General features: G+C 37.9%; 4 protein-coding genes and 1 non-coding gene across 6 annotated transcripts; 2 read left to right on the plus strand and 3 right to left on the minus strand.

The window, feature by feature from the left end:
* The first annotated feature begins 3,396 nt into the window (after positions 1-3,396).
* LOC127241360 (uncharacterized) lies at positions 3,397-6,084 on the plus strand. Its single transcript, XM_051260370.1, has 3 exons — positions 3,397-3,466; positions 3,866-4,006; positions 5,387-6,084. The coding sequence occupies exons 1-3, from the start codon at positions 3,397-3,399 to the stop codon at positions 6,082-6,084; spliced, it is 909 nt and encodes a 302-aa protein (XP_051116327.1).
* Positions 6,085-13,266: 7,182 nt separating this feature from the next.
* Positions 13,267-40,743, minus strand: LOC127241419 (uncharacterized). Of its 2 annotated transcripts, none has more exons than XM_051260457.1 (2): positions 40,176-40,743; positions 13,267-14,360 (listed from the first exon to the last, which is right to left on the minus strand). In XM_051260457.1, the coding sequence occupies exon 2, from the start codon at positions 14,265-14,267 to the stop codon at positions 13,461-13,463; it is 807 nt and encodes a 268-aa protein (XP_051116414.1). In that variant the 5' UTR covers positions 14,268-14,360; positions 40,176-40,743; the 3' UTR covers positions 13,267-13,460. The 2 variants fall into 2 exon arrangements, with proteins under 2 accessions (XP_051116414.1, XP_051116413.1); XM_051260456.1 differs by lacking the exon at positions 40,176-40,743 and adding an exon at positions 14,450-14,495 and having other exon boundaries at positions 13,267-14,363.
* LOC127241361 (uncharacterized) lies at positions 29,959-31,058 on the plus strand. Its single transcript, XM_051260371.1, has 3 exons — positions 29,959-29,967; positions 30,140-30,264; positions 30,527-31,058. The coding sequence occupies exons 1-3, from the start codon at positions 29,959-29,961 to the stop codon at positions 31,056-31,058; spliced, it is 666 nt and encodes a 221-aa protein (XP_051116328.1).
* LOC127241560 (small nucleolar RNA R71) lies at positions 34,971-35,077 on the minus strand. The gene has a single exon (XR_007836557.1). It is a non-coding gene; the product is annotated as a small nucleolar RNA R71 (small nucleolar RNA).
* A 13,678-nt stretch (positions 40,744-54,421) lies between the features above and the next one.
* LOC127241552 (uncharacterized) lies at positions 54,422-56,472 on the minus strand. Its single transcript, XM_051260673.1, has 3 exons — positions 55,152-56,472; positions 54,946-55,027; positions 54,422-54,817 (listed from the first exon to the last, which is right to left on the minus strand). The coding sequence occupies exons 1-3, from the start codon at positions 56,009-56,011 to the stop codon at positions 54,560-54,562; spliced, it is 1,200 nt and encodes a 399-aa protein (XP_051116630.1). The 5' UTR covers positions 56,012-56,472; the 3' UTR covers positions 54,422-54,559.
* Between the last annotated feature and the right edge of the window lie 15,617 nt (positions 56,473-72,089).

Here is a 72,089-nt window from a genome sequence, read left to right on the forward strand (position 1 = left end):
AGGCTGCCCCAGGCCTACTTCATCGTCGAACATCCCACGCCATTGTCGGCTCCTGCAGCTTTGCCGCTTGTCTTGGCGCCGTTTCTTGCAGCTTTGCTGCTTGTCTCCGGTCGTATTTGATAAAAAAGCAGGGCTTATATCTCGCGGTTACTCTCTCTCTTATTGGATTCTTTTCTCTCTTATCTCTCGTTTCCTCTCTCTAAATCAAATTCAAATGAATTTAGAGAAAAAGATATTTCTTGTTTGTTATCCCAATTTTCTTTTTGCTTATGTCTTATCATATAATATCATTTAAATTTCAAAATCAATTTCATAGATATTAATTCATATATTATCCTTCCCTCATCCCGATCAATCGAACCATAAAGAAAAAAGAGAAAAAAAAATCATAAATAATTAAGAAGACAAATTAAACCCTAAATTATTGATATGAATTATAATTACAGAACAATTAATTAAGGAACCATCGGATATATATATATATATATATATATAAATAGAGTGCCGAGGGATGGGGAGAAAACGTCCGTGGAGGACACAAGCGGCAAACCTGCAGGATTCGACAGCGTGGGACGTTTGACGATGAAGCAGGCCTGGGGCAGCCTTGACACCCTCAGGGGCCGCCTCCACGACACCTACGAGGAGAACAGCGGCCAATCGGAGTACGTAGTTGTAATCCTCTGTTCGTCGGGAGAAACTTCCAACATTAGATTCCAATATAATACATGGCCATGTTCTTTATTAAACACGGTCGTGTGTGTGGTGTGATTATTTCAAATTACCGCCACGTCATATTCCGTTATGTATATGTCATCGTGTGAGACTAAAAGTGATTAAAATTATTTGTAATAGGATCAAAATCGATAATTTTTTTATATTGAGACCAAAATTGATTATTTTTTGTTTCAATTGAGACGACTTTTGATTTTTTCCCTAATAATAATAAATTTTAATAAATATTTTTATTAATTATAATTTCATTAATTATATCAATTATAACTCTATAATATTAATGATTAGTTATTAATTATATCAAACAATATAATTATTTTTATTAATAAATTCAAAAATTAAAAAAAAAGAAAAAGATTTTATCACGCAGAATTTGTCGAGTTCAAATATATAATATATACATAATAATAAATTTTAGATTTTAATAAATATATTTATTAAGTATAATTTCATTAATTATATCAATTATAACTCTATAATATTAATAGTAAATTATTAACTATATCAATTATTATAATTATTTTTATTAAAAAATTTAAAAAAGATAAGAGAAAAAATTTGATCACATGAAACCACCAAGGTCAAATATATAATTCATAGATTATAAAAGAAATAGATAATAGATATTAATATTAATTTAACAATACAAGAATAATTTAAGGATCGATTATATAATATATTTTATATTTTAGTAAAAATGTATAAAATATCTTATATTTTATTTATTGTATGAATTTCGCCTTTATTTTGGTTGTAAACGTTCACCTAATTATTCAAGTTTTATCTAAATAAAAAAAATAAAATATCATAAATAATGTTGTTTTTTTTTTTCAGTAAAATAAATAAGTTGATAATTTGTCCCTCATCCGTCGATAGTGTTTGGAAGACAAACTCTTAATTAATTTTTACAAATATATTAATATAAAATAATTGATCAATTATTTATTATTTTTTTATTAAAATAAAGTTATTTAAGATATTTATATTTTTAATTATATAAAATTTAAATAATTAGATGTGTATTTATAGCCAAACATCAACTTTCGACGAAAAGAATGTTTTGTTTATAGTTTAATTTATTATAAAAAATTTCACACAATAAATAAAATATAGAGTATTTTGTGTATTTTTACTACTAAAACATAAGAGGTATACGTATTATAAAATTTACCCATAATTTAATTTCTAAATATATATTAGATAATAACTTCTAATATTAATTTATTTTATTTAGTTTTCTTTAATTTAAATATTTTGTGAAATAAATTAATATATTGTATAATAATAATTTTTATTAAGTTATTATTTAATATTAATACAATTCGTAATAACATTCTATATATTATAAAATAAAGATTATATATGACATAAAAACTTTTTTTTTCTAATAATTTTAAATTAATATTATAATTTTATCAGTATATATTATAAACTAGTATTTTTTTTTAAAATAAAATTATAGTAGTTACGATGGTGTGTTTACTTGTGAGGTTTTAGTTTTAGGTTTTGATTTTAAATAGTAAAATTTTGAATTGAAATAGTTATTTGATGTGATATAAATATGTGTTGATGTGATGTTTTAAATGTAAAATTAAATTTTAGTGTAATAAAATAAATAAAAATTGGGTGTTTGATTTGATATTTTTGGAGAAAAAAAATTAAAATTGTAAAATCAGTGTAAAACTTGACAAGTAAATACACAGTTTTGACTAAGTTTTTCTTTTAGATTTTCTAAATATTCCTTTACATATTAAAACTTATCATAATTTTTTTTAAAATTTTTTAAATATTCTTTTAAATAAAAAAAATTCAAAATATGAATATAATCTATAAATTTGAACAATATATTAGAATATAATACTTAAAATCAAATTAATTATGAAACACATACTAACAATGAAACAAATTGATTATTAAAAATAAAAAATAAAAAATATAATAGATAATTATAATATATTAATTAGAAAACACATAAAAGTAAGAATAAAAATACAGAAAAAAATAAATTTTTTATATATTACTACGACTTATCATAATTATTGTACGAATTTCTCAAATGAATATTCAAATAAAAAGACCCAAAATTTGGGCATAATATTAAAATAAAAAAAATAAAAATTATAATATAATACTTGAAATTAAATAAGTACTAAAATAATAATAATTTCTTTATATATTAAAACTTACTATAAGAATTTTTCAAATATTTGTTTAAGTAAAAAGATAAAATTTAGACATAATCTACAAAATTAAAAAAATATATTTAAATATAATATTTGAAACCAAATCAATTAAAAAAAAATAATAATGAAAATAGTTAATCATTATAAATAAAAGAACTATAATAAATAATAAATTAAATATATACAAAATAAAAAAAATTATATATTAAAATTTACTATAATTTTTTTATGAATTCCTCAAATATTCGTTCAAATCAAAAGATTCAAAATCTGAATATAAACTACTAAATTAAAAATTATATTAGAATATAATTCAGAATCAAATCAATTAAAAAAAACAAACACATATACAATAAAAATGAAAAAAAAAATGACTAGTATAAATAAAAAGAACACAATATGTAATTGTTAGACATAAGTCCAAAAGCAACTGAACGTGAAGGAGATTCACAGATAAAAGTGGAGTCAGAGCTCATTGGCCATGGAGCCGCTCAACAGCAATGGAGCATCAAGCCTCGGAGCTAAAGACGGCTGCTTCCACAGAGCCGAAGGCAACAACTTCCATTAGATTGTGGTGTTTCCACTGGGCCGAAAGCAGCAGTCTCTATGGAGTTTAGGGCAGTAACTTCTTGGACTATGGAGCCTCCATCCCGGAACAATGTTTCCATAAGGTCAAAAATTATTGTCTCCATTGGGTTGAAAATAACTACCTCAATTGGACTGTGGTGCTTCTACAAAGAAGAGGAAGGTTGCTTCCATAAGATAGAAAAGCTTCCACAGATCATGTGATAACTACTACCTCCATTGGTCCTAGGTTAATAAATTTGTACTGAACATTAGTGGAAGGCCTATGCACTTTCATACTTTATTAAAAAAGCTCAATGGAACAAGCCAACAAGAGGAAAACCGAAGATTCCGTTTAACTCGAGGTTGTTGGGGACACATCCCAGTGGACCGGCTAGGAGTACGATGGAAACAAGTCGGAGTAAGCGGCAGATCTGGTCCAGAAGCAATTGAAGAAGTTCAGAGCAAGTGGAACCTGGTCCAGAGGCAATGGAAGCGGTTGAGAGCTGATGGAATGAGGTTACCAGGTGATTAGGAGTTGATAGAAGGAGGTTACTAGGGAACTGATGAAATGAGGTTACAAGGGAACTGATAGAACGAGGTTACTAGGGAGTTGGAGGTACTCGAAGGAGGTTACCAGGCAGTTGGAGATAGTAGTGGGAGGTTACCAGGAGGTTGAGAGTGGTGGTGGAATGATTGGAACTGCCCCTTTTAGTGGGAAGAGGCGGTTATTCTATATTATGATTAAAACTAAGAAAAAACACATCACACACAGACACAAAAAGATGAACTTGCATATTTCTCTATTTTCTCTTCGTAGTCTTTAGTTTCCATTTATGCATTTTAATTCAAGTTACTTGTCTTTATGTTTCTGACATATTTTTATCGGTTTTCCAATAGATTTATTCGAATTTTAGTAGATTTTAGTTTAAATCCATCGAAATCGGTCGTTTAGGCTCGAAGCCTCGTTTAAAATCGAAGCTGTGCAGGCTTCATCGCAGGAGCCGCCCCAAATCCGACGACGGACAGGCTCTTTGGAGTACTTCTGAAACCCACATCGACAAATCGACGAACAGTCTTGGAACCTCCGAATTTTAGGATCCAACAATTGGCACACCCGACGGGACCAAAGTCGGATTTTCGAAGAGTGATATCGAGGTTGACATAGGGTTCATTTGTACCGCCTGAAGAAAGTTACGGAATAGTTGCAGAACATCCAATGTTTCAGACCTTAGGGTCGGGGCAGACAAGATCAGGCTGGAACCAACAGCCTGCAGGAAGCTGGAAGCAACAACCTGCGGAGGGCTAGAACCACCAGTCTGCGGAAGGCTAGTTCCAGCAACCTGCGGATGGCTGGAGCCAACAGCCTGTGGAAGGCTGGCAACAACCTGCGGAAGGCTGAACCACTAGTTTGCGGAAGGCTGGAACCATTAGCCTGTGGATGGCTGAAGCCAACAGCCTGCGGAGCGCTGGAGTCAACAACTTGCGGAAGGCCGGATCCCCTTGGTCGATGGAGTTTTGAAGAGCAGTGCTGAGCCTCCACAAGGGGCAAACAAAATTCCAGCATTTGGCATGATCCCGCCAGGGTGATTAAGCGGACAACCTATGTGAAATGGGCTGATACCACCATAGGGATGTCACGGTCCGAACATGGCTAATCTTTAATGGAAGGGGATCATCGAAACACAGGGGTAAGGAGGGCGGGCCGCAAAGATGCAACCGCCAACCTTCCATCAGTAGGCAGCCGGAGTGCAGTCGCTGAGACCAAATCAACGGGAGGCCAAGGCTCTAATGGACATTGATGTCATCGCAGATTGCATAAGGAGGACATTTTTAAAAAGAATGTTTGAAAAGATGCCTAGTGCCATTTTGAGCATGGAAAATTCACCTCCATACGAAAAAAGAAGCTGCAGGGGCAGAGACTCCAGATGCTGTGGAGTATCAAATCGAAAAGGAGTCTGTGGAGGCAGAGGTTCCAGAAGCCATGGAAGCTCCAAAGCTTGTGAAGACAGAGACTCCAGAGGCTGTGGAGGCTCCAGTTGAAAAGAAGTCTGCGGAGGCAGAGGTTCCAGAAGCCATGGAAGCTCCAGAGCTTGTGGAGGCAGAGACTCCAAAGACTGCGGAGGCTTTAGTTGAAAAGAAGTCTGCGGAGGCAGAGGTTCCAGAAGCCATGGAAGCTCCAGAGCTTGTGGAGGCTCCAATCGAAAAGGATTTTGCGGAAGCAGAGGTTACAGAAGTCATGGAAGCTCCAAAAATTGCGGAGGCAGAGACTCCAGGGACCGTGGAGACTCCTAATGAAAAGGAGGATGTAAGAGCAGAGGCTCCATATGAAATGGACTCTACAGAGACACAGGCTCCAGAGACCATGAGAAGTCCATACGAAAAAGAGGTTGTAGGGGAAGAGACTCCAGAGGCTATGGAGGTTCCATACAAAAAGGAGCCTGCAGGGGTAGAAGCCCTAGCAACTTCAGACGAAAAGGACTTTACGGAGGCAGAAGCTTTGGCCACAAAATTAGCAAATGGAAAGACTTATTTGTGTCCAGCATTGAAGCCGACCAAAGGGTTTATTTCTTTTCTAATACTATGTCAGCTAAAGGGCTTATGAAAGACAGGCTTAGCACCCATCCGACAAAACTTTTGGTTAAAGAATGTCTAGGACCGAAGGCACCCGCTAAAAAATCCGTATTCACAAGAGTGATATTTGATAAAGTCCCAAGTTCGAACATGGAGAAGATAAGACAAAGAATGGTCAAGAGGGAGATTAATGTCGGTGTCATCATCCCAAGTCCAAAAACCTCATGATTGGAGAAGAGAAAAGTATACAAAGAATCTAAGCCGGAGGCCATGAAGCTGCCTTAAAAAAAAGAAGCAGGCTATGAAGCCGCTTCCAGATAGAAATCAGGCCATGGAGCCGCCAAAGAAGCAGGATATGGAGCCACTTCCAGAAAGAAAGCAGGATGTGGAGTTGCTAAGGAAACAAGTTGTGAAGTAGCTTCCAGAAAGAAAACAGGTCATGGAGGCGCCAACGAAGCAAGTAGTAGATGACCTGTCGTGCGGTCAATCAAATATTTCACCTATTCCATGATCATAATTTAATGTAATACAAGGGAAGGTATCGTCTCCACAGGGATTGTGTGATTCACTCTTTTGTATTCTAATGCAGTAAATAATTGGGGGGAATTTTCTTTTATTATCTAATGAAAATAAAACAAGAAAACAATTAAATTAAGGGAGAACTAGCTATTAAGGGGATGTCTGGCTCAAGGGATGATGCAGTTATGGCACTTGTATTTTTATCATTGATTCAATAAAGTTAGTTCTTATTAAAGTATCAATAAATTGGTTATAGTTATCAACAAGCTCTGACAACCAATTTTTCCTTACAGTGCAGGTAATTAAGGTACGACCGTTAACTACCCCTAATTAAGCAAATAAACCTAGGTGCGCCCATAAGAAATATTGCCTAATTGTATTCTAATCAAGAAAAACCCAATTCAAAACAATTACTACCTAAGAGGAGCAATTAGATTTGATTGTCAAACCCTCGGGAAGGAACTATTCAACCTGGTTGTCACCTATTCAAGTACGAATACAATTACGGATATCCTACCTGAATTGACTTTAGATTATCAGACTAATTCAAATATCGGTGCAAAAATATTCAATCAATCTAACAATCACAAACGTTATTCTCAGAATTAGACAAATATTGACAATTAAAAAGAATTTTTATAAAGAAAATTAAGAATCTCCAAAACAAAAGAACCAAAGCATTATCACCCCAGATGAGAGAAAGAAATATAATAGATTATATAAATATATATTTTTATATCTGTGCAGCCAATTGAAATGTGATTCACAATGGACGATAAACTATGCAAACGTATAAATACGACTTGATATATATATTTAGCAAAACTATATAAAATTCATATAAAATTTCACAAAATTACGCCAAATTTTCATATTTTCAATACTGCGTCCGACTCTTCAAGATTTTCTAAACTCTGCACCTAACTCTTTGACCATCATTATTTAAGAATGTTTGGTTTGCTGAACACTCAAATTAGGAATTGTTACGTACAAAAAATAATAATAATAATAATGATAATGGTAGCAGAGTCTTAAAGGAGGTCGGACAAGATAAGGTCGGGCGAAGAAGGATGAGACAATCAAGCGACCACCATCCGGTCCCTTCAAACGGACGAACAACCAATAGTTCAGACGATTCATTGGTCGCCCCATCAAGTGACCAACTGACCGCCCTTTGAAGCGACTGAACTACTGTTTTGACCAAGTGACCGGCCAATCGATCAGGCAATTAACAGGTCGCTTAATTAAGTGACCAACCAACAGACCTTTTCTTCGTCCGACCTTATCTTGTCCGACCTCCGCATCTGCCATTTCATCTTTGTTCGTCCGACCTTATCTTATCCGACCTCTGCTACCATTATCATTATTATTATTATTATTATTTTTTGTACGTAACAATATTTATATTATTTTTTTTTATTTTCTCTTATTCTCTTCCTCTTTCGTAAAACTAAATCAGTCAATTTTTTTTTTTTTTTTCATAAAATATATTTATATTATCTTTTCTTTCAAGAAATAAAAAATGTAAAATATGCACCGCTAATGAACTCAAACAACATATCTATATAAAAAAAATTACAAAAAATATTCTACCATAACAAAAACTTGTGCGGCTTAGCCGCATTCACACGAGTACTAGTGTATATATATATAATGTGCATTTGTATGGCAACACGCTAGTTATTATTATTGAATGTAGCTAAATAATAGACCAATAAATTTATCCACTACCAAGAAGTTTAATTAACAGCCTCCGAAAATTGATTCAGAAGTTGAACTAATTTCGAACTTATTTGTTTTTAGCTTCGGACATTCATGTATCCCGTGACAGGTTTTTTTGGCTGTTTTGAGAAGTATTGGAAATTCCGAGTCAATTTCAAGTAGCTTCGGAATTTTTGAGACTATTTAAAATAGCTTCGAAAATTTCAAAATCAAATCCGAAGCGAAAGTATACACAAGCATGTAATAAATTTTGATAATTATTTTTAAAATTTCGAAACTATTTTGGTGTGGCCTCAAAATTTTCGAAGCAATTATTAATTATTTTTTTAAAAAAGAAATTCAAAATCTTCTCCGGCGATCTGCCGCCACCACATCCGCCGCCACCGGAGAAGGAAGAGAAAGAAGAGACATTACCTTTGTTGTCGCTGCCATCACTGCTGGAGAAGGAGTAGGAGGAAAAATGCCATTACAGCTGCCGGCCCGTTGCTGCCGTCCCTATCGAAGAGGAGTTAAAGATGCTGCTGCCGCTTCCAGTCACCGCTGGAGAAGGAGGAGGAGGAGAAGAAGACGCAGTTATAACCGCCGGCTCGCCGCTTCTGCAGCCGCTGTTGCGGTTGCCGCTGCCGAGCCCGGAGAAGGAGGAAGAGAAGGAGAAGACGCTGTTCCGCCGTCGACCCCGCCATTGCCACAGCTGCCGGAGAAGGAGGAGGAGAAGAACACATGGTTGCCGCTGCTGCCGCTGCCGGAGAAGCTGCCACTTTTGCCGCCTCTGCTGCCCTCGTTGCCGGAGAAAAGATGACGGAAGAGAATGTTGAGATATTTTAGATATCAAGTTTTAGATTTAGTTTTACCTATAGATTAAATTATTTAGATTTGAGTTTATCAAGTCTGTTTTGTGTTGCCTATATCCCCTTATTTTGACGATCAATAACACAATTTTATTATTTTTCCCCAAAATTTCTAACATGGTATCAGAGCTTATTTTTCTCATGCCATATATATAGTCTACCATCCTACGTTTCTCCGGGTACATTCAACTTGAGATGTACCCAGAGGTATTCCAATTTTGAGATTTTGCCCATAGTTTCTAGTCTTTTTGTTTCTGATTTTAATTCTGTTTTGAGTCCTGATTTTGTCTACGATTGAAGTAATCTTTGCACATCTGTTTGCGATTCGTCTGCTATGTTTCTTCAGAACCATGTTTCTGATTGCAATGAGAGTCCCGTTATTTAAGGAATTGGCTTTAAATTAGGAGTAAAATTGAGTTTGGAGTAAAATAAATAATAAACTAGATATCTCTTGATTTAGATATCTTTATCTGTAGTTTGTTAAGATACATCATATGCAAGTGTGGATTTGATAAGATATAGTGTATCTATAGTTTGTTAAGATATAGTGTATCCAGGTTAGAGTGCATATATATATATATAGAGAGAGAGGATGAGTCCAAGTCTTTACGCCGCGAGCCCCCTCCCCTTATTCTTCCTTGGAATTCTTCTTCTCCAAAACTCTTCCTTTTGGTCTATTTTCTTAACGTAAGTGAGATTAATCTTAGATAGATAATATATTATAATCCCTAGACCCCTTCTATTGATATTATTTTTCAAAATTATTGTCAAATGAGTTTGCCCTAAAAGTGTTAGGTTTTGTCAATTTCTTCTAGAAAGTTGATTATAATTTCATCTAACACTTATGCGAAGATTATTATTGGATTTTAAATTGAAAATCGTAGAATTTATGATATGGGTTTGAAACCCTAGTTTTGCCCTAACCTAGTTATGGTTTTTGGAAAAAGATTTACGATTATATTTAAATATTATGATTTTTGGAGTTAGACCATGCCTATTGTGATTGACATATTTTTTGAATGTTTATTTGGCGAAATAAAGTGAGATTATAACGAACTTGTTGGGTCTAATATCCTACTTTAGCATGATTTAATGTTGACAATTGGAATATTTTAAGTTTAAAACACTCTTTTTGAAATTTGCCTAAGAGCATGTTGAATATTTGGTCAAATTGGTAATTGAAACTACCCGTCGAGTCCGATCAACTCGTCAATTGTTTGGATGATAAGGCATAGCCTTCCACCTCTGTGCCTTGCAAACACGTGAGGGTATACTGGTATTTTAGGATAACTAGCTAACCTTGAACTAGATCCCGAATGGGTTAGGTCGAGGGATCGAGATGGCGGGTTCCCTTTTTAGGTGATTCCGAGGTGTCTGTCATTCACAATGAAAAGGGCTTTAGGCCGTCATCCGTGATGGAGGGTTGGATTGTGTACAATCCCCTCTTGGTATGTTACATTGGAGACTAGAGGGTTGTGGGCCGTATGGCGCCTCTCACAAACTAATAATATTTTGATTTACGTGTACTTTGGTTTTCGAACCCTTATGTACACATTGTGGAGTTTTCTATGAGGGTTGTGACCCTATGTTTGTTATGTGAAACTATGTGACGTGTCATACGAAGTAATAAGGTTGGAAAATCGGGTCGAGCCGGCCCTGATTAAGGTCCAGTGGAGTTTTCTTCGTGATGTGTTCATCACTATTATTTGAGAATAAAAATGAGATATAAGGGAGGCGCTAAAAGACTCGTGTGTGTGAGTTATCCTTATGTGATATGTGTCATCTTATTCAAATTATCTTCTTCAAATAATTTTGTGGCATTATCCCGTATTAATTTATCTTCTATTAATTGCGCTTACTAAACCGTTGTGTTGACCCTCTTCTTACAACCTTTTTGTAGGTGATCATGTTTCTGTTATACCTAAATGATGCATCCACGCCATATGATCCATCGGGGAAATTATAACTACTTTATCTTCTAACAGTTTTTGAAATCCCTTATTAATGTTTAAAAACTAGTGTCTTTTGAACTATTTCCAACTTATACTTTTGACTCGAACCTTATTTATTTAAATGATAAATCGGTGCGTTTTAATTTTAATCACTGTTTAGTTGTTTGTATTTATTGTTTTAGCCTTAGCGCCACAACGTAGGGCTAGTTGGTTGATGAACGAGCCTTACAGTGTGATGTGGCGGTGACGCTCCGGTATGAGCCGGCCGGGGTGTTACAAAGCAACTGTTATTTTTATTTGCATCTTTTGCGCCTCTATTCAACTTTCTTATCAAACTCAAGTGGGTTTCTGTTATACCACTTGAGTTTGAGGGGATATTGAGATATTTTAGATATTCAGTTTTAGATTTAGTAGATTTATATTTAGATTTGGTCATATTGATTAGTTAGATTTGACTTTATCAAGTCTGTTTTGTTTTGTATTGCCTATATAGAGGCCCTTATTTTGATGATAACAACACAATTTCATTATTTCCCCCAAAATTTCTAACAGAGGAGAATACATCGTTGTCGCCCCGACTCTGCCTCCATTGTTATCGCGGCCTCTGTTTTCATCGCCAAAGAGGATACGGAGCAGGAGGGAAATTAGGAGAAGAAAAATATAGGAGCAGGACAAGAAAAGAAGGGAGAATGGTTTTAACGGAAGAAATTATATTTGGGATGGAGGAAAGGGCTAGGCCGATGATATGAAAGAAGAAATGAAAGAATTGGGAACAAGGGCGCAGGCAAAATTGTATTTTATAATAATAATACATTTATAATTAAAATTATTATATTATTAAATAATTAAAAAAATAATATTAATATTAATAAAAATAATTAAGAATAATAATAATATAATATTATTTGTATATTTATATTTTAATTTTTTTAATTTTTGTTATATCATTATATTTAGTTTAAACTATTTTATTATCTAATACATCAATATTTGTATAATTTATTTATTAAATTTATTATTTTATTTTTATTGTAACAATTTAATAATTATTATTTATATAATTTTACACAATAACTAAATTATAAATATATATCTAAGTAAAATCAAAATAAAAATTAATTAATTTTGAATAAAATTTAAATTAACGGAAAGCGTGGCGGGTAAATTTAAATTATTTGATAGATTTCGAAAATTATGAGATTAATTAAATAAGTTTGAAAGTTTCGAGACTAATAAGAATTCAAAATTTTCAAGACTAATAAATGTTCCAAATTGCCGAAACTAATTTTAATTAGTTCGAAAGTTAGACTAATTAAAATAGGTTTCGGAATTTTTTAGACCAATAAAGGTTTCAAAACTTTCGAGACTAAGAAGGGTTCAAAAATTTTGAGACTAATTAAAATAGGTTCGGAAGTTTCGAGACTAATTAAAATAAGTTCGGAAGTTTCGAGACTAATAAGAGTTCAGAATTTTCGAGGCTAATTATAATATATCCGGAATTTTCGAGAATAATAAAGGTCTCGGAATTTCCAAGACTATTTGAAATAGATTCGAAAAATTGCGAGACTAATTAAAATATATTCGGAAGTTTCGATACTAATAAAAGTTCAAAAACTTTGAAACTATTTATTTTTCATTCTTTATATTATACTAAAAATCAATTTTACATTCAAAATATCACATTTACACCTATTTATATCGCATCATACAACTATTCAAATTCAAAATTTTTACTATTCAAATCACAACTCAAAATCCAAACCCTCAAACAAACACACCCTTAATATATGTTCGGAAATTTCGAAACCATTATATAAGTATAAGTTGATTCAGACTCGAGGGTTCTTTAGAATACTCCCGGGACGCAACATCGACGCGATACTCATTAGGGATACCTCATTTGATTCAGATGCAGTATTCACAAAACGAATAATTAGAGGATCAACCAAACTGGCAACAACAATCATATTTGGTTTGTTACTAGAAAAGATAAAGTTTATTGATGACAGCTTCCCATAATTTTTTTTTTTGATCAGAGACAGCTTCCCATAATTTTTTTTTTCTTTTTTTTTTGATCAGAGACAGCTTCCTATAATTGAATATACAATTTATAACTTCTTACTGATCATAGAATAGAATTCCCTAAAATCAGCAATCAAAATCTACCCGTAATTTATAATATATATACACAAATCCAGAAGTTCTGAAGAAACAAGCCATCAACTAGAATCCAGATATATACTTGCAAAACTTATCGCAATTCCTCCTCTCTCTCTCTCTCTCTCTCTATATATATATATATATCTCGAGGCTTCTCTTTAATTAATCATGGCCCAACCGGTGGAGTTTCTTTCTTTCTTAATTAATTAATTTCCAGTTTCGCCTGGTTCTTCTTCTGTGGTTCCTTTCTTAAGAATGTCTTTGTAAGTGCTGCAGCAATTTGTAGCATCTGACCTGCTCACTATTGGGCTGAATGTTGCTTTTGTTTCTTCCTGTGTGCAATCGGAAAACGGAGACGAATTTGCAGACTCGTAGGAATAATAATGGTGCGGCTCCTCCTCCTCCTCCTCCTCATCTTCATTCTTTGATGAAATTAATCTGTCTACCGATTTCAGGATGACTGCTTTGTCACAGTCACTCACTTCAAGATTTGATGAATGGATGATCTGATTATGATCCCTTTCAGGATCCGGTGGTTGCTCGACCTGATGAGTAGTTTTCCTGTCCGGTGCTAATCTTCTATCGCTGCAGTAAACATCGATGGTTATCTCCTTTTCCCTGGTGGTGCAGTTCTTCGATCCCCAATAGTTGAGGACCGAAAGGAGAGAGTTGAGCCATGAAATGAGATGCACCAGAATCCAATCGAGGAATGGGAGCTTGTTGTGGATGATCATAGGGAAGTTTCTAATCAAACCATCGAAATGTTCCGGTAAAGATTCGGCAGTGCAGACAAGGCCATCGATCTTGTCAAACACTGCTTTTGATGGAGGGAATATGGCCTCAACCAGGGTTTCGATTGAGAGGATGATATTGTCATCGATGAAAGTTAGCAATGCTAACCAATTACATAGCAGGCCATATAAAAATGGGGCCATCAAATTTAAAATTGAGAAAGCACCACCCAACATCCATATCCATGATCCCAATGGCCCCTTCTCAAAATCTTCTTGCATCTTTTTGCATGTTTTGTGAGCAATGGCGATCAATGAGGCGCCGCAGGTGTGCAGTGGACGTCGTCGTCTCGGGCAAGAGGCAGCTACCGTTGGCTCCTGATGATCAACAACAAATCAAATGGAATATTAATAATAATATAATCATTCCATTGTAAAAAATATGATTGACGAGAAAATAATACCAAATTCGCATGAGAAAATCCATATTTCATGATCATCATAGGAAGCCTCCAAATTAACTTGACAACTCTCATATTTTTTTTCTTTTATTTTCTTCTCCTCTTTTCTTTTCTTTGTATGTAAAACTGAAGTTTGGAAGAAGGTCAATGAAGGTAGTAAAGCCATTTCCATCTTAATCGGCCAAACCACGAGAAGATATGGCTGTCATTAATCCCACGATTCCTTTTTAGACAAGATGGACTTCAAACTAGAATTCATAATATTTTTCTGTTGAAATGTGTATATTATTTCGATTCAAATATAAAGTCATATTTTCATGGGTGGTGGGGATCCCATGCTTAAAGAAAATAATACTTTACATTTAATTATGATAATTATATTAATAATTAAACATAACTATACAAATTAAACTATTTCATTTTTGAGTCATTCAGCATGGTGCTGAGTGTTTCTATTTCAACGGTTGATCCGTATGCCATTTTCATAGCTTTAATGTTGAAAATTATATGTATATATATATATAAACCATGTTTTAATTTATGAAGCGCCTTTCAAATATTTTGATAAATATACAGTCTGTTTTAATTTAATCATAATTATAGTTATTCACAAATTTTTATATGATTTTTTTGGCGAAATACCCTTTTATGTCGACTTTATTACCGAATATTATATTTTGATAAATATATAGATTATTTTTAATTTAATCATAATTATAATTATTCACAAATTTTTATATATATATATATATATATATTTTTTTTTGGCAAAACCCTCAATCTTTGATCTTTAGTTTGAAAGTTCAATTTTCATCATGTCTATTCCCTTCTCTCTTTCCCCCCTATGATTTGAAGACTTTATATGATATTTATTATTTACAAGTCAAATATCTATTTTTATTTTATCATTAGCAACATATTAATTATTAGCAACATATTAATTAAGAACGGAATGCGTGTATAAGGGGGTTTTCATGTAACATTTTTTAAAATATAAGGGAGTGCCAAACATTTTTAAAGTATAGGGAGATTTACGCTAAATGTCAAAACCACGTGGGAATTAAGAGCAATTTTGTCTTTCCATAACTGATGATTTTTATGATAATCTTCCATATTTAGCGATCCTATTGATCTTTTTAATTCTGATTCTTGTAGATGTCACTAAAGGAGTGTCATGTGAAGGCTAAGTGGTCTCCAAGCATCATTCTTAAGTTGATTCTCAAAGAAAAATCGTCAGGTCAATGCTGTGACAGATTCCTGAAACTGACGAGTTAGGCTTCGAGTGATGGGTCCCACGGGCATTTGAATTCTTGGAGATTGAACGTCCAAGTCATTTCCTCCTTCTTCAAAAGCTTTCTTGTTTTTCCGAACAAGATATTCATCAGCTGCATAAAAAAGACTTAGGACTGAAACATTAAAGGTAGCATGAACTTAATACTCACCTAGGAGTTCACGTTTGTACGCATTGTCATTAATGCATTTCAATACTCAAAATGACCCATTGCCATGGAGAGTAAATTTTGATTTTCGCAATTATAAAAATATTTTCTTCCTTAAGTGTAACGAAACGCAATATTCTGTCTCAAATATAACTTTCTTGTGCCACAATTAGCTTGTTTTGTGTAATTGTCAGCTGTCATTCATAGGTTATCCCGAACTTATGAATGGAGTTGTAGGACAAATTCAACTATTTTTCTGCCATCAAAACTAACATGCTCATTGCTTGACAATGACATAAGATCAAGAGGAATTTAGTTGAAACCATAAACAACCTCAAATTGAAAACAATTCGTGGAACTATGAATAGTAAGATTATATGCAAATTCAGCATGAGTTAAACATTCTTCCCAACTCCTCAAATTCCTCATCATCAGGCTTGTCAAAGTTGTGTGGGGGTAGAGGCCGAATCATGTGTCTTGGTCTCAAAAGCGGATGAAAATCTCCGCCTCTGAGCTTTAGGTGGCTGTCAGATGTTCTTTTGTAATTTTTGTTGATTCTTTTCCAATTGATCCATTCTATTGTTCGTCAGTTACAATCCAGAATGTGAAAATTTTTAAACTCTTATAGAATGGTATCGAGAAGGCCTTGCACATCGACTTGTTGGGAATTGGATCCTTCATCACCTGCCATTAAAATGAGAAGAAAGAAAGAATAACCTCACAAGGACTCTCGTTTATCACTCCACATCTTATGGTTGTGTTCTTTTGTGAGTTTTATCACATATTTTTATTATTCAAATTCTTTTTTCCCTAAAAAAAATTAAATCAAAACAGGTACTTCTCTTTTTTTATATTATAGTAAAAATTAATTTTACATTCAAAATATTACATCAACATCTATTTATATCACATCAAATAACTATTCACATTTAATATTTTACTATTAAAAAATTCAAACCCAAAAATCCAAGCCCACAAACAAAAACACCCTATGTAACTCTTCGTTTCTTAAAAAAGGACTCAATTCAAATCGATAGAATTCTCCCAAACATGATAGCAAAAAAAAAAAAAAAAATCCGAAACAATAGTAAAATCGAAGAAAGATTATTTGAGAATGAAAGTAGAAGATAAAAATTCTAAGTAGATTTTTTTTTTCCTTGTATAAAAGGACAGATGACTTGAGAATATAAGTAAATAACAAATACCTTAAGATTTGATAATAGTTTTTTTTTTCAATTTTTTGTTCTTGTTTTGGTTTTATCTCCTGATTAGAACAGACATTTTTTTTTTGAACAAAATTTGACTATGATCGACTCAAATTGATAGAAAACTTGAGGACAAGGCTCTAATACCACCAGATAACGCGATCCAACCGTGTATAATTACACCCATAATATTTTTCTTATCTATAAAGTTTAATAGAACCAATGGATTCAAAATATAGATGAAAAAATGGAGAATGAAGAAAAAAAAGATAGTGTAGAGAATGTGAATTAACTTGTATGATAACAAACTATGAGAATAAAATGTGAATTAACTTGTATGATAACAAACTATGAGAATAATTTTCAGACATAAAATCGAAACCATATGCTAAAAAAATAAAAAATAGGCTAAATCCCACTGTAAGAGAATGAAAGCCACAAACCGATAGAATTACTTTAAACACCCGATTTGAGACTCTAAATGCGAGAAAATTACTCCCTAACACTAAAAAATTAAAATAATGAATTTTGATGCAAGATGTAAGTTGTCTCATTACAATGTTAGACAAAGATCTTTTATAGAGATCCTTGAAGAATATAAAAAGAAACAAATAATAAGGAAAACTTTAGATATAAATTATATTATATGGAAACTTATAATAAAAAAAAAGTTATATTAAGGTAACTTCTATGTGAGTCTGTATGCGTGTATGTGTATGTGTCTGTGTATGAGTCTGTATGTGTATATATCTGACTCTGATTGAGTATCTTTGTGTGTGTATGTGTGTCCGTGGGTATCTTTGTGTGTGTATGAGTGGATGAGATTATTTCTGTGTGTGAGTTTGTAAGTGTATGTATGTGGGTCTGTGTAAGCATGTGTGTGTATGTGGGTTTCTGTGTGTGTATATATGTGGGTCTGTGTGAGTCGGTGTGTGTGTTTGTACGTGGGTCTTTGAGAGTCTGTATGTGTATGTGTGTGTTTATGTCTATGTGTATGTGTCTTTGTGAGTCTGTGTGTGTCTATGTTTAAGTATGTATGTGTGTGAGTTTGTGTGTGTGTATATGTGTGTGTCTGTGTGTCTATGTATGTTGTTATGTGTGAGTTTGCGTGTGTGTATGTGGGTGTCTGTGGGAGTGTCTGTGTGTTTATGTATGTGGGTTTGCGTGAGCCTATGTGTGTGTGTATGTGGATGTCTGTGCCTGTGTCTGTGTATGTATGTATGTCAGTCTGTGTGAGTCTATGTGCATGAGTTTGTATGTGTGTATGTATGTGTGTCTAGTTGTGAGTCTTTGTGTGTGTATATGTCTTTGTGTGTGAGTGTTTGTGCATTTGTGTAAGGGAGTGTTTGTATATGTGTGTGTGCTTCTGTGTGTGTATGCATGTAGGTCTGTGTGCGTTTGTGTATGTATATGTATGTGGGTCTGTGTGAGTCTGTGTGTGCATGTGGGTTTGCATGAGTCTATATGTGTGTTTGTATATGTGTGTGTGTATGTGTCTGTGTGAGTCTGTGTGTGTATGTATGTTAGTTTGTGTGAGTCTCTATGTGTGTCTTTGTGTGTGAGTATGTATTTATGTGAGTTTGTGTGAGTCTTTGTCTGTATGTATGTGAGTCTGTGTGTTAGTATGTATATATGTGAGTTTATGTGTGTGTTATGTGTGTATCTCTGTGTGAGTGTGTATGTGTATGTAAGTGTTTGTGTTTGTGTATGAGTTTGTATGTGTATGTATATGATCTATGTGTAAGCCTGTGTGTGTTTGTGTTTAAGCATGTAAGTGTATGTATGTGGGTCTGTGTAAGTATGTCTGTGTCTATGTGTGTGAATGTATGTGGGCCTGTGTAAGTATGTCTGTGTCTATGTGTGTGAATGTATGTGGGCCTGTGTACGTATATGTGCATGTATGTATGTGTGTGTGTTTGTTTGAGTCTGTGTGTATCTATGCTTGTCTGTAAATGTGTCTGTGTGTGTGTATATGTTTGTGTGTGTGTGTTTGTGAGTAAGTCCGTGTGTATGTTTGTGTTTGTCTTTCTCTTTGTCTTTGTCTGTGTGTGTGTGTCTCTGTGTGCGTGTGTCTTTGTCTGTGTGTTTGTATGTATCTTTGTGTCTACCGGTAGATCTTTCCATTGGCGGCTGTTGGTGAGTTCGGTCATGCTGACGGTTCTCTTGATGCTGTAGAACCGGTTTAAGAATTCATACTCTAGGTGCTTCCAATTCTCGATGGAACCAGTCTCCAAATCGATATACTAGTTAAAGGAATTACCTTATACTGACTACACGAAGTTTTTGACTAGGAGGTCTCTATATGTTCGAGCATCATTGCAACAAGGTTCGCTATATGTGTAGCTTTGGTTTCCTTTGCCGTCAAATTGATAAAATTTTTGTGGTTGATAGCCTATTGGCATTTTGAGGGCGTGACACTGGTTGACCGTGTATAATTATGCCCAGACTAATTTCCTTATCCATAAAGTTCAATAAAACAAATGAATTAAGAATATGGATGAAAGAAAAGAGAATGAAGAAGAAAGGATAGTGCAGAGAATGTGAATTACTATGGATGATAACCAACCACGAGAATAAGTCTCGAACCTGAAATCAAACCATAGGTTAAAACACAAACAATTGGCTAAATCCCACTGCAAAGGATTGTAAGCTATGAACCGATGTAATCACTCCAAAGATCCAATTTCAAATATCTAAATGGGAGAAAATCACATCCTAGCACTAGATAAATATTGAAAGGAAACAATAATGAAATTCTTTTCAAGATTCAATCTACTCTATTGCAATGATAGGCAAGGACCTTATATGGAGGTCCTTGAGAAAAATAAATGGCAACAAATAATAAAGGAAACAAACCAAAAAGTAAGTCTAACTATAAGGAAACAAATAATAAGGAAAATTCTAGATATGAAATTATACTATATGGAAACTTATAATAAAAATTAATATATAATAAGGTAAATTTGAGATTATTTCATAATTATTTGTTGTGTTAGTCTTAAAGTCCCGGTTCTTGTGATCTTAGCCTCAGGATGAATCGGCTGGATGACCTTTGAGTTAGATACAAAAGAATTGTAATGTCTAGCAAGTCCATTTTCAATAATCTATTTTTATGAGCTTGGACAGTTGCGTCATTCCCCTCTTCTTGAAAAATACTATTGTTCTCAAGAACACAATATTCATCGACTCTACGACTCACAAGAAGACTCAATTTTACCAAAGACAATAGCGAGAAAAATCTAAAACAAAGTAGAGCAAGAAAATATAGTAGAGAACGAGATGGTTGACAAATAACATAAATTGATCTTTTTTTTTTTTTTTGAACAAAATCGACTAAAGATGACTCAAGTTGATATAAAAATTAAGCACATGGCTCTGATACCATATGGCACGGCCTGACTATGTATAATTATGCCCAGAGTAATTTCCTTAGCTAAAGTTCAATAGAGCCAATAGATTAAGAATATGGATGAAAGAAAAGAAAATGAAGAAGAAAGGATAGTGCAGAGAATTTGAATTAATATGGACGATAACCAATCACGAGAATAAATCTCGGACCTGAAATCGAACCATAGGTTAAAACACAAACAATAGGCTAAATCCCACTACAAAGGATTAAAAGCCACAAAAAAATGGAATCACTTCAAGACCCGATTTGAAATATCTATGTGGGAGGAAATCACATCCTAGCGCTAGATATATATTGAGAGAAAAAAATAACAAAATTTTATTCAAAATTCACTCTATTCTATTACAATTATAGGCAAGGACCTTATATATAGGTCCTTGGGGAAAATAAAAGACAACAAATAATAAAGGAAACAAACCAAAATGTAAGTCTAACTATAAGGAAATAAATAATAAGAAAAGTTATAGATATGTTGCTTTGGGTTGCCTTTGCCGTCAAATTGTTTAAATTTTGGTGGTTGATAGCCCAGTGGAATTTCGATGGCGTCAATCCTTACAGTATATGGCTTGGCGTAAGTGTGCATCGGCTTTGAACTTTCTTGTATTTGTGTCTATGTGTGTGTGTTTGTGAGTGAGTCTGTGTGTATGTGTGTGTGTGTTTCTATCTCTGTGTGTATCTTTCTGTGTGTATGTGTGTGTGTCTGGGTCTGTGTGTGCATGTTTGTGTGTGTATCTCTGTGTGTCTATGTCTTTATTTGTCTCTGTCTGTGTGTGTCTGTGTGTGTATGTGTATATGTATTTGTTGATATGGGTCTGTCTCTTTGTTTTTGTATGTATATGTGTGTTTTTGTGTGTCTATGTGTGTGGATGTCAATGTGTGTGTATATGCGTGAGTCTGTGGTTGTTTGTCTGTGTGTATGTGTATATGTGTGTCTCTTTCTCTGTGTCTCTGTCTATGTGTGTGTCTCTGTGTAAATGTGTGTGTGTGTGTGTTTGTGTCTTCTTTGTATGCCTCTATGTGTCTACCGGTTCATCTTTCCTTTGGCGGTTGTTGGTGAGTTTGGTCATGCTGACGGTTCTCTTCATGCTGGAGAATCGGGTTAAGAATCTATACTCTACCTGCTCACAATTTTTTATTAAACCAGCCTCTAAATTGATGTACCAGTTGAAAGCATTACCTTTTAGTGACCGCATAAATTGTTTTACTAGAAGGTCTCCATATGTTCTAGGATCATTGCATGTTTCGAAAAGGTGCGCTATATGTATTGCTTTGGGTTGCCTCTTCCATCAAATTGTTGAAATTTTGGTGGTTGATAGCCCGTTGGCATTTTGAGGGCGTCAATTCTTGAAGTGTAAGGCTTGGCGTAAGTGTGCGTCAGTTTTGAACATCCTTATATATGTGTCTGTGTATGTATGTGTGCATATATGTGTGTGTTTGTGAGTGAGTCTGTGTGTATGTGTCTGTGTATCTTTGTGTGTTTGTGTGTGTGTTTGCATCTTTGTGTGTTTGTGTCTATTTGTGTGTGTCTCTCTGTGTGTGTCTGTGTGTATCTATGTGTGTATGTGTGTGTGTTTGTGAGTGAGTCACTGTGTATATGTGTGTGTATTTTTCTATCTCTCTATATCTGTGTCTTTGTCTCTGTGTGTGTGTTTGTGTGTGTCTGTATATCTTTGTGTGTGTATCTATGTGTGTCTGTGTGTGTGTGTGTGTCTGTGTCTATGCGTGTATGTGTATATGTATTTGTGCATCTAGATTTGTGTCTATGTGTGTGTGTGTATGTGTTTGTTTGTGTGTCCGTGTGTGTGTGTCTATGTGTGTGCATGTCAATGTGAGTGTATATATGTATGTGTGTATGTGTGAGTATGTGTTTCTTTGTTTGTTTATGTATGTGTCTATATGTGTGTCTGTGTGTGTTTGTGTCTCTGTGTGTATCTATGTTTGTCTAGATATGTGCCTGTGTGTGTTTGTGTATGTGTGCATGTGTGTGTGTGTTTATGAATGACTATGTGTGTATGTGTATGTATATGTGTCTCTTTCTCTGTATCTCTGTCTCTCTGTGTGTGTGTGTCTGTGTCTTCGTATGTGTCTGTGTGTCTACCAAATCATCTTTTCATTGGTGGTTATTGGTGAGTTCGGTCATTTAAACGGTTCTCTTCATGTTGTAGAACCGGTTTGAGAATCCATACTCTAGTTGCTCCCAATTGTCGATGGAACCAACATCTAAATGGATGTATCAGTCAAAGGCGTTGCCCTTTAATGATTGCAAATTTTTTTTTATTAGGAGGTCTTCATATATTCCAACATCATTGCATGTTTTGACAAAGTGCGTTATATGTGTCGCTTTGGGTCGCCTTTTCCATCAAATTATTGAAATTTTGGTGGTTGATAGCCCGTTGGCATTTTGAGGGCGTCAATCATTACAGTGTAAGATTTCGCGTAAGTGTGGGTCGGTGTTGACCTTTTTTCTATATGTGTCTTTGTCTGTATATGTGAATGTTTTTGTGTATGTGTGTGTGTTTCTATCTCCGTGTCTTTGTCTATGTGTACGTGTGTGTGTGTTTGTGTTTGTGTGTATCTCTGTGTGTCTGTGTCTATGTGTTTGTGTCTGTGTCTGTGTCTGTGTGTATGTGTATGTGTATTTTTGCATTTGAAAGTGTCTCTGTGTTTGTGTATGTGTATATGCATGTCTTTGTGTTTCTGTGTATGTGTCTATGTATGTGCATGTCAATGTGTGTGTATATATGTATCTGTGTGTATGTGTGTATATGTGTGACTCTATGTTTCTCTATCTATTTGTGTATGCCTCTATATGTATGTGCGCGTTTGTTTGTCTGTGTGTGTATCTATGCTTGTTTGTATATGTGCCTATGAGTATTTTGGCGCACGCGCGTGTGTGTGTGTGTTTGTGAGTGAGTCTGTGTGTATATGTATGTGTGTGTGTCTGTCTCATTCTCTATGTATGTGTCTGTGTGTCTACCGGTTCATCTTTCCATTGGCGATTGTTGATGAGTTCGGTCATGCTGACAGTTCTCTTCATGTTGTAGAACCGGTTTTAGAATCCATACTCTACTTGATCTCGATTGTTGGTGGAACCAGACTCTAAATCGATGTACGAGTCAAGGTGTTACCCTTTAGTGACCGCAAAAATTGTTTGACTAGGAGGTCACCATATGTTCCAACATAATTGCATGTTCTAACAAGGTGTGCTATATGTGTTGCTTTCGCTTGTCTTTGCCATCAAATTGTTGAAATTCTAGTGGTTGATATCCTGTTGGCATTTTGAGGATGTCAATCCTTGAAGTGTAAAGCTTGGCGTAAGTGTGGGTCGGTTTTGAACTTCCTTGTATATGTGTTTGTGTGTGTAAGTTTGTGTGTGCATGTGTGTGTGTGTTTGTGAGTGAGTCTGTGTGTATGTGTGTGTATGTATGTTTCTATCTCTGTGTGTATATGTTTCTGTGTGTATGTGTTTGTGTGTGTGTCTCTTTCTATGTGTGTATGCGTATGTGTACTTGCGCATTTGGATCTATCTCTGTGTCTCTGTGTGTATTTGTGTGTTTGTGTGTCTATGTGCATGCATGTCTCCATGTATATGTGTGTATGTGTGAGTTTTTGTTTCTCTCTCTGTTTGTGTATGTCTATATATGTGTGTGTGTGTGTTTGTTTATGTCTTTGTGTGTATCTATGCTTGCCTGTACATGCGTCTGTGTGTGTTTGTGTGTATGTGTGCGTGTATGTGTGTCTGTTTGTGAGTGACTTTGTGTGTGTGTTTCTTTCTATGTGTCTCCGTCTGTGTGAATGTGTGTGTGTTTGTGTCTTTGTATGTGTATGTGTGTCTACTGGTTCATCTTTCGATTGGAGGTTGTTTGTGAGTTTGGTCATGCTGACGGTTCTCTTCATGCTGTAGATACTGTTTTAAAATTCGTACTCTAGCCGCTCTCAATTGTCGATGGAACCAGCTTCTAAAATTATATAACGGTCGAAGGTGTTACTCTTTAGTGATCGCACGAATTGTTTGACTAATAGGTCTTCATATGTTCCAACATCATTGCATGTTTCGGAAGGTGCGCTATATGTGTTGCTTTGGGTTGCTTTGGGTGCCAAATTGTTGAAATTTTGGTTGTTGATAGCCCGTTGGTATTTTGAGGGAATCAATGCTTGAAGTGTAAGGCTTGGAGTAACTGTGCATTAGTTTTGAACTTCTTTGTATATGTGTATGTGTGTGTATGTGTGTGTGTTTGTGAGTGAGTCTCTGTGTATCTCTGTCTGTGTGTGTGTATGTGTCGGTGTGTATATGTGTAATTGTGTTTCTTTGTGTGTGCACGTCAATGTGTGTGTATATTTTTGTGTGTGTACATGTGTTTGTGTGAGTATATGTGTGAGTCTGTGTTTCTTTGTTTGTGTGTGTATGTCTCTATATGTGTCGACTTTGTTGCGGATTTTGTCCACTACGAAAAAACGTGGTACAAAAAGTCTATGTTGCGACAAATTTTGTCACAAATAACTGGTGGTCAACCCTCAAAATAAGCACGATGTAATTTTATTTGTTGCGTTTTTTGTACGTAACAAAAACATCGATCATGTTTTTGGAACAACATATATCCGTAACAAGAAATTCGGAACAAAAGTTAAATCTTGTCAGAGAACTATTTGTTACGACATACTTTCGAAATAGAAAATGCGGTACAAATATGGAATCTTGTCAAAAAAAATTTTGTTGCAATCTTTTTCCGTAACAATAAATGTGTTACAAAAGTAGTGTCATGTCAGAAAATTGTTTGTTACGAAATTTGTTCGTAAAAATTTAATGTAAACGTAAAACACCTTTTGTACCGTCCATTGTCCGCAACTAAAATTCCGCTACGAAAGGTGTCCATGCCTCAAATAAGGATTTTGTCACCACAAATATAATCTAATTTTTAAAGTATTTGTTATGGATCAATATGCGTCATAAATAATTTAAAACATAATTTTATTATAATTCATCTGAGATCTTGTGGTTGCTTATGTTAGGAGAAATATGGCAAAACAAAACACAACACACGTGACAAGAACAACCAACATATCGAAATCTAGTTTATCTTTAATCTCCTTCAATAGTTTATCCAATTATGTCCTATTTTATATTGTCCTTTTTCTTCTTCTTTTTTTCTTTTTTAATTTAAGTTTAGTTTCATGTTAATTTCTAATTCCAATAGATTTTAACTTAAATCTATCGAAATCATGCGTCTAGACTCGAAGCCGTGTAGGCTCCAACGACGGAGTCGCCCCCCAATCCAACGACGGACAAACTCTTTAGACTACTTCAAGAACTCACACTAACTAAACTGACGAACAGTCTTAGAGCCTCAGAATTTTAGGTTCCAAGAATCGCGGCTGCCAACAAATTTACTATTAGCAACTACAGACATGCATCCGACAACGTCCCCTCCTTCTCCGCTAGCTATATATGTTTATAGCCTCTAAAATGGAAATCGGCTTGTCCAGTTGATCAATATCAATGTTTCCCTAAAGCCATTGACAACATCATTCTAGATCAATGCCATTAGTAATCTCAAATAATAGATATATATATATATATATATATGATAAAGACAAATCTTGAAATCAACCTGAAGAAACGGTCGTAGTTCAACAAATTAAATATACAAGTTGCTGCCCTGCCCATGCATCAGCCCACCCTGGCCATATTAATTTCTTGGCGCTAAACAATAGCTACCAATACCACCTAGAACAGACCTCTAACCATCTTATGAAGTAGATACTACAGCATTTAGTTTACTGTACATATGATAAACAAAGAAAAGCATTTCGTATATTAATTATTTTGTAGTATGTTTAGAAAATCATATCTTCCATAAATCCTAAGCAATTAAACTCTTTATGCTTTTACTATTTAATCAAATTAAATAAATACTTAATTTATTATATAAAAATAACACATAACACAATAAAACAAACTATTATAGTGCGTTGACCTAATAAAATTTTCACATAAAAATATTACCAAAAAAATATAATATACATATATATTTACATAATATATAATATTCATTTACTCACTCATATTTATACTCCTTCCGTCCTAAGGAATTTGGGCGTGTTACTGTAGATACGTGAATTTAGGTAAAACATGATTAGTAAGCAATTAAGAAGTGTATTAGTAAAAATAATTCTTATATAGTAAAAATAATTATTATATAGTAAAAATAATTATAGATTAAGATTAAGATAACTAAATAGTTTAATTAAAATAAAAAAAAAATTAAAATATAAAATTTAAAATATAATTAAAGTGTATAATTATATTTTCAAAAAAGGAAAGGACAAGTTATGCGGGTAGGGGAAAATAAAAAATATGAACAAATTATGTGGGATGGGGGGAGTACCATTTTTTAAAGTTGTCATAAGAAAATATTTTTGTTTCTTTCTTTCAGTAAAAATACATCATATTTTTGTATTTTTTTACTATACAAGGTAAAAAGTAATTATTATTATTCACTTTCATTAAAATTTGTGATCAAATATTTGAGCACATATTTGAATAACGGATGAAGTATATATTTTATCAACTTATTAAATTAATGCAAAATTGCACAAAACCCACTCATGATTTAAAAAATGCGTCAAATTCCTTCATTGTTTCATAAAGCTATGCCTAACCCCATCGGTCATCCTTATCTAACGGTGTTTGACTCGCACTTACTCAAATTACGAATGAATTTCAGAATCTCAATCTTTAAACTACTAAAAATCATCCTTCTTATATTTAGCATCAAGAAACATAAAAAAATTCTTAGAACCTGTTGGACATGGGTTCAAAAGCATCTGAACATGAAGTAGGCTCAAAGATAAAAATGGAGCCAGAACTCCTTGGACTATGGTGCCTCCATCTTGGAATAATGCTTCCACAAGGTTAGAAATTAATGCCACAATTGGGTTGAAAACAGTTACGTCCATTAGATTGCGGTGCTTCCACAAAATAGAGGATGGTTGACTCCACAAGATAGAAAACAATAGCTTACACAGATCATAGGATAACTACTTCTATTGGCCCTGGGTTAATAATTTTTTACTGAACATTAGTGAAGGGCCTATACACTTTTATATTTTATTCAAAAAGCTCCATGGAACAAACCAACAATAGGAAAACCAAAGATTCCATTTAACTCGAGGGTGTTGGGGACACATCACCGTAGACCGGCTAGGAGTATTATGGAAACAAGTCGGAGTAAGCGGCAAATCTTGTCCAGAGGCAATGGAAGAAGTTCAGAGCAAGTGGAACCCGGTCCAGAGGCAATGAAAGTGGTTGGGAGCTGATGGAAGGAGGTTACCAAGTGGTTAGGAACTGATGGAAGGAGGTTACCAGAGAACTGATGGAAGGAGGTTACCAGACAGTTAGAGGTAGTGGAAGGAGGTTACCAGGCAGTTGGAGGTAGTTGAGGTAGGTTACCAGACGATTGAGAGTAGTGGAGGTATAATTGGAACTGCTCATTTTAGTGGAAGAGACGATTATTCTATCTTAGAATTAAAACTAGGAAAAAACACATTACACACACGCACAAGAATATGAACTCGTATATTTCTCTATTTCTCTTTCATATTTTAGTTCCTGTTTATGCATTTTAATGCGAATTATATGTTTTTATGTTTGCAGCATATTTTTATCCGTTTTCCAATAGATTTATCCAAGTTTTAGTAGATGTTAGTTTAAATCCATTGACATCGGTCGTTTAGGCTCGAAGCCTGGTTTAGGCTCGAAACCGTGTAGGCTTTATTGAAGGAGCCGCCCAAAATATGACGATGGACAAGCTCTTTGGAGTATTTCTGGAACCCGCACTGACGAATCAACAAACGGTCTTGGAACCTCCGAATTTTAGGATCCAACAATTGGCACGTCTAGCGGGACCAAAGTCGGATTTTTCAAAGAGTGATGTCGAGATTTACATGGGGTTCATTTGTACCGCCTGAAGAAAGCTACAAAATTGCTGCAAAACATTTAATGTTTCATGCCTTAGGGCCGGGGCAGGCAAGATCAGGCTGGAACCAATAGCCTGTAGGAAGCTGGAAGCAACATTCTGCGGAGGGCTGGAACCACCAGTGTGTGGAAGGCAGGTTCCAACAGCCTACGGATGGCTGGAGCCAACAACTTGTGGAAGGCTAGCAATAGCCTGCAGAGAGCTAGAACCAACAGCCTGCGAAGGGCTGGAAACACCAGTTTGCGGAAGGCTGGAACCAACAGCCTGCGGATGGCTGAAGCCAACAGCTTGCGGAGCGTTGGAGCCAACAGCCTGCAGAGGGCTTGAACCTCTTGACCGTTGGAGTTTTGAAGAGCAGTGTTGAGCCTCTACGAGGGGCAAGCAAATTTCCAGCATTTGGCATGATCCCGCCAGATTGATTAAGTGGACAACCTATGTGGAATACGCCAACACCACCATGGGGATGTCACGGTCCAAATGTCGCTAATCTCCAATGGAAGAGGATCATCAAAACACAGGGGCAAAGAGGGCAGGCCGCAGAGATGCAACCGCCAACCTTGCATCAGTAGGCAGCCAGAGTGCAGCCGCTGACACCATATCAATGGGAGGCCAAGCCTCTAATGGACCTTGATGTCATTGCAGATTGCATAAGGAGGGCATTTTCAGAAAGAAGGTTTGGAAAGAAGCGTAGTGCCACTTTGAGCATGGAAAATTCACCTCCATACGAAAAAGAAGCTGCAGGGGCAGAGACTCCAGATGTTGTGGAGGCTCCAGTCAAAAAGGAGTCTGCAGAGACAGAGGTTTCAGAAGCCATTGAAGCTCCAGAGCTTGTGGAGGGAGAGACTCCAGAGGTTGTGGAGGCTCCAGTTGAAAAGGAGTCTGCGGAGTCAGAGGTTTCAGAAGCCATGGAAGCTCTAGAGCTTGTGGCGGCAGAGACTCTAGAGGCTGTGGAGGCTCTATTCAAAAAGGAGTCTGCAGAGATAGAGGTTCCAGAAGCCATGGAAGCTTCAAAATTTTTGGAGGAAGAGACTCAAGGGACCGTGGAGACTCCTAACGAAAAGGAGGATGTAAGGGCAAAGGCTCCTTATGAAAAGGACTTTGCAGGGACAGAGGCTCCAGAGACTATGGACACTCCATACGAAAAGGAAGCTGTAGGGGATGATACTCCAAAGGCTATGGAGGTTCCATATGAAAAGGAGTTTGTAGGGGTAGAAGCTCTAGCAACTTCAGACAAAAAGGACTTTGCGGAGGCAGAAGCTTTGGCCACAAAATTAGAAAATGGAAAGAATTATTTGTGTCCGGCATTGAAGCCGACCAAAGGGTTTATTTCTTTTTCTAATACTATGTCGGCTAAAGTGGTTATGAAAGACAGACTTAGCACCTAGCCGTCAAAACCTTGGTTCAAGACTGTCTAGGATCGAAGGCACCTGCTAAAAAAATTGTCTTCACAAGAGTGACATTTCATAAAATCTCAAGTTCGAACATGGCGAAGGTAAGACAAAGGATGGTCAAAAGGGAGCTTAATATCGGTGTCACCATCCCAAGTCCGAAAGCCTCAAGATTGGAGAAGAGGAAAATATACAAAGGACCTAAGCCGGAGGCATCATAGAAGAAGTGAAAGTCACAAATGGGAACGGATTTGGATTGTTACCACGTCTGAGCAGATCACCATCATTCCTGAGGTGACACAAAAGCCTCCTACCGTGAAGGAGAATGAAAAATGGATTGTGAATGAGCAGAAGCTTTCCACTACGGGGGCAATAAGGGGACTCACCAAGACTCAAAAGAGGCAAGCTCAAAGATGAAAGTTGGAGGCACTTATGGAGGAGGAAAGGTCACATGTGCCGTCTCCAAAAGAAAAATAGATGGAAGAGTTGTCTCCAAAAAATAAGCAGACTATGGAGCCGCTTCCAGAAAGACAGTAGGCTACAGAGCTACTAAGGAAGCAGGTTGTGGAGCCGCTTTCAGAAAGAAAACAAGCCAGAGAGCCGCTAAGGAAGCAGGCCATGGAGCTTCCTCCAAAAAAGAAGTAGGCTATGGAGCCGTTTCAGAAAGAAAGCAAGCTGCAGAGCTGCTAAGAAAGCAGGTTGTGGAGCCGCTTCCAGAAAGAAATCAAGCCATGGAGCCGCCAAGGAAGCAGGCCATGGAGCCGCCTCCAAAAAAGAAGTAGGCTATGAAGCCGCTTCCAGAAAAAAATTAGGCCATGGAGCCGCCAAAGAAGCAGGTTTTGGAGCTGTTAAGGAAGCAGGTTGTGGAGCAGCTTCCAAAAAGAAAGCAGACCATGGAGCCGCCAAGGAAGCATGCCATGAAGCCGCCAAGAAAGTAGGTTGTGGAATCACTTTCAGAGAGAAAGCAGGCTGTGGAGCCCCTAAGGAAGCAGGTTGTGAAGCCGCTTCAAGAAAGAAAGCAGGCTGTGGAACCGCTAAGGAAGCAGTTGGGGAGCCACTTCCAAAAAGAAAGCAGGCTGTGAAGCCTCTAAAGAACCAGACTGTGGATTCTTTTCCGAAATGGAAGCAAGTGGAGAAGCTTTCGGAAGAATTCAAAACTCCGGAACAATTTCAAGAGTTAGAGAAAGTTGTTTGACGAAGAGCCTATCTTCGAATGGAATGATGTGGCAACAATGATAGAATTTAAGAGGCTCGGGCCTAGCTAAAACGACCATGTCAAGCATTTCGACATTCGTTTCTTGATGAATGGCTATCCGTTTGACCAAGTTCTGGTGGACAGTGGAGCTTCTGTGAACATGTTTCCAATTGAGACCTTACGGAAGTTCGGAAAGACTAGTGACGATTTGATTTCTATATTTGTACGGCTTACCGATTTTATGGGAAATTCTTAGAAACTAGCAGGTTTGATCACTTTGAATGTGCAGGTGGGGACAAAGGAAATATAATCAAATTTCATGGTGATCGATAGTAGGCCATTCTATTCGGCTCTCTTGGGACGAAATTGGATTCATGTATGCGAATGTGTGCCTTCGACACTCCATCAAAACTTAATATTTTGGGATGGAGATTAAGTCCAAGAAGTGGAGGCCTAGAAGGATCCTTGGTCGACGGAAGTGACCACAGTTGATTCAAGTGAACGGCTCAAAGCAAAAGGACATGGGCTCAATCGAAGCAATCGCCCAACCCTTTTGAGGAGGGCATTGTTGGATATGGGTTCAAAAGCATCCGAACGTAAAGTGGGCTGAAAGATAAAAATGGAGCCAAAACTCTTTGGCCACGGAGCCGCCGAACAGCAATGGAGCTTTAAGCCTCGGAGCCAAAGACTGCTGCCTTCACATAGCCGAAGGCAACAACTTCCATAGGATTGTGGTGCTTCCACAGGGCCGAAAGCAACAGCCTCCATGGATCTTAGGGCAGAAACTCCTTGGACTACGGTGCCTCATCCTGGAATAATGCTTCCACAAGGTTAGAAATTGTTGCCTCTATTAGGTTGAAAACAACTACCTCAATTAGAATGCGGTGCTTTCACAGAGCAAAGAAAGGTTGCCTCCACAAGATAGAAAGCAACAGCTTCCACAGATCATGGGATAATTACCTCCATTAGCCCTGGGTTAATAATTTCGTACTGAACACTAGTGGAGGGCCTATGCACTTTTATAATTTATTCAAAAAGCTCCATTGAACAAACCAACAAGAGAAAACCCGAAGATTCCATTTAACTCGAGGTTATTGGGGACACATCCCCATGGACCGGCTAGGAGTACGATGGAAACAAGTCGGAGTAAGCAGCAGATCTGGTCCAGAGGCAATGGAAGAAGTTCAGAGCAAGTGGAACCTGGTCCAGAGGCAATGGAAGAAGTTCAGAGCAAGTGGAACCTGGTCCAGAGGCAATGGAAGTGGTTGGGAGCTGATGGAAGGAGGTTACCAGGTGGTTAGGAGCTGATGGAAGGAGGTTACCAGGGAACTGATGGAAGGAGGTTAGCAGACAGTTGGAGGTAGTGGAAGGAGGTTACCAGGGAACTGATGGAAGGAGGTTACCAGACAGTTGGAGGTAGTGGAAGGAGGTTATCAAAAAGTTGGAGGTAGTGAAGGGAGGTTACCAGACGGTTCAGAGTGGTGGAGTAAAAAACACATCACAAACACGCACAATAATATGAACTAATGTATTTATCTATTTCTTTTTCACATTTTAGTTCCTGTTTATGCATTTTAATTCGAATTACATGCTTTTATGTTTTTAGCATATTTTTATCCATTTTATAGTAGATTTACCCGAGTTTTAGTAGATGTTAGTTTAAATCCATCGAAATCGGTCATTTAGGCTTGAAACCGTGCAGGCTCCACCGAAGGAGCCGGCCATAATCCGACAACGGACAGGCTCTTTGGAGTACTTCTGGAACCCACACCGACGAATCGACGAACGGTCTTGGAACCTCCGAATTGGATCCAACATAACCAAAGAAAAATAATTATTTATATATTTTTAATGAATCTAAATATAAGAAAAATAAGTATATTTTTAATTTCAAAGGTTTATACATAAAAAAGTTTAAAACTCATTCGCATTTTGAGCGCGCCAGTCAAACACCGTTAACTAAGGACGGCCGAGGAAGTTAGACGCAGAGTTTATAAAATCATGAGAGAGTCTAAAGCAGTTTTCAAACTATGGGAGATTTGACACAATTTCGTAAATTAAAACCATACGTGGATATGTACAATTTTGCCTACATTTAATAATTATCACAAAATATTTGATAGCCATAAATCGCATGCGTTAAGTATTTATATTATTTGCGATATTTGGTTGATTTTGATTAGATTCTACCTGATTTGGGCATATATTGTTTGTTTATAATTTTTAGGAGAAAAATAATAAAATTGATATAATTAGTGGGAAAAGAGAACAAAAAGGTCCAAGGCCCAATTGTTAAAAAATTAGGGCAAATATAAAAGAAAGAAAGAAGGGGGAGGCGACACTTTATGCCACTTGCCGAGGAGAAAACCGTGCAGAAGAGTCCCAGAGAGAAACCGTGTAAGGGCAAGAAGAAAAAGATTCTTCCAAGAAGATTTCGAGTTCTACCCCTACCAACATCATTATGTTTCTCTTTGCTTCATTTTTCTTTGTTCTTTCTCCTATGATTAGCGAGTAGTTTACCTTTCTAGTCTAGGAGTGGAAAACGACTTGGTATGGATTTGGGAGTTAGACTTGTTTTGATATATGAGATTTCTTTGGTTCCTAAGTATTTCCGTGGTTTTTAATTCTTTGAATTATAATCTTTTATTTGGTTGGGTATTGTGGCCAGGTATTTCAATTGGATTAAGGATTAATTGCTAAACTAAATTAGACGTCCGTAATTGCATTCTAATTTGGTTTAAATAGCAACTATTGGCAGACACTATTAGGAAATCACAGAATCAATATTAAACAATTTCGCATAGTTAATTGTTAAATTGAATTAGGCTCTTCTAGTTCGCAAGGCGATTAGGCTAGTAAATTCTTTGTGGCGTCACTACGGTTCTAGTCTAACCAGGGAAGCAGTTGACGGGCGTACCTAGACTGTCAAGAAATTAAGAAAGAGTTGGTTATTAGGCGCGTGTCGGTAACTATAACTAATTTATTTAGAAACCAATAAAACTAAATATTTATCGATGATCAAATCCACTACCCAAGTTGTCAATTTCATTCCTAGACTGGAAACTTGTTTTAATTGTATTTATATGTTAGTCGTAGAGTTTTTAGTTTGTTATTTTATTTTTATTTCCTACTTTCAAAATCCTCCATTTTATTATATTTATAAATCAAACAATCAAGAATAGAACCTTTTTATATCCCTGCGGAGACGACCCTACTTCATCTATACTACGTTATTTTTATTGTAGAAGTAGGTTTATTTTATTTAAAATTTTGCAGCGTGTGACAAACACCTGTCAAATTTTGGCGCCGTTGCCGGGGAATTTTAATTGGTTTATTTATTTTTGGTTTTTATCTATTACCTAAAAAATTTGATTTTTTCTGGTTTATGTCCTGATATGATCACACAGGAAACTTGAGTTTTGATCTCGAAATTGAGAATACTGCCCATCGATTGAGAAAAGATTCTAGGGAGCGTCGCCAAAAAGATTTAGCTTCAGAATCATCTAGCGATTTTAGTTCTGACGAGATCGAGCTAGAATAAGATATGGATCAAAGGACATTAAGGGAGCTGGCAGCCCCTAACTTGACACAGCAGCATCTCTGCATCACATACCCGATGGTAGACGGTAACAATGCTTTTAAATTAAAATCATGACTAATACACTTGTTGCCTTCTTCCATGGGTTGTCAGGAGAAGAGCCACATACGCATCTTCAAGATTTTGATGCCGTCTGCACAAGTATGAAGCCATAAGAAGTAACAGAAGATCAGATCAAGCTTCGTGTTTTTCCCTTCTCATTGAAAGATGCTGCAACAGATTGGCTATTTAATCTACCTGTCGGAAGCATTACTACATGGACTGATATGGAAAGGAAGTTTCTCGAAAAGTACTTTTCTGCTTCACGAGCTGCGATCATGAGGAAAGAGATATGCGGAATGACACAATATACAGGGGAGTCTTTATTTGAATATTGAGACCGTTTTAATGCTTTACTTATTCGATGTCCCCATCATCAAATCTCCGCGCAATTACTGATTCAATATTTCTATGAAGGTTTGACTTCCATCGATAGGAAAATCATAGACGCAGCAAATGGAGGAGCCTTGATGAACAAAACTCCTAGAGAGGCGTGGGACTTACTGAAAAATATGGCGATCCACAACAATTCGGACCAAGAGAAGCAGTAGGATTTAAAAAAGCAAGCGAGGTGAGTTCTATTCAACAACAATTAACTGAACTGACTTCATTTGTTCGAAAATTTGTTGTAGCAAAGGCATAAGTTAAGGCTTGCGGAATTTGCACAATTTCGGAACATCCTACGGATATTTGTCCTACCATGAGTCAAGAAGTAGATGTCAGTGCTGCAGGATTCATCTCAAGAGCATACAACCACTACTCGAATACCTACAATCTAGGATGAAAGATTAGCTGAACTTAAAGTATGTGAATCAACAAGCTGACTTTGGAGATCACTCGAGAGGATTTCCAGCACCTAACCACCCTCCACAACCCGCTCAAACGGTTCTGAGTAATTCCTTAGAGGATATGATGATAACTATGGCGTCTAACATGTTGTAATTTCAATTGGAAACTTGGAATAGCATAAGAAACTTGGAAGAACAAGTCAAATAGCGATTGAGATGTGCGAGATGAAGTCAAGAGAAAAAGGCAGATTGCCTTCACAACCCGATGCCAATCCGAGGAATGTGAGCTCGATTGTTATACAAAGTGGCAAAGATTTAGAATTATCAAAAGCTGAAGTTCTAAAGGACAAGAGTGAGGATGCCATTGAGAAAGAAATAGAGAAAGCCACCACTGAAACATCGAACAAGGTAACTTTCGATACACCTACTAATACTAAAACTAATGTTGCTCCGTTTTCTTGCAGGTTGGCGAAACCAAAGAAGGATGGCAGAAATAAGGAGATGATGAAGATGTTTCGAAAGGTGGAATTGAACATACCCCTACTGGATGCGATCAAGCAAGTGTCGAAGTATGTAAAATTTCTGAAGGATCTTTGTGTAAACAAGAAGAGACTACGTGGAGACGAATGCATTATTGCTGGTGAGAGCGTATCTTCCGTTTTACAACGTAAGCTTCTTCCTAAATGTGGAGATCCAGGTATGTTCTCGGTTGCTTGTAAGATAGGTCAGTTGAAGATTAAACGAGCAGTGTTAGATTTAGGAGTTGCAATTTATGTGATGCCTAAGTCTATTTACAAATCTTCGAATATTGGACCTTTAAAGAAAACTGGAATTATTATACAATTAGCCGATAGGACAAATGCTTACCGTGAAGGAATGATTGAAGATGTCCTAGTGTAAATTAACGAATTAATTTTTCCGGTTGATTTTTATGTGCTTGATATGCATGATGATAATTCTCCAAATCCTGCACCGATTTTACTAGGCAGACCATTCATGTGCACCGCACAAACTAAAATTGATGTGAAACAAGGTATACCTTCTATGGAATTTGATGATAAGAAAGTTCAATTTAATATTTCTGATTCTATAAAATACTTTGAAAAATCTAATGCACTGTGCAGTGTGAATTTTATTGACAAAAGTATGCAGGGAGTCTTGAGATTGCATGAGAAATCTATCCTGGACATAAAATCGAAGTCGCATCCGAATCAGTTGAAACATGTTCACTTAAATGATGATGTGAATCTTGCAGAGAAATTTTTTGTGAGTAATCATCATTTTAAATATGCAAGTAAAAGACAAAAAATGAAGTGGGTAAGACAGTCTGAAGTAGTGCTACCCAATGGCTAACATGGTAACTACATCTAGCCAAAGACGTTAAAGAAAGACACTTCTTGGGAGGCAACCCAAGTTTTCTAGCTTTATTTCTTTTATTTTCTTTAGTTTTAGTTTTTTTAAATTTTATTTTTTAAACATCGCCTATTTGATTTGGATTCTTTGTTTTTTGTAGGGAACTTCTTGGAGAATTTTGAAAAAAAAAAAAAATCCGTCGTCTTTCTTCCTCTTCCTCCCCGAGCTATCAATTTTGGTGTTGGCTAAAAGAGACAAGCAATCAACTTGAAGAAATTTGGAATCCAAAGCAAAAACATGCAGTCGCACCAATCCTACGGATTCCAGGGAAGTTCATCTCTTATTTTACTTTTTTTTTTTTTTATTGAGGACAATGTTTGCTTTAGGTGTGGGGAGAGAGTAATGCAAAATTTTTGGGCAAAATTTTTATTTTGTGCTACTTTTGATCCCTGATTTGTTGTCCTTTCGCATGTTTTTTAGATTTTTCTGAAGTTAGTCAAAGGTGGTTTGAGTGATAGGTTAGTCTGACATGATTGATGACATTGGATTTGAAATATGTTGAGCCAGGTTGAGTATATATTCAAAAATCTTACATTAGAAAATAAACTATATATTATCAAGCTTTTGGAAATTCTTTCTTGTGTGATTTAAAGTGCTCAATTAGATGACCTAAAACTTGAGTGATTATGCATGTTGAACTTGCAACTATCGAGTCTTGCATTTTGAAAATGATAAGGGCATTAGGTAACCCATTGAGCCTTTCTTATCACCCAGCACAATATATTTCTCCTAGTTAGCCCATTTGAGACTTTTTAGCCTATTTTTCTTCTACATATTAAACCGTCTTTAGTCTTATACCCTTCTTTTGATATTAAGCCTTCTCCGATTTGAACCCTATATTAGAAAGAATTACCTTAAGTTCACGTTGTGATGCACCTTATTTGTTCGGCACCAGTTAGAAATGAAGTTTGAGTATATATAAATAATGCATTCAGAAGTGTTTGCTTCAATGAAAATGGGTAGTGAAAGGCATATATATATATATATTTAAAGAAAAGAGGCGAAAAAAAAAACCAACAAAAGAAAAGGCCCCAAAAAGATAAAAATAAAATAAATCTTGATAAAGTATTATTGATATAATTATGTTACTAAGGTTTGGGTAGTGAATAAAGTAAGGGTTTCATTGTTTATGCTGAACTGTTTTTCACATGCTAGCATCGTGTTCTTATTGTGTTTTTTTTTTAACATATTTTAGCCTTTGCATATCCTTTTCCCTACCCCTAACCATCAGCCCCGTTACAACCTTTATAAAAAAGTCCCTTCGATTCTTGATGTTAGATTCGAGTATTTTAAGCAAGGGAGATTTGATTTTCATTCAAGCCTATTGGATAATCTTTTGTCGCACTACTTGAGCGTTAGCTGATTATATACATTTATTTTTTTTCAGAGATCATGTGTGCATACACTTTATCTTGTGAGGTTGAGTTGGCTTGATGGTTGAATTTCCGATTGATTTGGTTCAGTTAGATTTTCTTGTCATATTGAGTCACCTGTGATTTCTTTTGGCTTGTTTCGGATTTATGCTTGAGGGCTATCATGATCTAGGTGTGGGGAGATTTTATAGCTATAAATCTCATGCGTTAAATATTTATATTATTTGTGATATTTGGTTGATTTTGATTAGATTCTACCTGATTTGGGCATATATTGTTTATTTATAATTTGCAGGAGAAAAATAGTAAAATTGATATAATTAATGGGAAAAGAGAACAAAAAGGTCCAAGGCCAAATTGTTACAAAATTAGGGCAAATATAAAGAAAATAAGGAAGGGGGAGACGCCACTTTATGCCACTTGCCGAGGAGAACACTGTGCAGAAGAGTCCCAGAGAGAAACCGTGCAAGGGCAAGAAGAAAAAGATTCTTCCAAGAAGATTTCGAGTTCTACCCCTACCAACATCATTATGTTTCTCTTTGCTTCATTTTTCTTTGTTCTTTCTCCTATGATTAGCGAGTAGTTTACCTTTCTAGTCTAGGAGTGGAAAACAACTTGATATGGATTTGGGAGATTAGACTTGTTTTGATTTATGAGATTTCTTTGGTTGCTAAGTATTTATGTGGTTTCTAATTTCTTTTAGTTATAATCTTTTATTTGGTTGGGTATTGTGGCCAGGTATTTCAATTGGATTAAGGATTAATTGCTAAACTAAATTAAGCGTCCGTAATTGCGTTCTTATTTGGTTCAAGTAGCAACTAGTGGCAGACACCATTAGGAAATCACGGAATCAATTTTAAACAATTTTGCATAGTTAATTGTTAAATTGAATTAGGCCTTCTAGTTCGCAAGGCGGTTACGCTAGTAAATTCTTTGTGGCGTCACTACGGTTCTAGTCTAACCAGGGAAGCAGTTGATCAATGCAAGACAACATCATACTCACTTAAGGGTCCCGATACAATACTTCCCAAGATTTGATCAATGCAAGACAACATCATACTCATTTTTCTTTTCACGAGTCCTTTTTTTTTTTAGGACTCGGAATATTTTATTTTCTTTCCTTCTTTTTTAACACAACCTCCTTTTTTTTAGTGTTTTTTTTTTAGGAAGTTGGTCAATGAAATACTTTTGGCAAAAATATATATGAATTTATAATTGTGCCATATAAATGAGAACTTTCAAATGCAACTATCGAATAATATAGTGATGATATGTAACTCTAAATAATCTAATGTAATGAATCAAAGAACAATCCCTCGAGTTCCCATGAGTTCAAGTAAACATTCGGCTTATTCCCAGAAAAAGGCATATCGGCTCGGGTTAAATATGAACCAAGAAAAATAGGATAATAACATTAAGCTCAAACTTTGGTTCACTAGGGGATAATAGGGGTGAAAGTATGAAATTAAGGCCAACGAGGGTAAACCTACTGCCTTATCATTATAATCTCATCAATTCTCAATAAACGCGGAGTTAATAAGCATAAGCAGGTAAGTTCTAGGTAGTCAAATACAACATATGTTCACACAATCCAAAAAAAATTGATCATATATGATATGTATGAGTGAATTTGCTCAAATAAGGCTCAAATAACTCACTTAAGGGTTCTTTGTTAGAAGGCTAAGCACACACATCATCTAACTTCATCAACAACACGGCAAGATCCTAATAAACTAAGTAAAGCACAACAATCTCAGCTCGACATACACAAGAGGACATATAGGGAAGTATATCAAAATAAAGCATTATAGAGCATCAAAAGAATTCTAATCTCCCTCCACACCTAATTAGTGCAATGTCCCTATTGCAAGAACAAAGATGAAATAAAAGAAAGGAGAAAAGAAACTTCCCTGGTATAGGTGGGGGCGACCGGCCACTGAGAAAGAGATCCGAGACTCGCATTGGTTGGGGCAATAGGAGGGATCCAACTCTTGCACCTCGCCCATCGTGCCTTCACGCAAAAAAGTTCAACAATAAAATTAAAATTCTTCAATAAATTCCACAAAACATTTGCACTAGCAATTATACCCGACACTAAACATAAATCTCAAATATGTATTCCATGTGCAATCGACAATTTCACCATCACAACATCATTCTCAATCATCTATTGCATCAAAGAACCTCTACGAAAATCGCCCAAATTAAAATTCTTTATCATCAACTGATTTTATATAATATCTAGGCAATAATCGATAGAGGTTAACCAAGAGAATGCAATAGAGTAAAAAGTAGGAGAATTCCCTGAAATCAAACCGGCAAACTGGAGAAAATCAAAGCAACGAACAGGACGGCTGGCTGGTGGCGTGGACCGGCTGAAAAACATCGGCGACTGATGGGTGACGTCGCGGAGGGGCGGCGGAATGGTGAACGGTTCAAACCGGCGGAGAAAAGAGGGAGGCGGCGGCTCCTTTGAGAAAGTGAGGGAGAGAGAAAAAAGAATTAGGGTTTTAAGGGTTATTATTATTATTATAGTAAGAATAGTAAATATAGTAATAATAATTCTAACGTAATTGCAATAATAAATATAGTAATAAATATGGAAATAAAAAATTAAAATTTAATTACTATAATAATAATTATAATTATAGAAACAATAATAAATATAGTAGTAATAAATTTAATAATTATAGTAGTAAATATCATAATAATTATAATTATAGACGTATTAATAAATATAATAATAATAATAATCATAATAATAATAATAAATATAGAAAAAAATATATATAATAAAAAAAATTATAGGTATAATAATAATAATTATTATTATTATATAAATAATAATAAATATAGTAATAATAAATTTAATAATAATAATAATATATATAATAAATATAATAATTTCCCAAAATAAACCCTCTTTTTGCACAATTTTTCAGAATGTAAGACTTCATTAGGCATGATCACGCCCAAAAAAGTTTTACGTTCTGATTTCTTTAAAAATTTCTCCCTTTTATCAATCACAACACACTAGATGCGGGGCCACGCCTAAGAACTTTGTCCATTATGATCATCCAACCATGAATTTTGTTACATGGATCAAAACACCAAAAATCAAGGCGTGAGACTGACTCACAAACACAACAAAAACTCAAAGCACACAAAATAAAATTAAAACACATAGCCGCTCACCGCACTGCTATGCAAGGATGCTCAATTTGATTGGTCGAGCGAGTGTGAGGAGGCTTTCCTCATTCTAAAGGAGAAACTAACCACTGCTCCCATCATTTCTCCACTAGTGTGGAGCGAGCCTTTCGAGTTGATGGCGGATGCAAATGACTACGCCGTCGGCCCTATATTAGGCCAAATAGTGGAATCCAAGCTGAACGTCATTTATTAAGCCAGTAAGACGTTGTATTCTTCTCAGAAAAATTACACTACTACCGAAAAGGAGTTGTTTGCTATTGTCTTTGCTTTCGAGAAATTTAGGCAATATCTTATCGACAGCAAGACCATTGTACACACAGACCATACAGCGATCAAATACTTGATGGAGAAGAAGGAAAATTATGGGTGTTGTTGCTCCAGGAATTCAATATAGAGATCAAGGATAGGAAGGGGAAGGAAAATTATGTTGCCGACCACCTTAGTAGATTAAGGCAGACATAGGACATATCTCCAGGAATCATAGAATTATTCCCTAATGAGAAGTTGTTCTTAGTGCAAGGGAAGGAGCCATGGTTTGTTGATCTGGCAAATTTCTTGACCACGGGGTAGTTTCCTACTCATACTGTACAAAAGGAAAAAAAATAGATTGCTCAGTTTGGCAAATGATTATTTTGGGATGAACCTTATTTGTTCAATATTAGCTTTGATGGGATAATCCGCCACTGTGTAGCGGAATCTGAGGTCCCTCTGATTCTGAATGAATGTCATGAGTCCCATGTAGGAGGGCATTTCGCTGGCCTGCGCACAGCGGCCAAAGTTTTGTAGTCAGACTTCTTTTGGCCTACCCTACAAAAGGATGTTTATGGCTTTGCCAAAGCTTGCGATAAATGTCAACGATTGGGCTCTATCTCAAAACGGGATGAGATGCCTCAAACTGGAATCTTGTTTGTCGAAATTTTTTATGTATGGGGAATAGATTTTATAGGCCCTTTTTCGAACTCAAATGGGAAATTATACATTCTGGTGGCGGTGGATTACGTGAGGAAGTGGGTCAAAGCGCAAGCGCTCCAAAAAAATGATGCTCGATCTATGATCCGCTTCCTAAAATATATCATATTCCAAAGGTTCGGGGTCCCCAAAACTGTCATAAGCGATGAAGGCACCCATTTCGTGAATAAGGTGCTGCAAACTTGCCTTCAACAATATGGTGTTCGCCAACATCTAACTACTCCCTATTACCCACAAGCAAGCGGTCAGGTGGAAGTTTCTTACAGAGAGATCAAACACATCCTCTAGACCACAATTAACAAAAGTCGCAAGAATTGGGCAGAAAATTTGGATGATGTGCTGTGGGCATATAGAACAGCCTTCAAAACTCCAATTGGGATGTCCCCATACAGACTTGTTTATGGAAAAGCCTGCCATTTACCTCTGGAACTCGAGCATCGTACGTATTGAGCTATCAAATATCTGAACTTTGATCTTCTCCCTGCATAGGAGAAGCGCACTGAATGATTGTTCGATCTGACTGAGTTCCGTTACCTTGCATATGAGAGTGCTAAACTCTATAAGGAAATGATAAAGTTCTACCATGACAAAAAGTTGAAGAAGAAAGAGTTCACCGAGGGATCCAAGGTTTTATTATATGATACTAGGCTTCACCTATTCCCAGGAAAATTGAGATCACGATGGACTGGGCCATATATAGTCAGATAAGTTCTTCCAAGTGTAGCCATAAGAATCGGAAATGTGGACAGCCCTACAGAAAGTGATTCCTTCCTATTCAATGGAGCGAGACTGAAACCATATGTTGAAGGGCCTATTTTGCAGCGGGCCAATGCAGAAATTAATCTGGTTGAGGTGCAAAAACTCGCTCAGTGATAGAGTCGAAACTAATATCCAGCGGCGCCTAATGTTAAAAATTGTCAAATTTACAGCTTTAGGTATCGCTTTCATTAGAATAGTTATTATCGCTTTCATAGTTAGAATTTAAAACTTTCATTCGTTTTCTTTAGAATAGTTGTTATTGCTTTGATAGTTAGAATTTAAAACTTTCATTATCGTTTTCTTTAGAATAGTTGTTATTGCTTTGATAGTTAGAATTTAAAACTTTTGTTTTTTTTTCTTTAGAATAGTTTTTATTGCTTTGAGAGTTAGGATTATTGTTTTCTAGAAGTAGTTTAAATGCTTTGAGTATTACTTTCTTAGGTAGGATAGATAGAATTTTAACTTCTAACCTAAGCCTGACGCAAGACAACCATCACGTCGCTTGTTTCACCCTGATACATACTGGAAGAGCAATATCGCTCACCCAATACCGCTTCCATTATCGCTTGCGTGTCATACATAGGTATTTAGAAGTAATGCTTTGACCGTTCAACCGTCCAGTAACCTTCCCTTATACCTTTATACTAATATAAATTGGATTGAAGTATCGCTTTCGCTCACGCTCTCCATATAGGCGCCCAGTGTCCTCTATAAATACCCTAGTTCACAGTCATTTTCCACTTTTACCCTACAGTAATTTCCTCAAGAAGCTTCAGAAACCGTCAGTTCTTCGCAGCCAAAAATTCAAAAATCTTGATCCCTCACCCAATTTTAGCTCAATCCTAGGTACGATCTAGGCTAACCTTAGTCTATGAACTCGATTTCATGGTTTACTTTATCTGGTTTGACGCAAAATAATGCATAACCAAAAATTATTTTCGCGAAAAACTATCTGTTCTTCAACTTTTGCGAAAATCTTTATACCCTCAATTTTTGTGATTCTAAGTCTGTTATCTGCTAGATTTAGATATAATAACTGATATCCTTGTTTTCTATGAATCAATTTTACAATAATCTATATATTTGCTTTTCCATGATTTTCCCCATCGTTCACAACGAAACCCTCTCTAGAGTGTTCTGTTTCGTTGTGAGGATGAAGACTTAGGTGTCAAATCACTGAGATTTAGGAAATTTTTGTCTGTTATTTGAATATTGTTTCCATTTTGGAACTAATAATTCAGGATTTAAAGTTTTCCAAATCAAACGATACAACTCTGCAAAACCCTAGGTTTAGTGCAAACTAACAAAATAGATCCAAAGAAACGAGAAGCGCCACTAAAGGAATTTGAGAAAGTTGAGGAAAGAGTTGACAAACGGATCCAGAGAATTAAATCAACTGACGGGAGGAAAGTGGTAACTACAACCTCAGGGGCTGAATTTGTGGAGCCGGCGCCGCCAGAGGCATACTACAGGAGGAGGAGGTTGTTGGAGTTAACTGAAGACTGGGGCAAGCTAAGAGAGTTGAAATCCATTCCATTCAAAAAATTCATCCCAGAGTTCACAGTAGACTACCTCAGATTCGAATACACTGAAGAAACTAAATAGAGGTATCCGGTGAGCGACTGGTGGCTTGGCTACGAAGAACTGAAGGATTTCCATCTGAAGGAGCTTGATAAAGAATTCGCTCGCCAAGCAGTAGAAGAAAAGGTGAGGGCCTTCTGCAACGAGAAAATCATAAGGAAGGATGCTGCTGAAGCTGCCAAGGACATGTTAAAAGCCAAACAATATAATTCTGTGCACTTTATGAACATAGAGGCGACGACAGCCTATGAAAAGGCGAAAGTGATGGGGATCTTCTACGAGAGAGGATTTGATCCCAAGAAAATATCAGCCCGCTCGCCGACTGGCTGAGGGAGTGGGGCCTGACCTGGTTGATACAGAACCTCAATGACCCAGTGGATGTATCACTAGTGAGAGAATTTTATGCCAATATGAGTCAAGCTGACAGTCCCCGGAACATATATGTCCGAGGAAGATGGGTGGACTGTTCAGTGAGAAAAATCAACCGTGTCCTGGGTTGGGAACACCACTACCCAACTCAAGAGATAGAGGACAAGCTGAAGGCAATGGAGGATTGCAACTCGCTCGAGTTGCAGTCGCTTTATAGGATATTCGCCACTGCCCCTGAGTATGAGAAGAGAAATCTAAAGTTCGGGTTGGTGGACGAAGAGAAAAAGGAATGGGTTAAGTGGTCACTGAGTCGAATCATGATCACCACTCACACCACCGATATCCACCCTGACTTCCTCATTGCACTGCGCTCACTCATGGAGGAGAAGGTTGATATTGATTTGGGCGTGATCATCTGCATAGATATATGGGCGAGAAGAAAAGTGAATCGAACGCTAGGTCAAGGAACCCTGATAACCGAACTATGCAAACGTGCGGGCATTTGATTTGCCCACTCCAGCCCCAAACTTACAAATGAAGCCGCTGCTCCCAGCGGCCTTCCACAAAATTTGGCTTGAGTCCAAGGGGTTTTTCCTCATCCCCAAACAAAAGAAGAGGAAAGCGAAGGCGGTTGTTCCTCCCCCTCCACCGAAAAAACGAATGAAAGTTGTTGGGAAGTAGATAGTCCGAGAAGAGGTGGCACCAGAAGCCGATCCGGAGGAGGCCGCTGTAGAACCAGACTCGGAGCACACTGTCTCCAATAAAACTCCCGCTGACGAAGAAGGGGAGGCCCTCTGCTTCGCTCCGGAGATAAAGGAGGACTTATTTGGTGCAGAGCAGACAAGGAGTGATAAGGGGGAAAGTCTCTAACGGAAAATATTGGTGAGAAGAGATCAAAGCGAAAAAAGGACCCCGCACTGAAGCCAGTCGAGAGGGCACCACCCAAGGAAGCGAGTCCAACTGGCAATGAACCTACTCCCATTGACTAGCAAGGGCAGGTGAGCCAACTGCTGCTGGATCTCCAGGTGATGAACCCGCACTCGTTAACCAGCCGAGGGCGGAGGAGCCTACTGCTGGTGGACCAGAGGAGGAACGGGAGACCATGATTACAGAACAAACCATAGGCGGAATAGACGTCGCAGTAGAGTCTTACAAGGAGCAACCCGCTGAGGCCCCCACTGCCACAACCGCTAAAGCTGCCAATGAAATCGACGAGGTTGAGGCAGTCATAACTACTCTCCCTATCCTACAGGTGTCTCCACGAGCGACAGAGACAGCGCTGGGGATGGCAGAAGGAGAACCTATACCCTACAGTCCCAAAACACCGATGGCGACTGGAACATCTACAGAGATTCTGACTCCGGCCTTGGCAAAATTAGATAAAACAATCATCGACGAGGAGGATGATGAAGAAGAAAAGAAATTTAGGGACGAACAAGCTCAGCTATTCGCCACAATACAACAACTGGAATATAAGCAACAACGTGAGTGACAAAAGAAGAGGAAAAATGAAGGTGCTGGTTAAGTTGCTAAAATACTGGAAACCACTAACCCAAATCCAGCTGCGATACAAAAGATACTTAGAACAAAAGAAGGCAGAGCAGCTGGAGTATAAGGCAGCAAGGCAACGTTTTTTCCTGAGGGATGTCACTCCCGAACTAGCACCGGACTCTGAAGGCAAAAACGAGCTAGTAGACATTAGTTCAGTTGACTCGAAGCGACAGTCACCGACACCCGCGGAGGCAAGCACCTCAACCTCCCGCGCGGCTTTTGAAACTTTAGGAAAATGACTGGATGAGTTCGGCGAAGCTATGCTCAGCCAATACCTGCTGCTCCAAACACTGATAAATTCTCATGTTGGAAATTTGGTTGAGATGCTAACTACTGGCAGAAAAGCAAACGCCGCACTAGAGTCGCGCGTCGGAGTGCTGGAGACTCAAGCTGCAAGCCTAGGTGGAACTCAAACAAAGATTTTGAAGGCACTTGCGGCCATCACCCAACATAATGCAATCGTCATGGAACAATAGCTTGATACAACAAAGAGTCTCCAAAGAATTGAGGAGCTAGTGCGGCAGCAAGGAAAGAAGTCACCCCCGGGACGAGGACTCACGAGCGGAAAAGGGAAATGATGTACAGAAGTTGGAATTAGGAAGGTTTGTACAGAAGTTTAATGATCATTAACACGACAATTTTTGGTAACAAGTCGAATTTATCATTACTGTGTGCCTACCATAATCTGAAGCATGTGTTTTTATTTGAAATCCTTTTATACCTGGTTGCGTTAACCTTGTAATATTCTTTAGAGTAAAGTTAGATAGCTTGCAAACACCAGACTGATTAATCATCCCTTGACCTTAGTCAATAATGTGAATGTTGAGTTAAACTAAGTAACCGCTTATATGACTTGTAAAGATTAGTGCCCCCTTCATTTCAAATTCTCCATACTTAGTAGGGCAAGCAAAATTTTCTCTATCGACTTTGTTCACAAGAGATGACTTGAAAATAGAAATCTTTAAATATGGTTTAAGACACAATGTAAGCGAAGCGGGGAGGACCTATTATTACAAAAGGGGCTGAAAAGGCCTAGGTGCGTGAAAAATCGAATAAGGTCATGAGCACACATAATGTTTGTTTGAAACCTTTGATCCAAAAAAAAAAAAAAATCATTCTCCGCATCCTTCGGTTGAACGCTCCTTTATTCAAAAAATAGTCCCCGCTGAGCGAGCAGAGTAGACGATACCTGGATAACTTCTCTCATGTTAGATCAACTGACAAGTTTGAATGCTTAAGGATCAATTGTTTCTATTCGATATTCACTTTATTCCCAATTATGGCAATGATCTTAGGCAATACTTGACTGCAGTAAACGGATTAACTCTTTGCTCACATAATTTAGTTTGTTCGAGGATGAACAAAGGTTTAGTGTTAGGAGGTTTGATGACTCCAAATATGAGCATATTCTCCGCTTAACAAAACTATGTATTACTTGAACTTGGGTATAAAACTATCACAATATCTGATTTATGGCATACTTTATTGATCTATTCCGCTTGGCATGATTCAAAATTGGTTTGTTGAGATTATTAACAATTTTTGCCTTTTTAAGCGGTGATTCTGATCCATAAAAGCTAAGGCATGAGAAGCAAGCGATAGCCGTGTCCGCTCAACAAGCGAATATCTCATCGCTCATGCCAGCGATTCAAACACCTAATGCAGCGAAGCAACGATAACTCACTGCAAATAATTCCTAAGTGTCCAACTCACAGCGGATCAGCCATTCCACTACCAGCCAACATAGAGGACTCCGCTCAGCTGCGCTGATGCCCTCTAGCCATCTGGGTAAGCGAGGAAGACCTGCGCCCCTACAAATCAAAGCAAGCGAAGCAAGCACCCTGGGAGTTATGGTCAGCAACTGCTTCAACAGAATAACTCTATTCAACTGGCTAACTGCTCAGCGGTTGGAACCACTTCTTAATTGCTCGCAAGTGCTACTTCTATTAGCTATAAACAGGGCCAGATGACTATTTGTAAACATACTTCGAAAGGAGTATACAAGCATTTTTGTTCACTCACATTCTTAACTGTCTTCCTGCCTTCCGAGAGCTCCAACCCTGTCAGGGAATTCTCAACAGGAATGGCTAGGGGAGTTGAGATTTTTCTCCTCCCTTGGTCGCTACTTTACTGCTTTCATAGTCCTAGTTTATCGCTTTGATTTACAACTTTTGTAGAAATAGAACTTTATTGTTTTGATAGTAAATAATGAAATATCACATGTTCTTCATCATCATTCCTTCCCTATTCTCACATTTATATAAATCTTAGTTGTAAAGAACTCCAAATAGCTGAGAAAGAACACAAACAAAATCGATTATCCAAGCCTTTCTTTGTCACAAACAAATTCAGGGTAGTTCAATGTGGTTAAGTATGTGGGAGCCTTGCTGACCTACTTAATTACTGATCTAAATTCGATTTTGATTAAAAAGAGGTAGCAGAAGGGTAAAGCCACTAATGAAATAGAAATTGGAATAATTAATGGGGTATAGGCGGTGGTCTATTGGGTCACAGAAATTCCTAGTGACAGTAGGGTTTTTCACTTATAATATTATAATTTTGGGCATCATTGAAGTCTTGTTGTAATTCCCTTAAGGTCAAGTATCACCGATCTAAGTTCTTTATGATTTGGTTTATATGATTACCTTACTCCCTCCTACGATTTTCGTATTATACATATACGTTTCGACTAAATACCAGCATCATTCGCTCATTTCATCCAGGATAATCTAGCCATTAAGAAATGCATAAATCAGACACAGCGCCTTTTTATCACCCTTCTCTGCGCAGCATCACTTCGCTCACCTCCACTCACCCTTAATGCTTTATTTATTTTCTCTAGCTTTTTCTAGTTTTTAGATTTAGACTCGCTTTCGAGCGGGTCTCTTCACTGCTTTATCGCCGTTTTCACCAGATTAATACTCGATTTGACTTCGTGACTTAAAATTCCTATGTTCGACCTGGAAATTCACCAGTTAAAGAGTATAAACAATTATGATAAACGATCCGGGGTCTACAACTACGATATTTTCTTTATATTTGATCACTCACAATAGTCCATCACACCTTAATTTTCGACCAAAATTCCCTATACTTGAATATATAAAATCGTTCGTGTCACCCACCGCAGTCAGTTGAAGGGTTCAAATACATGTAACTATATATATATATATATATGCTTCAGAAACTTATACATCCTAACTAATAATAACCATGAATCATTATCATCATTAACTATTTTTGTAACAACACACACGTACTCACTCACTTACATGAACCTCCTCCGTCATTAATCATTCTTGTTTTTTTTTATATATAAAAAATATAGAAATTAATTAATACTTTGAAAACCAAATGTCTAAGAAATATAATGAAAATCATATATTAGACAAAGCACATTAATCATCATAACGCATTAATCAACATACTCCCTCTTATGTGTTTCCACAATTCCAAGACTCTCTTTTAATTGATGAAGTTTGCTTTGGTGAAGATGTCCGCAACTTTACCATTACTCCTACAGTAGTTTAGCTCCATCATGTCTCCTTCAATAAGATCATGAATAAAATGATTCTTGATTGTGATGTGACAAGTGTGATTGTGATAAAATGGATATTTTTCCATAGAGAATGCCCATTTATTGTCACAAAACAATACAATAGCCTCTTTTTGTATCTCTCCGACATCCTCCAAAATCCTTCGCAACCAAATGAATTGGGATGTTGCAATGGCAGCTAAAATATACTATGTTTCATTTGATGATTACGCCATAGATTCTTGCTTCTTTAATGACCATGAAATCACACCTCAACCAAGAGAAAATGCGTAGCCAGAGGTGCTCTTCATATGATCAACACAATCTCTCCAATCGCTATTGCAATAACCATACAACTTAACAATTGAGTTCTTCTCAAATTTGATTCCAATTTTTTTCTTAAACTTGTTACCTCTAAGTGATCTCGGATTGTGCATAAACGTCAAAAAACTTGCGGAAAATTTAGTATCCAGCTTTGTAGCTGTAAGATACATCAAGTTTCTAACCATGCTCCTATAAAGAGAGACATCCACTTTCTTTGTGCCATCATTTTTCAACAATTTTTCACCAACTACAAGAGGAGTTTCGGTAAGATTGCAATCATCCATTCCAAACTTAACCAAAATATTTTCAACATATTTTTTTTGAAAAATGCTCACTTCATCACCATTTTGATGAATTTCCATTCCAAGGAAATGATCTAGCAAACGCAAATCGTTCATCTCATATCTCTTCGTCATATCTTTCTTAAATTCAAGAATCATCTCCTCATTATTTCCCGTATAGAGCAAATAATCAACATAAAGAGCAACAATGACTATAGATTTACCTTGAGTCTTAATGTATAGAATCGGCTTACTTTTGCTTTTTTGAAACATGTTACTCTGAAAATAAGCATCAATATTCTTGTACCAAGCACGAGGTGCTTGCTTCAACCGGTACAATGCTTTCTTCAATTTGTATACCTTGTCTTTATTGCCTTTCTTTAAGAAATCTTGTAGATGCTCATCATAAATTTCCTCTTGCACTCTCTATTCAAAAAGGCTAATTTGGCATCCAATTGATAAAGTTTTTAATCCTTTTGGGTTGCTATGGAGATAAGAGCTCGAATTGTGTTGAGTCGGGCTACCAGTGCAAAAGTTTCATTAAAATCAACTTAGGGTTGTTCTTTAGAAACTAATTGTGCCTTCTCTTCTGTGGAATAAAACTCATTTTTCATGGATTTTCTCCAATCTTCATACTTGTAAGATTTTTCAAAGCTTTCAGGCTCCAAGACACAAAAGTTGCACATTTCATAAATATCACTTGAACTTCTTAACTTATTTGGAGTTGACTCAAGAAAGGATGACATTCTCAAACTTGAACTGGAGAGTGATTGTGGACTGCTAGGTGGGTTTGGATGATCTTTTTGTTTTTTAGTTTTAGATTTCAAATCACTAATATGAACCACTTCTTTTATAATTTCCTTGTTCTTCAAATTCCTAGAACCATTCTTATTGAATAAAACATCACGGATAATTTTAACTTTGCTATCTTTCAAGTTCAAAAGCATGTAACCTTTCGATATGGTGTTGTACACAATAAAGATGTATTTTTCACTCACTTTCTACAACTTTTTTCCCCTCTCCTTTGGAACTCGAGAATGAAAAATGCATCCTAACACTTTCAAGTGCCTCAACAACGACTTTCTTCCACTCCAAGCTTCAAATGGAGTTTCGTTGTGCAAGGCCTTTGTGGGACTTCTATTAAACAAGTACACCGTTGTATTCACAACCTCTCCCCCAAAATATTTTGGTAATCCCTTTGTGTGAATAATGGATTTTCTCATCTCCACTACCATTTGGTTCTTCCGTTCACTTACTCCATTTTATTGAGCAGTATAACGGACAGTAAGTTGCCTATTTATGCCTTCAACTTCACAGACAGTTAATTACACACCCACTTTGCTTCTCAATGAGAGTTTTAAACTTCTTAAAAATGTCAAACACCTTTAATCATTGTTTCATAAAGTATATCTAAGTCATGTGAGTGAAATCGTCAATGAATAGGATAAAGTACCTATTTTTGGCATGACTTGGTATTTCCATGGGGCCCACATACATCTATATGAATTAGCTCTAGTTTCTCCTTAGCGTGCCAAGCACTTCGCTTGGGAAAAAATTGGCGATGATGTTTCCCAATGGCACATCTTTTTGCAAACTTCATGGATCTTATCAATTTTTGGAAAATCTTGAACCATGTTCTTGTGTTAAAGTAGCTTAAGGCTATGAAATTCAAGTGCCCAAGTGTTTTATGCCATAACCTTGAAAAAAAAATTCAAGTGTGTGAGCTTTCAAGGCGATATTTTCTTTATACTTGAAAACAACATAAGATTTTTCTCCATCTTGATTGAGGTGACCAACTACTACACACCACTTTTATCCAAGATTTTACATCAATTATCCCTAAACTTTACTGTATATTCGTGCTCCACAAGTTGCCCAACACTCAACAAATTTTTATCCAAATTCGAGACAAGTAAAATATCATGAATGTACTTTGCCCCCATTATTTTTTTTATGCAAAAATTATACTTTTTCCACACGTCTTTGCCCTAGGTCCATTTCGCATCTTCACTTGTGAGTCTTTGGAGGTATCCATATTTACAAAAAAAAAATTATTATCTCCCATCATTTGATTACTACAACCGCTATTCACACACCGTGCATCATTTTTGTTTTTCGCTTCACTTTGACAAGCATAAAGTAAATTCCCTTTACTTTAATTTTCTTCGGAAATAATGGGTCGACTGCTACATATTTTTGCTCTTGCAATCTTTCTCCTTGTGACTAAAGTTTTATAGTGGTAACATTTTGGTTTACCTTTAAAACGTCAATCGTCCGAACAATGACCAATTTTCCCATAAACAGTACAATTCTGCGAATTTTTTGCGTTCCTTACTCAATCAAAGGCTTGCCTTTTTCCATCAAATTTGTGTCTTCCTCCACCACTTTAACTTCTTTCTCGGCCTCGACTTTGTCCACCACCATACCTGCTTCCTCTTCTTTGATCACCTCTTTCACTAGTTTTTTCACCTTCTTTCAGATTTAGCTTAGTTTCGAAAGCACTATCGATTCATTTTTTAAAGTGTCTTTCCATTCTCTTCTAATGGGCTTTTAACGAACCTATCACATATTTGATTGTCAAGAAGATATATCCTTACTTTTTTAAATAACAATGACTATACTATTGTAACTTGGAGGCAAACTAACAAAAAATTTCTTCACCACTCTGCTATCTTTAATTTCATCACCAAATGATCTCATTTGGTTAATAATGCTCCTCTATTGAGTGTCGTAATTTGGGAAAACTTCAGATTCCTTCATTTTCAAATTCTTCAATTCCCTCCTTTAAGTGTTCGAATGCTAAAAATTTTTTATTTTCAAGTCACCTTAGAAATCTTTTATGAAGAATCTCTCAAGCTTTTTTTGTGGTCCTTGCTCTCATAATTCTTGAGAATAATTATGTTGACATACGTTGTTGGATGAACAAGAGAGCTTTGCAATCCTCTTTCGATTTTCCTTCAATATTTTTTGTGCACCATCGTCTAAATTCACCAGGTCATTAGGTTCTTCAAATCCATCTTCAGTATACTCCTACAAATCCTCAGAGATAAGTATCTTTTTCATCTTCACAACCCAATGGCCATAATTTTCTCCAAAAGAATAGAAATTGGTTGTCTGGGACATTTTCAAAGGGTAAATGTTGTGATGAAAGAAGAAAATGTGTTGTGGCTCTGATACCAATCTTTTTTTTTTTTATGACATGGGAACTTGCAGATGCTATTTTTCAAATGAGCTTTTGGTAAACCTCTGACCAATTCTAATAGTCCGGAAATTAGGTCCGACAAGTCAAGTCATACTAGGTGAATCATATGTGTTGGACAAGATCTGGGGGCGTAAAAAATTTGAACTCATGATCTCATAGTTACGAGTCTACCATCACACCACCGAACTATCCATTTCAGGACCTAATACCTATTCTTGTTGATTGAAGGGTAATTGAACCAAAAACAAAGATGACAAGGCTAAATATTATTCCTCACACTTAATTTCAATCACATCAACACTCTTTTGTTCTAGGTGGAAGATCTTTCTAGAATCAATAAAAATTAATTAATATTCTTGGAAAACAAAAAGTGTAGAAACTATAATGAGAACTATATATACATCAGACAAGGCACATTAATCAACAATCATTTATTAGGTTGGAGAAGTTGATACAAATGAATAATAATAATAATTAAGGAGCAGGAGCAGGAGCAGGAATGAGTGTGGCTACCAGGTGCAGCAGCAGGAAGAATTACCACTACTAGTGTTACCCGTACTGAACTTGAAGATGGAAAAGGGCGAGCAGGAGAAGGAGGGAAGATGTCCCGTTGTTCGGATGTAGTCTGCCTGCTCCGATGTTTTCACTTCCTTCTCCTTCAACTTGGCCTCCGCATTAGCCCGTCTCTCCTCCGCCATCCGCCGTGCTGCTCCCACTTTGTTCCTGTACTTCTCCTGCGCCCCTGATTTCATTCTTTCTGCCTTCACCTGCGTGTGTGCGTGCAAGATCCAACAATTCATTAATTTAATTTAATTATACTCCATAATTTTTACTTATTTTCTTCATAAACTAAAAGTTGTTTTTATTAATGCCGGCGTGGCATGCCATCGCATACCTCCTTCTTCCTCATTTCCTTTTCGGCTTTCCTCTTCTGCTCATTCTCCCATGCCTGAATCTTCATTTCCTCGCGCTTGTACCTGTATTGCAGTTTAGTAAATGTCATCTGTACATTTAAATCCAATTCCATCTTGCTACATAACATACAATCATTATTCAGATGGACTGTAAATAAGCTATAGAAGTAATATACACTGTGCTCACCTTGCCATGTACTTGGCGCGCTCGGCCTCCTCCCAAGCCAAAGCCCGGCTTTCCAGCGCATTATTATTATTATTATTATTAGTGTTACTACTAATTATGTTACCAGTACCGGCAGCCGCGTTGCTTCCTGTTGTAACAGTAGCGGTAGCGGTGGTAGTATTGCTCTCCCTGTCTACCGATTCGGCGGCGCCAGCTGTCCTCGTCACATAATTATTTTGATTATGGTTATTGGTTTCCCTGACCCTGACCCTGACAGGGGAAGAGATGGGGGTTGTTGCGGCGGGGGTAGTGGCCCTGATGGGCGTGGCTGTTCGGGATGGCTCCTGGCTGGCGATGGGCGTCATCTCTGTCCCCGTGTCCCTCATAGTCATACTCATGGGTGATCGCACACTCACACACTTATTCACAACCTCATCATCATCATCATGCTTGTTCATTCTCCACATGCTGCTTCTGGTGATCGTCGTCGTGTCGCTGCAGTTCACCACAATATTCTTAGTGGTCTCCTCCAACTGATTTTCGGAGTCAGAGTCGGAATCCTTCTTGGGCACTTGGGGGGCGATCAGTCGTCGGTCCTCGGCGTTGGAGTTGCGCGGGGAGGCCTTGGCTGCTGCTGCAGGATGTTTCTGATTGACTAGCCATTTCTGCGCATCGTCCCACTTGGACGGCGTCGGCTTCCCCATGGCTATGCGCTGCTGCTGCTGGTGCTGCGAAGGTGTCCGCGTCAATAATAATCCGCCATTCCCATTCTGGAACTCAAAATTCACACAGTTCGTCCACCCCGAGATCTCATCAACAATACTGCTCTCGCTCTCGCCATTATCGTTGTTCAACCACCCTTTATCCTCTACAGATCGCATCCTCAGCCTCAGCTCCTCTCTCAACCTCCCAACCACTAAACTAACTAACTAATTAATTAATTAATATCATCCCCCGCCCCCATTCCAATAATCCTAGCTAATATAGATCACCGTCACTCACACGTTCCATGTATCAATCCATCTTGCCTAGCCTAGCCTAGCCTAGCTAGCTATCTCAAAAAAATCCTAAATAAACCAAACCAATCCAAACCCACACACACAATTAAAGGCAAAGTTAAGTAAAGCAAGGGCAACAAAGTTTAGCTAGTAGACAACGTACGTACATCTTCTAGGGCATATTAAATTGATAAAAAGGAAGTGTGGCTAGGCTAGGAAGGAGACAAAACTTTCGATAACTGGCAGGAAGACCCTACAGTACGGTGCAGGCTGCACCTACCGAGTGGGTAAATTAAAGAAGCTAGCTAAGAAACAAGTACGGCTGCACGCCAACTTCCATATGCATAGTAACCGCTGGTAAATTAATTAATTAATCAATTAATTAACTCTTGCGGAATCAACAACAGTAAAAAGAATAATTCCCGAAAATCGATGATAATAATAATAATAATAATATATACGTGCACAGATAGAAATGCGGTTTGTCATGTAGCAGGAAGTATGATGTGCCGAGAGCGAGAGAGAGAGAGAGAGAGAGAGAGAGAGAGAGAGAGAGAGCCCCACGGTTTAATTGATTCATTACCCATACCCGTACCCATACCCATACCCATACCTCCATACCAAACCATTCCATCTTTGAAAAGCCACATGAGTATTGCCATCATTCACCATCATCTCATAAATTATTAATATCATATCTCTCTCTCTCTCATGCAAAAAAAGAAGCATGATGGGCTGGTGACGCAGTCTAATTAAATAATAATTAGTTGCTAAGATAGACAGATCCTACGACTGAATGCAATTATATTCCATCCAGCTCTAGCTCTAATTTATGTAATACTGTAAGAAAGCAGTGTGTGAGTGAGACCTGAGGAATCCAATGAAGTGTCTGTCTGTCAGTCAGTCAGTCAGTCAGTCATGTGCGGGCGGGCAGGAAATGTATATATTATATATATGTATGTCAGAGAAGAGGGAAAGAGAAAAAAAATAAAAAAGAGAGCGGAGAGGGGCCTTGGCATTGTGGTCTTGTCTAGTTGGGTTGGATGTATTTAATACTCCGTCTTCACATATTTTATAATATTTTTTATTTTGATAATGTTTTATATATTATCTAATATTTTTAAATTCAAAATAATTAATTATTTTTCTTTCAAATTAAAGAAATTTTTTGAGTTTAGTAATAAATTAAAAATAATACTCCCTCCGTTACAAACACCGTGCAATATTTCCTTTTTGATATGTCTCAAACATCTTACTATATTTTCAAAATAAAAAATAATTAATTATATATAATCTCTACCCTACACTTATCTCTTCGCATCATCCAAATAAAAAAATAAAATATATATTTCTCTCTCCATCACATCACCTAATTTCTAAATTATTATACTTAATACTACCCACCTAAAAACTAGTGCCAAAAATAAATGTTGCACCTTGTTTGACACGGAGGGAGTAATATTTTATTAATCCATAAAAATGTAAGTTTTTTTTCTTAATTTTTGCATTTTAATTTTATATATAAAATAATTGTACTTATAGTAGTATGTTTATAATTTAAGTAAAATTAAGAATATTTTAGTATGTATGTATGATTATATTTTCTAAAATATAAAAGAGATATTTGAAATGATACAGACAAAAATAGTAAAAATATATTATGAATATTTATGAAGAGAGTATTTTTTATCTAATTACATTACTTAAATAAAAAAATAATAAATATGCATTTTTTTTTATTTATTACATCTTATTTCTAATTTATTTTATTTAATACTATTTATATGAATTTAAAAAAATTTCTTAACGAAAATTTAATATTTCACCAAACGTAAAAACAAGAAATTATTAAATTGTGTGTGGTACACGTACTACACATGGGGTGGGGAGAGGAGGATGGGCAACCTCTGACGTCGACTGTGGCAATGGCAATGGCATCTGCTGCTGCTGCTTAAATGAAGGTGAAGGTGACAGTGATAGTGATGTGGATACACGTACATTTTGGAGATTAAAGATGCTATCAATTCCATGGTGGATAAGTTTATACTTTCAGTTTTTGGTTATGCATTGTTTCTTTGTGGTATGTATGTGCGTAGTGTACCTAGCTACATAATTTTTTTTTTTTTTTTATTTTTTTTTATGACGTAACATCTCGCACCTAATCGAAACTAATATCCTTTAAATTAAGTTCGATAGGCAAGTTACACTAGGCGAAACATGTATGAGAGATGACTTGAGACGTCGGAAATTTGAACACGTAACCTCACGGTTATAAATCCAACCCCACACCACCAGACCATCCCTTACGGGACTACCTATTTAATTGTTTGTTTATTGGAGACGGAGAGTATAAATGCATGTGTATGGCGATGGCAACATGTGATCAATGAAAGCCTCCAAAAACAAAGCCTTATAAGCCTGTATGTATATTTATATATATATATATATAGGTATATGTATAATATATCATTTAATTCCATGTGCCTGCTGATCCGCCTCGCCGTTAACAATTCCTTAAACTGTGCCTGTGCTGTCTGCATTGGATTGGATTGAATTCTTTCTCACCGCGCGCATCCATCCTTTTTCGTGTTATTCCGTGCCCTACTTTTCATCAACTCTTTCCTTTCAACATTTACCAATAAATTAACCTTCACCTCTCATTTATTTCATTAGCCATATTGGTAAAACTGTTGGAGCAAATTTTTTAGATCATTATTATTGATTATTAGTATATTTTTAGAAATAATCCAAAATCAAGAAATGGATAAGTGAAAGGAATATCTTACAAATATTGGATGCCAAAGAGTTTTCCAAAAAACCTCTCCATAACCAGCTAAACATAGCTTTAAAGTGTTCCATACTGAAACATTGGCCAAGAAATACCGAGGACCACTGCGGAGGGGCCTATGGCGCGCAAATACAAAGAGGCTAGCTGAGACCCTTCGAGACATTCCGTAACCTCTCAAAATGTTCTGAAACCTTCCAAAATATTATAGATTCTTCTGTAATATTTCAGAATATTCTAAAAGTACCGAGATCGCCCTTTGACCGTGTTGGCATCCATTTATTAGACATAGTTTATTTGTATTTCCTTATATAGCTATATTTATCCGTAACTTATATAAATAGAGTCTATCCGAGTGTGTATATGTTTTGACCTATATTAGGCCCGGTCCGTTAGAGTGTCTATATATAGAGGAGGATTTCTCAGTTGTACTTCTGTTGATGCAGGTTTTCAACACTAAAAAAGTAAAATCCGAAAATAGAAATTATCTTCGAATTTGATAAAATAAATATCTGAGATTAAGAATCCCTAGACACTGTACGATACATAAGAAAAATTGAAAAGAAATACTACAGACTGTAAAAGTAAAAGGATGATCCCCAAAAGAAATTCATTGAATTTGATGTCTATTGAAGATACCGCTTTTAGGTCGTGAAAAGACCTATTTAAAAACCCATATCAACCGCCCAAATGTAGTTATCAGATCATGCCTTCATATCCGATTGCCAATTGTAACTTCTTCCAACCGCCTTGGAACTGCTTTTCATACGACCTGCACGTCCATTGCTTGTTCTCCCTTTGCCCGTCTTCCAGTTGTCTGACCTCCGCATCGGCCGCTTCATTTTTCTTCGTTCGACTTCCTTTTTCCCGACATCTATGCCAACCGACCTAAATGCCTATTGTCTCTATTTCCTTTGTCCGACCTCTCCTTGTCCGACCTCTATATCCACCGATCACCTAGTCACAGGTTCTCCCGAAAAAACCAATTTTCTTAATAACGCCTTGACCATTAGGCCTATAGTCAAACCCATAGTCTAATTTATAACTCTATTCTCGCAAACTCTACACATTGGTTTTCCTTACTCAACAACTTGCCTCCTCCCGCCCGACTCCTAAGCGTCACATTTCGGACTATGTGAGATGTGATGTTTAGGGGTTTGTAGCAGAGTGCCATCATTATACTGTTTTATGTCACATCGTGGAGTTTATGAAAAAACCCTTCTCTCACCCTTCCATATTCACGCACTCAGAATTCTGAAATCCTTCATTTTCTCTCCAGCGAATATCCTTCAAAACCTCTTCTCTTTCATTTTCTGTATATCCTTCGCATATGGCCAACCAATATGTCCCTGCTCTTCCTTTCGACGGGACTGACCCATCGGTCCCCTTTGTAGCTTCAAGGGTTCTCACCCCCACCGTTCCCCCCAATTGTACCACCAACGAAGATGTCGATCGTATGAAATCTGTCATCTCTCAAGTTTCTCCGATGTCCATAAATAATGCTGCTTTCAAGCGGGAACGACTTCTGAACAGCATCAGGACTCACCTCACCGATCCTAAAGATGCCTACCGTAAATGGCATGCGAGACTGCGCCCCCACTATCAAGAACAATGGATGAGGCAGGGCATCGACAAGGCCATCCTTCTATCAACCCAGCCTCTTCACCTCCATGATAAGGCCCTGTTGGCGATGGCAGCCTTCTGGCACGCACATATGGGAGTTTTCTTTCTCCCTTCTGGTCCCATTGGCCCTACCCTTATGGACGTGGCCCTTATTGCCCACTTACCTATAGTGGGCGACGATCCTGTCCTGGTCTCTTTCGAGGGCTGGGAGCCCTCACCCGACCACACTGGTTGGGCCCTCGTCAAACTTGCCGAGAAGGAGAGAGGCTGGACCAGCTTTGTCACCAAAGTTTTTGGTGAGGAAGGCACCCCTGTGTCCGAGTTGGAACACACAGTGTTCCTCCTTTTTTGGCTATGCAGGTACACTTTCTTTCCCTTATACTTTTCTATGTAAATTCAAAGTCAGATATTCAGTTGAGTTTTTCTTTCTTCACAGATATATAATTCTTTCTCCTTCCAAGCTTGTTCTTTCTTCCCATGTTGATCTGGCCATTCATCTAGCCAGTGGCCAGTTTTTTTCTCTAGGAACCTTATTTTTAGCTAACCTTTTTGAGGGTTTATCCAGAGTGAGCGCCCGCCTAACCGACACCAAAAAGGCGGACACAGCTGCTTCAGGACCATTTTGGTTCCTGGAACTGTGGCTTCGCCTATACTTTCTGAACGCATTTTTTGGCCGACTTCCTATTAGCCCGAACCCTCAGAGATCAATAGGTTTTGCTTTAGCCCAATTAACTCCTAGTTCCTTTAATCTCCATTCATCCGATCCTGTCATCACCTAAGTTTTGACTGAAGACCGAAGTAACTCCCGTTATTATGTTTATGAAACTCTCGCCCAATATGCCACCGACCTTTTTTGGCTCTATCCCAACACTTCATATCCCTGCTCTTATCCTGATCCTCTTCCCCATCTGACCTATCCTTCTCATGGGATTCTGCTTTGAAACCCCAATCTCTATTTTCAAGTAAGAGGTCGGATAAGAAAAATATAGATCCTTTTATACTTTTAACTATCAACCCCAGTTTCTGGCCCGACTGTTCGGTTGCTGACAGGGCCTACCGGGACCACTGGCCCGACCTCACCTTATACCTCAAAGCTCAGAAGGGCTGGTGATCCCCGAGCTCATACCACCTTACCTTTGTCAACTCACAAACTATATTACCTCAAACTCTTACTTACCTTTCCGCCTTAAACCTTCGGCGGCTGAGACCTTCCCGACCTGGTGGTTAGCCACTTGGTCTTTTATTGCTCCTCCAACCGACCAGTTGGTTGAAAAACTCATTCCGCCCCCAACATTGGCGCTGGGTTCTCCCCGATTAGCCTCTGCTCCTAAAAGGAAGAGGCCGGCGCCTGCCGAAGGCAGATCTGGAGCCAAAAAGAAGAAACCGAAGACCGCCCCCATCATCGACAGGCAGGTAATCGAGGCGTACCTGGCGTCTCTGCCAGTGGACACAAGCGGACTGCCAAAATACTTTAGGGAGCAATTCGGTAAGTTCTCTTCCTTCAAGTTCATTTTCCTTTAATGTGTACTATTTTATTTTAATATTTTTAATTTCAGAGACCCCTTCGCTGCCACCAACCACGGCTCCGACTGTCTCTCAGCCGACCGCAACCCAACCGACCATTACCCCGATCGATCCTCAACCGACCATTACTCCAGATTCTCCTCAACCAGCCGCAATCCCGACTGTCAATCAACCGACCGCTGCATCATCCAACACACCCATCGAACAACTGCCCACTCAACCGGTCGGTCCACCAGAAAACCTTCCGACCGCTGGGCGACCGACCACCACACAACCGACCCCTCTGCAAGTTGAGGTAAAGTATTTTCTAATATTCTAAGAAAAACTTATTCAACTTCATCACTAATTTCAATTCTCCTTTGTGTAGGTCCACTCGAGTCCTTCATCGGTTGCTCCTCAACCGACCCCCTTGCTGCAGAGGGGGACTGCCGATGATCCGCCGACCGGAGGAACCGGCGGGGAGGCAAACTTCTCCTCCAATTTCGTCTTCACCTGTTCCCCCACCACCACAAGTAACTGCCAAAGTATTTCCACGTGATTCCTTTTATAAATCTCTAACTCATGTATCATTACTTTCAACTAGGAACCTGAAATGGTCAAGGCGGTGCCCGACCAAATTGCCGTATTGCCCGACCCAATGGCGGCACCGCCCGACCAAGTAGTTGCACTGCCTTTGTAGCCAGCCGCCCAACCCGTGGGCAGGGGACCTCCCGCAGCGCCCCAACCAGTCCAACCGATCCCACCGTCTCATGACATCGAGGAGAACTCCTCCTCGAAGTCGGGCGAAGTTTTAGTAAATTTTATCCCAAGGGGCTCCGTTAGTATTCCTTTATCTTTACCCTTTGATTCTTTTGTTCCCTTTGTTTAACTAACACTTCCTCTCAGGGTATGGAGCTGGTCGCTGCCCATCGTCTGCAACCAGAAGACGAGTTAGCCATCGGACCGATGTCCCACCAAGGTATTCCTATGGCATTCCGGGTCATGGCTCCTTCCGAAGCAACAGCCGTTTTCAATCAAGTAGATTTCAACCCTGTATCTATTTTTTGGTGAGTTCATTTATGTTCCTTTATACTTCAACACTTTTTGTTTCAGGCTGCTTAAGAGATGAGTATACTGGCCCAAGTTACTCTCCCGACTCCCGCCCGACCAATCGTAGCACGCTGTGCTAACTTGCCTTTCGCCGACCTGAGTCCGGCCGACCTTGAGGCTTTGGTTTAGGTCAGGATAGACTTGTTAGTGCAGCACCCACTGGAGTCGGGAGCTACTCCTATTCTCGATCAGATGATGGAGAGGATCACAGAACTTCAGGCCGAACTACCTCTGATCCGACCTCCGTCATCCGAGGCCATGTCATCTCAACCGACCGCTGATCCGGCTAGCCTTGAAGTATCCTTGAAAAAGGTCAACGAAGACCTTGATCTTGCCAAGGCTACGCTGGATGAACTCCACCAAGCGCGACAAACGCTGGCGGCTGGGATCTCCCAAAAGACGGAAGAGCTCAGACGCCTTCAACAACAATTGGATTCCCTGGATGACAGCATCCAAGAAGGAGGTAGCCTGGTGGAGGAACATCGCCAAACACAAACGAGTCTCTACGATCAACTCCAATCGAGCATACGAATGAGACTCGTTAGAGGACACCATGAGGCCTACCAGCGTCGTCGGGCAACCAGGTCGGAGCTAAAGTGGGCCGACCTCCGAGCTGCCCTTCGGGCCCTTCTTTCTCCCTAGCTTAGTTGTAACATGTATATAACTTCCAGACTTGGTCTATATATATATCCTACTTTTCAGAGCATCGATCCATATTTTTTGCATCTTCAGCTAAGTTAGAAACTGAACACTGCAATATATATAACTTATACTTCCCCACCACGAATGTCACCAATACACTTACATCCAAAATGGTTTCTCCCCGCATTCGTATCCCTGTCAACAATTGGGGGAGTTCCTTACAACCATTCCTTGTGGGCAAACACCCCATAGCTCATCATGTTGAGGACCTGATACAGGTGCTAAAACAACTTGATTTTAAATTCAAGTTCTCTGCAGAGGTAGGAAGATTATACATCGTACGATTCGTCTGATGGAACGTGTGTCTACCAGCTACGAGCCCCTCACTGACATTCTTACCCGTATATCTGACCTGGATCATCATATGGATATGATAAAGCATCATGTTATGGCCATTCTTCCTGACCTTAGCTGGAACAACATCTTCTGCCAGCAAAGATCAACACTTTCCAGGCTGCGTATGCTTGTTGAACGAGAATGTCATTCTTTACAAGATATGAAAGTTCGTACCGAACAAGACCTTCAAGAAATGCAAGATCAATGGGATCGCTATCGTCCGGATTTAGAAGATCTTCTGGATGAAGAACCTGAGATTGTTTCTGCGAATTGGGATGAAGTTTTTGAACCAGAGGATGATCATGTTTGTGTCACCCTTTCAGATGATGAATAAAAACCCCTCCCTGTGGGTTCGAACCCTTAAAGGGTTCTTAAATCTCTTGTAATAAGAATTAATGACCATGTTTTGAAAAGGCAGGAAAATACCTTTTCATATACTTAGTATTAATATTCTCATGTACCAATTTTCCTTCCTGATTCACAATAATAAAAGCTTCATTTCCAATTACTCTGTGAATGATGAAAGGACCTTCCCAATTGGGAGACCACTTCCCTAACTGATCCACTTTCTTATATGTAGGAAGAATCGTTTTGCACACCAAATCTCCGTCTGTAAAATTCTTAGGAGATACTCTTTTTCCATAATATTTAGCTCTTATCTCATTTTGTTTGACCACTCGATCCAGAGCATTCAATCGATCAGTATCTACTTCCTCCAATTGTCACCACATCCCTTTTACATAAGCTTCATCATTATTCACCGTTGTACTAATTACTCTAGGTGAAGATACAACAAATTCGGCAGGAAGTACAACATCTTGCCCGAATGTTAATTGGTAGGGGGAAAATCCAGTAGAAGTGTTCCTACTATTTCGGTGGGCCCATAATGCCTGAGGCAGCAAGGTATGCCATTTCCTTGGATTTCCCTCCACCATTTTCTGGATGATGCCGATGACGATTTTATTTGCCGCTTCAGCCAATCCATTAGCCTGTGGGTAATAAGGCGACGAATGATGCAGTTTGATGTTGAATTTGGCCAAAATCTCGATAAATTTTTCCCCGGTAAACATCAAACCTTGATCGGTCGTAACAATGTGAGGGATTCCAAACAGATAAATAATATGATTCAACACAAAGTCGATCACCTCTTTTTGTGTCATATTCTTCAACGGGACTGCCTCTACCCATTTGGTGAAGTAATCAGTTACTACCAAAATGAACGAATGTTGCTTCGAGGAAGCCGGATGAATTTTCCCTATTACATCCAATGCCCAGGCTTTGAATGGCCATAGTTTGATCATTGCCTGGAGTTTCACTGCTGGCAGATGATTTAACGGGCCATGCCTCTTACACTCCTGACATCCTTTAGCAAATTTGATACAATCCTCAAATATTTTTGGCCAATAGAACCCCAATCTATGAATAGCCCATCGCATATTCAATCTTGCTCGGTGTGCCCCACAAATTCCACTATGAACTTCTTCCATCACCTTGATGGATTCTTCTGGTCCCAAACACCTTAATAATACTCTCTCGAAGGTTCTCTTATACATAACCCCTTCAATGAGTTGAAAGCGTAATGCTTTCAATCGAATACCCACAGGAGTTGCAAAATTCAGTGATTCCAAATAGACCATAATTTATGTTCTCCAATCGGTACTTGTATCAATATTGCCAACAATTATTTGCTAACACGCATTCTAAGCTAAATTATCTGTTTGTCGATTCTCTGTTCTCGATACATGCTCAATAACCACCTCCGCAATTCTATATAACAAGTGATATACCACATCTCTATATTGACGTAAATGAGGATAATTACAAGCGTACCATCTTAACACTTGATGGATGACCAATTGAGAATCTCCGCAAATCATAACTATCTGTGCCCCTTTAGCCACAAGTGCCTCTAAACCCAAAATCAATGCTTCATATTCTGTAGAGTTATGAGTCATCTCTTCCCTTTGGAGTTGCAGACTGATCTTCCGGGCTCCCGGTCCTTCTAATATAACTCCTGCTCCTGACCTCCCTTTTGAACGAACCATCAAAAAATATTTTCCAAGGACTAGTACCTATATAGGGTACCATTTTGTTTAAAGTTGATTCGTTGTTCATGAATTCAGCCAATAAATTAGCCACTACCTGCCCTTTCATTGCTTTGATAGGTTGATGTCGCAACGCGAAGGGAGTCAATCTGATCGCCCATTTCATTGACCTTCCTTGCATGGTTGGTCTGTGCAGAATTAATCTGATCAAATCCACTTTGGAAACCACCTCGATTTCTCTTGGCAGAATATAGTGCTCCAATCGAGTACATGCGAAGACTAAAGAATAACACATTTTTTCGGGCATGGTATAATTCAACCCCGGCCCTGCCAGAGTTTTGCTTAAGTAGTAAATAGCCCTTTCTTTACCGTCTTCCCATTCTTGTGCCAGCAGACTACTCACCACATCGAAACTGTTTGCCACATACAGTCTAAGAGGTCGGTCTCTTCTTTGAGGAACCAACACGGGTGGTTTTGTTAATGCCTGCTTCATTTCTTCTAATGCCTCCTGCTGCTCCGGACCCCAAGAGAAATCGGTTGCTTTATTCTTTAGCAACTTTGTGATGAGTTTTAACTTTCCTGTAGCATTTGATATGAACCTCCTGAGGTAATTCACTTTACCCAACAAACTTTTAACCTCTTTGAACGTCCGATGGGTCGCATTGTCAAAACCGCTTTAGTTTTGTTTGCATCAACTTCTATTCCCTTTTCATGCACTAAAAAACCCAGGAAATTTCCTGCTGAGACTCCAAAGGCGCATTTTGTTGGGTTCATCTTCAAGTTGTACTGCTTCATCCATAGGAAAGCATTTTTTAGGTCGACCAGATGTGTAGCAAAGTCAGTAGACTTAATGATCACATCATCAATATATACCTCCATGGACTGCCCAATCAAATCACGAAAGATAGTATTCATTGCCCGTTGATAGGTTGCTCCAGCATTCTTTAAACCGAACAGCATAACCGTCCATTCGTAGATCCCCAAGGCTCTTGGGCACCTGAACGCGGTTTTTGGTATATCTTCTTCTGCCAATGAGATCTGATTATACCCCGGATAACCATCCATCAGGCTTAAAATTCGATGTCCTACTGCCGAATCGATCAACATATCAGCTATTGGCATTACATACTCATCTTTAGGAGTAGCTAGATTGAGATCTCTGAAGTCGATGCAAATCCGAATTTTTCCATTCTTCTTGGTTACCAGGACAATGTTGGCTAACCATTCTGCATATCAACAGGGTCGAATGAACCCTACTTTCAACAATTTCTCAATTTCTTCTTTGATCTGTGGAAGCAGTTCTGGACTAACCCTCCTTCGAGGCTGTTTATATGACTTGAACCCCTTCTTAATAGGTAACCTATGTTCTATTAAATCGCGTGCCAATCCAGGCATCTCGGAATAATCCCATGCCAAACACTTCATATGGTCCCGAATTACCGTTACCATTTGTTCCTGTTGGTTTTAAGATAACAAACCACTAACCCTGACCATCTTGGGTATCTATTCGGTTCCTACATTGTATTCAATGAGTGGATCCTGATTCGACAAACAAGGCTCTGTTTTCTCCAGCAGGTCAGGCCAACGAAAGTCTTCACCCTCATCAATATTATTGTTGGAACCTTCCTCACTATGTAGTCTATCCATTAATTTGTTTAAATAAAACTGCCTAATCAATAAGCCACATTCACCCATCTCTTCCATAATTAAACTTTAATAAATTTGACATTTTTTGGCTAACAACAGAGCCACAAAAGAAGAGGATGTTTCTAATGAAACACATACCCCTGCGCAGTGAGCTTACAGCTCTTCCAGGGATACTCATCTATCAAAGCTGTTTGTGAGATCGGAGGTACATACTCAGAATAAAGTACGGATTCTTCCACAATTTCTGTAGAGCTGAATGGATTAGTGTTGGCATACATTCTAAACACTTGATCTCCTTCCTAAAACATGATCTGCTGATGGAGAGAAGAGGGCACGCACTTGGAAACGTGAATCCAATCTTGCCCCAAGAGGACCGAATAAGTGGTGTTGGCATCCACCACAAAGAACACAGTTGAAATCACCTTTGGTCCCACCTCAATAGGGGCCGCCATCATCCCTTCTGGTTTTGTCGGTTGCCCTGTGAAGCTTGTCATCTCAATATCAATTGGAGACAGATCACCAATTCCTTTCCCCAGTTTCCTCAAAGTTTTAAGAGGCATAATATTGAAGACAGCTCCATTATCAATGAAAACCCTATTAATCTGCTTACCATAGATGTGAGTGTTAACATATAATGGTTTCAAGTGCGAGATTGCTTCTTCTGGTATAGGTGGAAAAACCATAGATGGGGGACTAATGTGTGTATGCCCGGGACTGCCAGCCATTGCCGCCCATTCTGGTTCCTCGTCCTTTAGACTTGCCCAGATAGGCTCATTTTCTTCCTCGAACCACCGCATACCAGTCATCCTGATTTCGAACCCGATTTTTTCGGTCTTTACTATCTCCCTATGTAAAGTCCTTGTCTCGTCTGGAGCAAACGACCCAAAGATTATCTCAAGAACCTTCTCTTCGGCTGCTTCTATCTCGGGATCAATGTTGATCCGTCTGCAGAATTGACATCGGAAATACCTGGCCTTCTTGATAGGCCTTTCAATCTCTCAGCGCTCCTGTAGTTGGTCGCTCGAGTTTTTCCTTTTGGGTGACGTCTCCTTCTTCTCCTTCCATTTGTCTGCTCGCCTCCCATGCCGAGCTGCATACCTGCATTTAGCATTACGGATTTGCATATGATTCATACCTGGAAATCGAGGATCTATATCTACGGGTAAAGGCTTTCTGTTCCGACTCCATTTGTCATGGACTGGTTGTGGCTTGCGCGTTGGTCGATCTCGCACCACCACTTTGTCCTTCAGTTCCACTTTGAAGGAACCATCCTTTTTGTCCCATTTCTCTGTCACGCTGGTTTCGCGGATCTTGAACTTGTCCTCCTGATCAAGCTCTCGCTCCTTTGGCTTACGCTCCTTCCGCTTGGCGTCTCTTTCATCATCTCTTTATGTGTCTTGTGAAGAACGTACAGAGATTACTGCAGTAGTTACTTTCGGGAACGGCTACAGCTCTACTCCCATCGTCACGTATTTGAACCTTTCAGCTTTGATAGCCTTCTAAATTTCCTTTCGGAAGTGTATACACTGGTTAGTGTAATGCGTAAAGGAGTTATGCCACTTGCAGTACGGCCTTCCCTTTATTTCTTCCTTTGTCGCCAACCGTTGTCCCTTAGGAATGCAAATTTGACCATCCGTTAGCAGAATATCGAAGATCTTGTCTGCTTTGGATGCGTCAAACGTCGGTTGCTCCCGCTCTTCTGCCCCTGGGAGGGGTTTTAGTTTGGAACATACATAGGGCTTACCGTTTACAATCTCCGCCGCCATTTCTTCAACACCTTTCCCTTGTTCGTCGTCTGGAGCATACATCTCCGTATCGACACTGGCCATCTGTTGGACCTTGTTCCGCCGGAAGTTGTGATCCTTTTCTCTGAATAGGTATTCTAACCTCCTTGCCTTGGATGCTAAACTAGCCAGAACTCGAACATCATGAGCTGTTAAAGCCTCTCGCAGTCGTGTATGCATAGTCCTGACCACCAAATTGGTCATTTCGCTCTCCTCAATGACTGTTGGACAACGTCCTTTCATCAGTCATCTACGCTCTATGAATTGGTAGGCGGTCTCCTCTGGCATTTGCCTAATCTCCAAGAGGTCTGTGAGTGTAACGGTTGGAAGAGGATTAAAGAATCTTGCATGAAAAGCCGCTTCCAAACCTTCCCAAGTTTGCAACTGTCCTGGTGAAAGATTGGCAAACCAGGAGAAAACGGTTCTTCTGAGAAACAATCCGAACAATTGTAACTTGTGAAATGAATTATTGCCCACTTCCCCAAGTTGAGCCGTGAAACATCCCGCATGCTCAATGCTCGATGCTCCATCTTCCCCTGAGAAGGAATGGAAATCAGGAGGCCTATAATTCCTCGGGAGGGGATGCTCATTGATGATTCTTTCTGGAAACGGCCTCTGATATGCTGGTATGTTCACCGTATGAGGATTCATTCCGAAATGCACCCGCAGAACTTGAGCGATGTCCTCCGTATCCACCCTGAGTGGAATAGGATCGAAAACAGGAATGAGATTATGCATCTGTCCCCCCATTCTCTCTTCTCTGGGGAAGGTTGGCTCGGCTCTGACACCCAGTGGGACATTATTTGGGTATGTTAGAGGAGTCTTTCCTCTATAGACCCTAGTGGCGACACTTGAAAGGGTGTTGTCTACATAAGAAGGCCCCGCAAGCAACCTGGATGGTGACATCCCTGAAGGTGACTGAGTGGGTTGAAGAGTAACCCTTGATAGAGCCTGATCTAGCATGTTTTGCATGAGATTTTGTTGCTCACGCAACATGTTATGCATAGCCAAAATTTGCTGATTGTTCAAATGTTGAACATAAGACACCCAATCAGCAGGTGCTTGTGGTGGTTCCCCTGCATTCGGCATGGCGGGTGGTGAGATTATTTCTCTCACCGGTGTTAAAGATACTCGGGGCTGTGAGCCTGTCATATGGATCCGCTGGACCTCAGTCGTATAAAGTTCTCTCTTAACGTAGGATCAGCAATCTTGCCTGACTTCCACTGTGGTCGCCAAAATTGTTGATGCAGGTTTTCAACAATAAAAAAGTAAAATCCGAAAATAGAAATTATCTTCAAATTTGATAAAATAAATGCCTAAGATTAAGAATCCCTAGACACCGTACGATACATAAGAAAAATTGAAAAGAAATACTACAAACTGTAAAAGTAAAAGGATGATCCCCAAAAGAAATTCACTGAATTTGATGTCGATTGAAGATACTGCTTTTAGGTCGTGAAAAGACCTATTTAAAAACCCATGTCAACGGCCCAAATGTAGTTATCAGATCGTGTCTTCATATTCGATTGCCAGTTGTAACTTCTTCCAACCGCCTTGGAACTGCTTTTCATCCGACTTGCACGTCCACTGCTTCTTCTCCTTTTGCCCGTCTTCCATTTGTCCGACCTCCGCATCGGCCGCTTCATCTTTCTTCGCCCGACTTCCCTTTGCCTGACCTCTTTGCCAACCGACCTAAATGTCTATTATCTCCCTTTCCTTCGTCCGACCTCTCCTTGTCCGACCTCTATATCCACCGATCACCTAGTCACAGGTTCTCCCGAAAAAGCCCATCTTCTTAATAACGCCTTGACCATTGGGCCTATAGCCAAACCCATAGTCTAATTTATAAGCCTATTCTCGAAAATCCTACATATTGGTTTTCCTTACTCAACAACTTCACTTCAGTTTCTAGAGAACTAATAAACACTCTACTTTGTCGGGAGCATCCTGCAGTGTTCATACTTTATAGCGTGCTTTGGAGTTGTGAGCGAGGCTATACTAGCGAGTTCTCGAAGTTGTCAAGGAATTGTTAGGCCAATTGGAAGGTGTTCGAGAAGGAAACAACTGACCCGTTACAAGTGGTATCAAAGTCGAGTTCTGAGGAGATGGCGACTAGACTTGCCCAAACGGTTCAAACCGCCGGTTACGGTTTGTCAAAATATCAAACCGAACCTTCCGAATGACGGTTTCGGTTTGACAGTTTCGATTACGGTTTATAAACCAACGATTTCGGTTTAAAAACCGCCGGTTACGGTTTGAACCGCCGGTTTATATATATTCATATTTTATATTTTTCTTTTATATTTTATATTTTTATTTTTTAAATAAAATTTTCTATTTTTTATATTTAAATTTTATTTACAAATAATTAAATTCGATTTTAATTTTATTTAGATATATTTATTATTTATTTATTATGTAAAAAT

This window comes from Andrographis paniculata, unplaced genomic scaffold (assembly GCF_009805555.1).
Source record: "Andrographis paniculata isolate CXL003 unplaced genomic scaffold, ASM980555v1 Contig82END, whole genome shotgun sequence".
NCBI classification, from domain to species: domain Eukaryota; kingdom Viridiplantae; phylum Streptophyta; class Magnoliopsida; order Lamiales; family Acanthaceae; genus Andrographis; species Andrographis paniculata.

Excerpts from the sequence above, each read along its gene's own strand:
- LOC127241419 (XM_051260456.1), bottom strand. The coding sequence starts at position 14,488 with ATGATGATCATGAAATATGGATTTTCTCATGCGAATTTG. Across the intron at positions 14,364-14,449 it reads GATTTTCTCATGCGAATTTG|GAGCCAACGGTAGCTGCCTC; the intron begins GTATTATTTTCT and ends GTTGATCATCAG.
- LOC127241360 (XM_051260370.1), top strand. The coding sequence starts at position 3,397 with ATGGAGCCGCTCAACAGCAATGGAGCATCAAGCCTCGGAGCTAAAGAC. Across the intron at positions 3,467-3,865 it reads CTGCTTCCACAGAGCCGAAG|TGGACCGGCTAGGAGTACGA; the intron begins GCAACAACTTCC and ends GACACATCCCAG. Across the intron at positions 4,007-5,386 it reads TGATGGAATGAGGTTACCAG|CTGCAGGGGCAGAGACTCCA; the intron begins GTGATTAGGAGT and ends CGAAAAAAGAAG.
- LOC127241361 (XM_051260371.1), top strand. Across the intron at positions 30,265-30,526 it reads CTCACCAAGACTCAAAAGAG|AAAGAAAGCAAGCTGCAGAG; the intron begins GCAAGCTCAAAG and ends GAGCCGTTTCAG.
- LOC127241552 (XM_051260673.1), bottom strand. The coding sequence starts at position 56,011 with ATGCGATCTGTAGAGGATAAAGGGTGGTTGAACAACGATAATGGCGAG. Across the intron at positions 55,028-55,151 it reads CGCGCCAAGTACATGGCAAG|GTACAAGCGCGAGGAAATGA; the intron begins GTGAGCACAGTG and ends ACTGCAATACAG. Across the intron at positions 54,818-54,945 it reads AGGAAATGAGGAAGAAGGAG|GTGAAGGCAGAAAGAATGAA; the intron begins GTATGCGATGGC and ends GCACACACGCAG.